A 72,089-nucleotide genomic window follows, 5' to 3' on the forward strand; every position below is an offset into this window, starting at 1 on the left:
GAACCTATTTTTCATTAGCTATGACTCTGCTTCTACTAGGGGTAGAGACGTGATGTATACACCATTTTTTTAAAAAATTTTATAGGCTATATTTTTGCTAAGAATGTTTTTCCGACAAAATACTTACTATTTGAGTAATTTGCGAGAAACCGTCTAAAAGCGTGGTTATTTTGTTGAAAAAAATGAACATTTTCACTGCCAAATAACTCGAAAAGTATTGACTTAGTGAAAAAACTCTATAGAACAAAAGTTACTTAAAATTAGCCAGTTTATCCATTTCCTGACTTTCTTTGCACGAATATTTTTTCACCCCCAAGAAGGGGTGAAAACCGCCCCCAGGGCAAAAGCACATCTCGGAACAATATCACTTTTTTTCTTTGACTTGTTAGCTATCTGTATGCCAAATTTCATGTTAATCTAAGCGGTTCTTTAAAATTTAGAGGTTTTGCAATATTTTACCGTTAAAGAACGGACTATAAGACTTCTGACAGTTTATGGAAGAAGAACATTTTTGACTTATTTAAAAAATTGACCTAATTAAAAAACATGACAAAAAGTAATTTTAAACAGTGTAAAATTATTTTGCAAAAACACGTCGATTTTTTGCTTACTTATAAACAATTAGAATAACTTTTTAACTGTTACCCGTAGAAAAATTAGTTTTGCATATTTGGAAAGACTGAATTTTTATACACATTTAGAAAGAAAAACAATTGTCCTAGGACAATTAGGGACGAAGTTAGCCCCCCTTTTTTTAATTCACATGTTTTTGCAAAATAATTTTGCAGTATTTAGAATTATTTTTTGTCTTTTTTTTAATTAAATTATTAGTATAAATCTTCTTCTTTCATAAACCATCCAAAGTATTAGTGTAACTTTATCATTTTCTGACTTATAGCGTTGCAAAAAAAAATTAATTTGGGATAAACAAATTAAATACCTTTTTTCTACAATCGTGTTAGAAATGCAATTTTTAGCACTCCATACGAGCGTTAAAAATACTACTTTAAAGCACTAGTGCTTTAAAAAAAATTTAAGGCACTGCAGTTCGTATTGACCGTATAGCAATTTTGATGTAATGTCAAAAAAATATAAAAATGGAATGTCAGTCAAGTTCAAGTAAAAGTTTTTGTAGATATTGTCCTGTAATTACGTTTGTAGAAAAAATATTGTATGATATGCGCGTTAAAAAGTACATTTTTAAGGCACTCATGTGAATTGCAGAACTCGCTATCGCTCATTCTGCAAACTTTCACATGCGTGCCTTAAACGTGTACTTTTAACACTTATATCATAAATAACTATTAAACTATTTGAACGTTCTAAGTTAATTTTTACATAAGTTATGAATATTTATAAAAACTCAAAATTTATGATTTATTTTGCAATTTTCTAAGCAACCAATAAGGACACATTCAGCGAACGTCATATTGAAGTTTTTTATACGATTTATGAGTTTCTCACTCTTAAATTTGTTTAAAATACTTAACTTTTTGGTTATAGAGGAAAAAAGCGAAAATTTACCGTTTTTTGATCTTCAGTTGTTTATAACTATGTATATCATCAAAATCGGCTGCAGGAAACATATAGGTTATTAATATAGATGTCCATACTACTCAAAAAATGTAATGTCGGCCTGGAGGGGGTTGTGTCACCAACAGGATATTTTTTTCCATATTTATTTGAACTACCTACCAAGGTAAACAATTTGATCAACTAGATTAATTTGGTATTACTTACATATTACACTAAGCGTCAAAATTAACGCACCACCTTAAAAGTGGGACATTTTTGATGTGTCGTATTTCCTAAACCTGTTCTCCGATTTGAGTAATTTTTTTAATATGTCATAGCTTTATTATTCAAGAATATCGGTGTAATAATATTGTTGCTAAACAGGTAAGTGTCATTGTATACCGGGTGTAACAAAGATAGTGTGTTTTTACCTAAAAGTTCGGAACACCCCGTGGAATATTCCAGCGCATATAAAATATTGAAATTAAAATTCAACTGCAGCTGCAGCCTTAGGCTTTCTTAATATTTTGCTTTTTGATTTATTCGCTTATGTTGGATAATAAAAAAGTTAGGTACTTTAACAACTAGCAACGTTCTTCATCAATACAGGGCGTTTCTAAATAAGTGCGACAAACTCCTAGAGATAATTGTGCATGAAAAATAATGACCGTTTGCTTTATGAACAAATGTCCGCAAATGCTTCGTTTCCGAAATACGGGATATTGAATTTTTTCTTACAAACTGACGATTTATTGACCGTAAACTGGTTGAGATATGCATATGAAATTTGGTAGGTTTTAAGAGGTAGTTATTGCACATTTTTTGACTTACAACTAAGAATTTTATATTCACCATTGGCGTGCATACGGGTAATATAACTGGGTAATATGACCCGTATGCACGCCAATAATAAGTATAAAATTCTTAGTTGTATGTCAAAAAATGCGCAATAACTACCTCTTGAAACCTTCTAAATTTCAGTTGCATACTTCAACCGGTTTTAGAGCAATAAATAAATAATCAGTTTGTAAGAAAAAATTCAACATCCCGTATTTCGAAAACGAAGCGTTTGCGGGCATATGTTTATAAAGTGAACGGCCATTATTTTTTCATGCAGAATTACGCTTTAAAGTTTGTCACACTTATTTAGAAACACGCTGTATTGATGAAGAACGTTGCTAGTTGTTAAAGTACCTAACTTTTTTATTGTTCAACATAAGAGAATGAATCAAAAAGTAAAATGTTAAGAAAGCCTAAGGCTACGGCTCCACGGGCGAGAAATTGACGCTAGCAGGAGCAGTAAAATGAACTTAAGGTTCCGCGGAACGGAATGGGAATAGCCGAACTGAACCGACTACGCACAAGTCCTGTAGTCGGTACAGTTCGGCTATTCCCATTCCGTTCCGCGGAACCTTAAGTTCATTTTACTGCTACTGCTAGCGTCAATTTCTCGCCCGTGGAGCCGTAGCCTAAGGCTACAGTTGAGTTTTAATTTCAATATTTTATATACGCTGGAATATTCCACAGGGAGTTCCGAACTTTGAGGAAAAAACACACTAACATTGTTACACCCGGTATACAATGACACTTAAGTACCTGTTTAGCAACAATATTATTACAACGATATTCTTGAATAATAAAGCTATAATATATTAAAAAATTCACTTAAATCGGACAGGTTTAGGAAATACGACACATCAAAAATGTCCCACTTCTAGGGTGGTGCGTTAATTTTGACGCTTAGTGTATATAGACGGTTTTATTATGAGTAGAGCTCGGGAAATATGCACTTAAAAAACCCTAAAATATGCATGCAAATATGCACAAAAAACAGTTGAAATATGCACTTAAATATGCTTTATGGAAATAAATAAACAACACGGTAATCCTTGTTTTGAAGGTATTTAATTATTTATTTGATGCCAATGGACTGTCGAGGCATTTAAGATAAACCAATTTTTTCTACAACCGTGTTAAAAATGCAATTTTTAGCTCTCCATACGAGCGTTAAAAATGCAATTTTTAGCTCTCCATACGAGCGTTAAAATGCTACTTTAAGGCACTAGTGCTTTAAAAATTTTAAGGCACTGCAGGTAAAAGTGAAATGTCAAATTATGAAACATCATATTTATATTTCATTTATTAATAGTACAACTTGCGCAATTTGAAAAAGGTGGTTTAAAAGGTTTTTTAAAATTTAATTTAAACTGTATTATTGCGTTTTTAACACGTTTGTAGAAAAAAACTATTAAAATTTATTAGAATATACAAGAATAAAAGTAAGATGTTATACTATAGTTGTTATGATTTACGTATTGACAGTATAGGCAGTTTTGATGTAATGTCAAGAAAAATATAAAGTAAAAGTTTTTGTAGATATTGTCCTGTAATTGAGAATGAATAAATTATAATTGTTGATATATAAGACGTTTGTAGAAAAAATATTGTACGATATACGTATACGTGTTAAAAAGTATATTTTTAAGGCACTCATGTGAATTGCAGAATGAGCGAAGCGAAGCAAACTTTCACATGCGTGCCTTAAACGTGTACTTTTAACACTTATATCATAAATAACTATAATTTTATGATAATGTCATAAAAATATTTATTGAAATTTCTATAACCTACATCATAATATTCATTTATTCTTTATATTTATCATCATTCTTTATTATTTATTGTTACAATTATTATTAAAACTGTACTAAATTAAAAGTTTTTCTAAATTTTCTACAGAAAAACAGCAGTAGATAGGTATATCTGATTGTAATTGTTTAAGCATACACGGAAAAAAACTCCTTTCTACTTCACACAAAGTTAAAGAAGCAAACTTAAAATATTGTTTAATTGAGGGTTTTACCTATAAAATTAAATTATCTTCACATTTCCCCATCTTAATAATTTTTTTTATTTATTTTGTGATTTTCCTCATTTTTCTTTAACGCCGTGCAGAATTTTTGATACACTTTGTTGATTTCACCAAGGTGTTTAATTATTTCATTTAATGAATTGATAATTTCAATACTTTGTCTAAAGAAATGTTTCGTTTTTCTAATTTAGTAATTGGCTAAGCAATATTTACAAAATTGGTTGGGATATGTGTCAAATTACTTTTTAATAACGGTTTTTTAAAACATCCACACATTTTTCATAGCACCTGAGTTACGTCTACATCGAAACTACAAATGACGTCTCTAATTCCCTCAAAATATCGGTTATAAAATTTACAGAATTTAACCATGTTCTCCATCTAGTTATCACAGGTTCAGGTGGTAAAGGCACATTAGGTAAACGATCTTTATACACCTATACCCGCAGAAGCGCTTTTAAAAATATGTTTTTATTTTTGATAGAAGGGTATTGACCATTGGAAATTCCATCCTTGTAGTGTGTAGCCTCCTGCTACTCTATTTGTAGCAGAAGCGTGCTCTAGACAAGTAACAAATTTGAAAAAATATTTTTAAATGTTGTCCACTTTTGGTCATATGGCGCAGCATCACTTAACAATAACAAAATGTTTTCACTAACAAAATGTGACTGCATATTGTAGAGTCTCCTTCGTCTCCTTTATTCGCCTTATAAATTGTAAAAGGCAGATATTAAGGATATTACCAGATTGGGGTTCCACGAGAATTTTCAGATTGATTGTTTAGATCTGAGACTTCTCATTTCTCTTTATAATGCATCTATGCAAAAAATGCAATAAAGTCTCAAAATATGCAATTTTAATAAATGCATATGCACTTACAAAATTTATCCAAAATATGCAAATATGCACTTAATATGCATTTTGCATATTTCCCGAGGTCTAATTATGAGTAATTTGGTTTTCCGTATGTTCAGATTTCAAATCCAGACCTGCTTCCTTACAGCTCTCAACGACACTATCAAATAATGTTTGCAGATTTTCTTGAGTAAAAGCTAGGAGTACCTACTGTGTCGTCCTCATATCGCAAATTATTGACGACTTCATTATTCGAAATTATTATTGCTTCTTGTTTTTCAGAAGGAAGAAGATAAGAATTGATGACCTTTCAAAAATTAACGTGTTTTTTTAGATTTTTTTAAAGGCGTCTATTTTTGAAATAATGAATTTATTCCATACTTTTGCAACATACTGTCAGAGCTGAGTAGTATCCGGATACTTCTGTATCCGGATACAATATCCGGATACTTTTTATGTATCCAAAAGGTGTATCCGGATACTTTTTAAATTTTGTATCCGGTATCCGTATCCGTGATCAAATTTTAAAGTATCCGGCATCCGGATACTTTTTTTGATATTTGGATACTTTTCTACTTTTTTCGTAGAAAAAATCCCAAAAAAACTATAGAAGATATAAAAAAATGCATTATAACTGTCGCCAAAACAAAAGTGGAATTGGAAAGTTGCAATGAATCAGATGAAAGTGGAGATCAAAATTTGGATGACTTTTTTGATTTTAGCAATTTTCGAGACCAGCAAGTGGACAACAGCTGTACTATTAATTATACACAGAATGAACAGGGTTCCAGCATCAATAATAAAACTTCAAAAGTACAGTTGGAGTTGCTAAGATATTTGGAGGACAAAAGAACCAATTTGAACATCTTAAATTAATACCCAATCTTAAAAAGGGTGTCAGTAAAGTACAACACATGCTTATCTTCGTCAGCACCAGTTGAAAGACTTTTCTCTTTTGCAACTATGATTGATACGCCTAAAAGAAAAGCTTTAAGCGACGAACTCTTTGAGGCATTGGTACTTACAAAGGCAAATTCAAAGGCACTTTACTTCTGACTTCGTCAGCAATTGGAATACTTTCTGTATTAGTAAGTTTTTATTTTAATTTAATGTTTCCTTATAAGTTTATGTTCTTGTTTTATTATTCATAAGCAATAAACAATTTTTTTGAGTACTTTCTGATTTCTTTCTCCATCATTTAATGTATTTTTATTATTATACATATATTACAATAAAAATACATGCACATCACAGTTCTAATACTAATAATTTATGTCCTTCTTAAAAAAAGTATCCTTCAAAGTATCCTAGGAAGTATCCGAAAAAAATATCCGGGTACTTGTATCCGAATACATTTTTAAATTAAAGTATTCGTACTTTTTTAAAAAGTATCCGGATACATTTTGAGTATCCGTATCCGGTATCCGGATACTTTTTTTCAGTATCCGACTCAACTCTGCATACTGTATATTATTTACATACAGAGAGAGTCTGTAAAGTGGAATAAATTCAATATCTCAAATACTAATTGTTTTTTTGGAAAATGCTCAGACCCGTCGATTAGTATTTCAAATTGTCCTTTTTGACATTCAATAAAAATGTATACAGGGTGTCCCAATTTAGAGATATGACGTCATCGTCGATTTTCTTAAATGGCAACACTGTCATTTTGATAGCTAATTTGATAGGGTTTGTAAAGTTATACATAACTGCAAAATATCAAATTTTTATTCTCTACCATTTACAAGATAATAGAAAATAACAAAGTTATATCTGTAATTTGGAATATATTCAATAATTAAAACACTAACTGTTTTTTTGAAAAATGCTCAGACCCGTCGATTAGTATATCAAATTGTCATTTTTGACATATAATAATAATGTATACAGGGTGTCCCAATTTAGAGATATGACGTCATCGTTGATTTTCTTAAATGGCAACACTATCATTTTGATAGCTATTTTGATAGCGTGTGTAAAGTTATACACATCTGAAAAATTTCAAATTTTTATTCTCTACCATTTACAAGATAATAAAAAATAACAAAGTTATGAAGAACAAAAAGTAATCAAATAGTAATTGAATTTATTTATTTCAATTAAGAAAATGCTCATAACGTTGCCCATTGACAATTTGACAATAATTGAGGGCAACATTATGAGTTTTTGCTTAATTTATTGAAATAATTAAATTCAATTATTAGTTGATTACTTCTTTTTCATAACTTGGTTATTTTTTATTATCATCTAAATGGTAGAGAATACAAATTTGAAATTTTGCAGTTGTCTATAACTTTACACACCCTATCAAAATAGCTATCAAAATGACAGTGTTGCCATTTAAGAAAATCAACGATGACGTCATATATCTAAATTGGGACACCCTGTATACATTATTATTATATGTCAAAAAGGACAATTTGATATACTAATCGACGGGTCTGAGAATTTTTCAAAAAAACAGTTAGTATTTTAATTATTGAATATATTCCAAATTACAGATATAACTTTGTTATTTTCTATTATCTTGTAAATGGTAGAGAATAAAAATTTGATATTTTGCAGTTATGTATAACTTTACAAACCCTATCAAATTAGCTATCAAAATGACAGTGTTGCCATTTAAGAAAATCGACGATGACGTCATATCTCTAAATTGGGACACCCTGTATACATTATTATTGAATGTCAAAAAGGACAATTTGAAATACTAATCTACGGGTCTGAGCATTTTCCAAAAAAACAATTAGTATTTGAGATATTGAATTTATTCCACTTTACAGACTCTCTCTGTATATATCAACAAAGGTAAAAACAGTATCCAAATCTAAGATCTCTTTAAAAAATAATAACTTATTTTCCATAATAATAAATTTTCCAAACTATCCCTAATCAAATCTATTAGGTACCTCATGTTTATTAAGAAACAAACTATCCGAATAAACAGAAGGACATATTATACGGAATAATATAATAACAGAAAAAATACATTTTAGGTTGATTTAAAGAATTTTTTGAAGACGGATCCTTTCTGTAAAATCCTGAAATCTTGCAAAGACCTGTAAAATCTTGAAATGAACCTGTCACAACATTTGCCAATGTTGTCTATACAGGCTCTTCCGCCAGAAATTCAAATATCGCCGCGGGCAACCTACGTTCGAACAACCAACCACAGTCAAATCTACGTCGCATTGTGTCTCTATTGGCCAAACTCGCGCATTTGAATGTAAAGAAGGGGAACGCAACTTCAAATCCCAACAACATTGTCGTTAAATTTCACAAAGCGCATAGCCACCGTAGGTTTCGTAGGGGTTCAGCAGTTGTTATAAGTGCAGTGAATTCAACGCGAGGATCATGGATTCGTACGTGTGTAAAATCGTCGTTCTCCGAACCAGCGACAAAAAGGTTTTGAAACCTAGAAATGTAAACACAACTTTAGCACAATCTAAAAAAGTCATGGGAATCAAGAAGTGCCTTTTCGGAGTTGCCAGCATAGAAGACACCGAAAGGATGTTACAAGAACAGTACGAAATTGACACGAAAAGATTCAATGACAGGTTCGGAATAGATCTTAGAAAATTGGAAGAGAGCGAGAATTTCCACGACACCGATAGAATGCTTCACGAACAGTGCAACATTGACAGGAAGAGGTTCAACGATAGGTTCGGGATTGATCTGAGGAAGCTGGAAGAGAACGAGAACCAAGGAAATTGTGAAAATTTAGTTAGTAATTCCAATATTTCACCGGCCAAGAGGAAAGCTGGAGCGTCCAGTAAGCAGCAAGTTAAAAGAAGTAGGGAAGTCTTTAGGCAGCGCAATAACCAGACAGTATTAACAGGTAAGCTAAAGGTTTTATTCATGATCATCATCATCACACAGCCCTTTGCGTCCACTGCTGGACATAGGCCTCCCTCATTTTTGCCCATTTTGGTCTATTTTGAGCACTCTGCATCCAATTTCCTGACATTTTCTTGAGATTGTCAGTCCAACGAGCAGGAGGTCTTCCTTTATTTTTTTTTGTCTAATCTCGGCCTCCACTTAAACAATCTGTTCGTCCACCTCCCATCACTGATTCGGGCGACGTGTCCGGCCCAGTTCCATTTCAGTGTGGGAATCGGTGGTTTACCGATGTAATTTCCCTAATTGCCACCCTGAAATGGTTTTACTAATATTTTGTTCGTTAAAAATCATTTAAAATTAAAACAGTTTAACAAGAATTAAGCAATTTATTCTGGTTGAACTTTCAGTTTTTCACCAGCTCCAGTTACAGTATATTTTTGCATATTGCCCTAAATTGTAAAGACCTAAACCTGCCCACCTAGTCGATTTATGCATTTTTTTAAATTCAATATTATTGGGCGTAAACTTTAATTTAACTTAATTGTTATTAAGTTTTACATATTGTTATATGTACATATCTATATATTTTTATGAGTTTTGATAAGAATTTTTACGAGTTTTTTATAGAAAGTACATACCTATTATAATATAATCGGTAAGGCTTCATTAGCTATAATTTGGATGAAAATCCAGTGCACATATTTTTTTTATTTGATTTTTTCGATGATTTCCAAATACGTGTGTATTTATTATTGGAAAAAAATTTGTGTATGTATTTTAAAAACTTTAAATTATCATGCCATTTCTTTATAAATGTTTGACATTAGTGGCTAGTTTTGCACTTTATTTATTTCTTGTTCATTTCTATTACTCTTGAGATATACGATGTAGTAGGTACATATTTGTCAAAATTGGGTGTGAGTCTGAGTGCAAATTTGATTACGTCATAATAAATATGATTTGTGATTTGAATAATGTATTTATCTATGCATTTGTTTACTACTGATATAACTTAATTGTAATAATTTTGTTTAGGTAATACAAAAAATGTGCTGCATTTTGTTGAAAGTTTCTCCCAAATACTATGTAATACATTTTATTTGAAAACTTTTACGTGAATTGTACGTGCAGCGTGCAGCACATTTTGTGTTAATGTCCCTAATTATCTTTTTCTTACTAGTCCAGGGCGCATCTGTTTTGAGATGGACGTTGAAAGGTGACTCAAATTTTTTAGCAGAAATTGCTTGAAAATAACTCAAATAATAATATTTGAGTTATCCTCCAACTCAAAATGGTCCGGAACATTGTTTAAATAATCCAAATGTCAAAATATGAAGGAAAAATTCGATTTTTTATTGGTTTTTTGAATATAACTTTAAAACTATTCATTTCTGAGAAAAGTTCTACTGACATAAAAGTTGCGTAATTAAATTTCTTACAATGTAGAATTAGTTTAAAATTTAAAAAGTAGTCACCCTTGTTGCAAAATAGCAATAATTTCGAAAAAAAAAGCAGTACAAAAACAAGTATTCGCATTTTACGTTTTTCAACCATTTATGCTACACTAGGGCCTTCATATTTTACCCAGAAAAACTTTATGATATAGTAAAACAACACTGTAAATTTCATTAGGATCGGTTTAATAGATTTTGCAAAATAAATTTTGCAATCCAGCTTTCGCAAAATAAATTCATTTTTTTTAATGTTGCAGGACTGAAAATAAAGCAGATAGCAAGTTGAATTTTTTTTTGCTTATAGAAGTGAACTATATCTTTCATTTGCAATGTGCAAAATTAAAATCGATTAATTACCACGGCGTCAGGAAACTTTTTAAATAAACATTAATTTTTGGTGCTACGCGCAGGACAGCATTGTTCGATTCACACAAGTTGATTTCAGCCAAAATTTCTTCCAACCTTTATCTAATATATTATTTTCTTACTCTATTTTTGTTGTATTTTAATATTTTAATTCCACAAAAATCAAACTAATTTTATTAAATTGTTTGTGAAACATTGTTTAAACAATTGCATATGTTTAAAAATAATAAACTTTTATTTTCTAAGTTAAAATATATGAACAAAGAAAGTTTTTGCTAAAAAAAGTGTTATTTCAAAGGATAGAGTATGTGTTTTTATTTTGCAATAAACAAATTTATTTATTTATATCGAAATGTAATAAAAATTAGAATGTATCAATAATTTTCAAAGGTAATTGGAATGCCCAATCAAAGCAAACTATCCGCTGTCCTGCGCGTAGCACCAATATAATTAATGTTTATTTAAAAAAATCCTGACGCCGTGGTAGTTAGTCGATTTTAATTTTATAAATTGCAAATGAAAGGTACGGTACACTTCTATATGCAAAAAAAATTCAACTTGCTATCTTCCTTATTTTCAGTCCTGTAACATTTTGAAAAAATTAATTTTTTTTGCGAAAGCTGGATTGCAAAATTTATTTTGCAAAATCTATTGAACCGATCATAATGAAATTTACAGTATTGTTTTACCGTATCATAAAGTTATTTTGGGTAAAATATGAAGGTCCTAAGTATAGCATGAATGGTTGAAAAACGTAAAATGCGAATGCTTGTTTTTGTATGGTTTTTTCGCAATTATTGCTATTTTGCAACAAGGGTGACTATTTTTTAAATTCTTAACTAATTCTAAATTGTAGGAAATTTAATTACGCAACCTTTATGTTAGTACAACTTTTCTCGAAAATGAATACTTTTAAAGTTATAATCAATAGACGAAGAAAAAAATCGAATTTTTCCTTCATTTTTTGACATTTTGATTATTTAAACAATGTTCCGGACCTTTTTGAGAGGGAGGATAACTCAAATATTATTATTTGAGTTATTTTTAAGCTATTTCTGAAAAAAAATTTGAGTCACCTCTCAACGTCCAAATGTAGTAATATTTTTACAGATGTTTATACGGTTTCTTTTACTATACTAAATTTACAATCAAGATGCAGTAGAAATAAACAAACCAAGACACGTTAAATGCTACTAGGCGCACTCTCAAATCATAATTTACAATGTATATACATTGTAAATCCCAAATCATGATTTACAAAGTTTATACATTGTAAATCATGATTATGGAGTGCTCCTAGTAGCATTTAACGTGTCTTGGTTTATTTATTTCTACTGCATCTTGATGGTAAATTTAGTATAAGTATTTTAATATTGAAGTTATATTTTTTAATGCCGTACTTCCTCGTATTCTTCTATTAGTCCATGTGTGAGGCAGCTCGCATATGAAAAAATTTCTGACGGGCGAAATTTTTGAGAGAAATTATTGTTTAAACAATTTTTTTAAACAAATTCAAAAATCACCTCATTTGCTCCATATTTTTTTAGATTTTTTGAATTATTTTAAACAAAAATGGTTTCTTATTTGTCTTCACAGTTGATAGTTGTTGATTCGAGTTATAAGCAATTTAAAATTTGAAAAATACTTAAAAACTCATATGTAAATTATTTTTTTAGATTGTTAAAGTTTGTTATTAACAAAACCGCATCCATAGAAAAAGTACAGTGTACAACACATGAGAAAATGACATATTTATATCTCGCTTGATTTGCGGCCATCGGCTCGTGCCAACAAACTTCTGCGCTCGTGAGAAATATGTCTTTTTTTCTCACTTGTTGTACAATATACTATTTACAATTTGCAATTTGCATAAAAACATTGTTTAAATAAATTTGGACCACTTTTCGCAGGACCGACCTCTTAAACCTTATTCGAATATTTTCCTTTCCTTTATCTCTACAATTGCATTTTCTGCAACTATTATATAGCAACTATTATATATACTGCAACTATTATATATACTTATTAACAACGCAAACTCACTGTGGTTTGTTACTTTATTGTAAGTGAAACTGCTTCTACCAATAACATTTTTTTATGTTTTTTCGAGTGTATAAGTACTATATTGTGTGAGTCATAATGAATACATTATAATTTCTATAAATATTCTCTAGGAAGAATACCGGTTATCGCATACGATTTTATTAGTTTATTATCTATGTGGTTTTGATAATCAAACAAAGTATTCTGAATTTATATGCGTTTTTACAAGTTTCAACAAGTTTTATCGCTTCCCACGCTTATGATTAGTATTTTGATATGATGAAGCTATTTTGCACAATAAAATATGTTTTAGTTGCATTATAGGTACTTATACAACACAGGGTGCATTAAAAAGATAGGTCATAAATTAAATCACATATTATGGGACCAAAAATAGTTCCAAACCTACTTACCTTAGTACAAATGTGCACATAAAAAAGTTACAACCTTTTGAAGTTACAAAATGAAATTCGATTTTTTCCAATATTATCGAAAACTGTAAGAGATTTTTTATATTGAAAATGAACATGTGCATTTCTTATGGCAGGAACATCTTTGTTCTTTTGGCCTAAAAAAAATAACAGTGGGATTTGTGCACTACATAAAAATTTGACGGGGGTTTTTTGGAATTTATTCATGATCATTTGGAGAGTTAAATACATATATCATTTATAATAGCTTCTAGACAGCTTTCCATATCTTGCAAAGCTGTGGATAGTTTTCTTCTTTTCACTCGATTAAATGCCTGTTTGAAATTAATGAAAAGAAGCATCGTGAAATGCTACGCTTTTTTGTTAATCTGCCTCGATAATTCTTCTTCTTCTTCTTGCCTTTTCTGAACCCATACTGATATCCTCCTATGCTTCTATTAACCGTGGTTATTAATCTGTTCTTAATGTACATAGCCAATATATTATACGCTATGTTGAGCAGCGCTATGCCTCGATAATTCTGACATTCAGCCTTATTTTTGTTGATAGGGCTTAGTATTGCTTCTGTGCATTTCACAGGTAGTACCAGTGGCGACTCGTCAGAGGAGGAAAGGGAGGCTCAGCCTCCCCATACATTTTTTACACACTCTACACTGTTTTGTTTATCATGAATCGCGAAAACAACAAGTACAACTCTCACTATTATACAACGTGTAAATTCCATATCACTAATTATCCATACGTACGGAGCATTAGCATTAGAACGCTGATTGCGTCTCAGTTTTAATACATATTATTGTAGGCAGGACCCTGGGTTATCCCGAGATGCATTAACGGAGCACGGAGCCGAGAAGCCCAACAGTCTCCGTTGCTAATGCTCCGTGCAGCGCAGCAGGCGTTTAAGGAGACCCGGTCTCCTAACAGTGGCATCTACGGTGCCATCACACGCTGCCCGGAGATATACCAAGGGTCTCGGGACAACGAATGTTAGGGTCCTGACTAAAAATAATGAAAAATCTAAAAGTGCGAATTTTGTTATGAAATTTGGTATGTGGGGTTATAATAATATTTGGAACAACTTGCTCAAATAACTTTTTCCGATATCTCTAACTCAAAGCCAAATATCGGTAATTTATGGTGTTTTTGAATTCGCAGTAGGCCGCGTTTAGAATTAAAAAAATTCAGTTGAGTATCTTAAAAAATTTGAAACTTCATTATGTATGGACTGCAAAACTTCAAATCTGTATTTATTTTGATATGCGAGGTATCTATTTAGGTACAAATAGATGGAATTGTTAACAAATAAACGACACAAACTTTGGTATTAAACTTTTACAATTAGACTAACTATTTTTAAAATGATATATCATGAAATTATGAATTAGGATTATATTATGAAATGTAAATAAAAAATGGTCAAAAAATGGGGCCTTAAATTACATTTTTTGGCGCATTTTTTTGCTAGTGCAAATTTGTCTAGATATTTTACAGTTAGGTATAGCCTCCCCTATTGTAAAAATCACGAGCCGCCACTGGGTAGTACTTCTTGTTCCCATATATCTTTAATCAACTTCTAGATTTTATGAACTAACTGATGTCCTTCAAATTTAATTATTTTAGCTATTGTGCAGGCGCTTCCTGGGCTCTTGTTCATTTTTTAATTCTTGATATTTTGAATTTCGCTGGCTTGAATAGAAGGAGCTTGTTCTTTGTATTGTTGATGTTTGGTTTAATTTTGGGAAATTGGCAAAGCCAATGGCTTTGGATCCATTGCTTGATCTCTACACTTGGCGATTTTCGTTATATTTAATATGCATATTATTTTATTTTCACTGTTAAAAGTTTCAACATAAATAATTGCACGTAACGGAAAATTTCCTTAAAACAAGCAAAATAATGTAAATTGTGCTTACTTTAGTTAATGTGACATGGATCATCATAGTAAATCAAATAAGATAAGACTGACGATGTTGTGTATATAATATAACTTAACGAATTACGAAATTTACATAAAATCCCTGTAAATCCAAGATAAAAGTATTATATTGCAATGCAAAGGTCATTCGAAAACAATTTGCTTCCGGCAGATATCTTACGGCTTTCGTAATTATAATTGAAAAAATATTATAGTAGGGGAAGAAAGTACAGTGGAACCTCGATAAGTCGGATTAATCGGGACCGCGGTCGATCCGGGTTATCGAAAATCCGGGTTAGCCGGAGAATATGGTAAAAATTAATAAAATATGGTACTCTTACAGACAAACTTAATTATAATTGCCAAAAAATGAAATACTTATGTCCAGTACATCTAAATTACGTACAGTTGTATACATTATTGTTTATTTCTTGGTAAAAAAACTCAGTCAAAGTGAAAACATTTTTATTTTATCTGATGAAAATCAATCCGGGTTAGCCGGACTTCCGGGTTATCGGAGGCCGACTTATCGGGGTTCCACTGTATGCTAAATTTGCAGTTACTTGAATGTAATGGGGACCTATTGGATTGTGAAAAGTAGGTCCTAAAACCAAAAAAAGTAAGTAAAATTTTCCATAAAATAGGGGACTTTCCATTTTTTTGCATATTTTTACGTAAAAATCCAAATCTGCAATAAAAATTGGGAGCTCCTATTTATTGTAACCTCCCACTCCACCTCCGTGAGGGATCCTGTTTGGTGCCAATCGATAGATTTTTCAAAAATATTGAATACGTGTATCTTTCAGTATTTCGATCTGACGTTTATTTCGCGAAATATTCACTTTTTCTTGTGAAACTTTGTGACTCACCCATTTCCTTACCCGCTCAAATCGTCAGATTTTTGAAATATACACTGTTTTGCATGTACTTAACTTACTTTATCAAGCTTTATCTTAATCTGATGATTTCGAGTTTTTCTAAGTATAGATTTTTTTTTCGGACCGCCCTTAACGAACTTCCCTGTATTAAGAGCCAATATATGGTAGAGGTACATTTACTGGGTACAAGGTTTCTTCCCATGTGATAATCTGACGCGCTCGAGTAACTGCAAAAATCTCCGCTTGGGCTCCCCTACCATTATAATAATTTCTACAGCTAATGAATAAATGTATATTTATTTTATAGATTTAAGATGCGTATCTACACTTTTACAAAATGGCATATACAAACATAATAATTGATTGCTACTGATATTTTAGAATTATTGATTTAGTAAAATGGAATTACTGATTAACAATGTTAACAACAGTAAATGAACAGTACACTAGCTTCCCTTGGACCTGAGTTTCATATGAATACAATTAAACTCATCAATAACATTTTTCTTTCAGTGTTTGTTATATTTCCAGTCTTAATTTCGTATTTTTTGTCAATCCACGAATCCATCCAAACATTTTCATTTCCGCCTCATGCATTATTTTTTTTTCTAACTGCTCAACATTCAGTGCCGTACATCATAGCTGACCTTGCTGCATTTTTATAGAATTTTCCTTTCAGTGTCATTGGAATATTCCTGTTATACAACACATCGCTAACTTTACTGCACGCATCTCTATATATTTCACGCTGTAATATAATATTGTAATATTAAATAATTTTACCGATCCTACAAACTTAAAATGATTCAATTCACATTCAATTCTGCATCCAAAGTTATCTGTATTAATCAGGTATGATTTGGAACTTCAATAAATGTCTTAAAATCTTTTTGAAATTTGCGTCAAACAACAAGATCACAGTGATGTCAGGACGAGGTAATAAAAGGATCAAGAGAAATGAAGAAGCTGGTACAATCAGCAAACTATTCTTTCCTAAATTTTTCTGTCCAATCTCTCACACCTATTTCTGACAAGTCTTGCTTTGATGCTTCCAACCATTTCTTCTTTTGGACGTCCTCTTCTTTTCCCCATTTCCTTTTCCTTCAGTATTGATGGCATTCGTATAATGTGACCAAGCCATCTACCTTTGGGCTCATATTTTTGTTATAATTATTGGTTTTCCATACACCCTCATTATTTCTTTATTATTCTTTCAAATATTCTTCTGAGTAGGTACCTTTCTTTACCAGATATCTATTTTCTTTTCTTCCTACTGGTTCGTAATCCACGTTTCGCTGGTATGCATCACATGACTGTGGATTTGGTTACTGTTTTGTACACTCGTAGTTTAGCTGTTCTCGCACGTTCCTTCTTCATCATCTTGCCAATTCTCATTTACCTCTAGTTCCTCTTGTTGGCCTGTATTTAAGAAACTTTCGAAGTATTCCACCCATCTAGTTAATTATTCTGTAGTTTCTCCTAGAAGTAAACCTTCTTTGCTCTTGAAAAATTCTGTATTATTCTTTTTAATTTCTCAGGCTTTCTTAACTTCTTGGTAGACTTTTTACCTCTTTGTTTTTGTAGGCATCTTTTTTGTTTTCAATTGATTTTCTAGCATTTCTTTTTTCTCCATTCGGCAAATTATTTTAACATATCTTCTTCTATTCACATAGTTTTTGGTATTTTTTGTATTTTCTCTGGTACTTTCTAGTTTTGCTTTGTGTTTTTTCTTGCCAAAGCATTCCTACATTCTTCATGGAACGAGTCATGACGTCTCTGTATATTATGTATATTCTTATAAATTTTTCCGATGGTTTCGACATGTCTGTCTGTATGGTCTGCCATTCTTCTTCTATTTCTTGCTTGCCTGGATTCTCTAGCCTCTTATTTATTGTAGTGTAGGCACTCTACTTGGTAATTTAATCTGTCTTTAACAGGTTTTGTAATTATTGGTAATCCTTTTTGTATTTTGGTAATATAAGGTACTTCTTAGAAATAAATAAAATTTGAAAATGAAGTTATAGACCTGGATCCCGCGTACCAAAAAAAAGTTGATTAATAGCAAGCTGAAAATTGGTTAGTAGCTTAACGGTGTCTAGTAGGACAAACTTTGATGTACGGGAACACTGGAACAGGGGAAGTTTTAATTGTGGAACAGTTTAAAAATTTGGAACATCCGATTACGAGAACGTCCCATGTATTTTGTCGGACAGAACATTCAATTGATTTGTTACCCTTTCATTAAACTCTCATGTAAAGATCAGACTGATATTACTAGCCGACATGATCCCTGTCATTTCACATGTTCTCATTAAAATGGCCAGTTGGTGATAAACACCAATCTGATTTTTGCATGAGAGTTTAATGAAATCGAAACAAATCAATTGGAAATTCTGTTCGACAAAATACATGGAACGTTTTCGTAGTCTGACGTTCCAAATTTTTAACCTGTTCCACAATTAAAACTTCCCCTGTTCCAGTGTTCCCATACATCAAAGTTTGTCCGACTAGATACCCTTAAGCTATTAACAAATTTTCAGCTTGCTATTAATCAACTTTTTTTTTGGTACGCGGGATCCAAGTATTCATTTGTTAATAATTACTTATTATAAAAGTTTGTATACAGCTGCGGAAATTCTATTTTATTTGTATTTTAGTAAAAAACTGTATTTTTATCTACTTACTATTTAGTACGTCATTCTAAAAGTTCAGATAAGTTCAAGCAAACTAAACTATCTACAAAATATGTTAATAGGTAGAATAAGTGCTCGTTTATTACAGTTCTAGCGTACAATCTATTCAATGTCTCATAACACACAATTAGTTTACTTAACTAATTAACAGAAGAAAATGAAACAGTTAATCTTTCCGGAATATTTAGACTTTTGTCCAAATTTTAACGATGCACGTAGAAAGAGTACATTTATAATTTCATGTAAACAATTTGTTCGTAAAGTTCTATGTAAAATAGCCTCATTTCCCTGAATTTTATAATCTGTTTATATTCAGTTTACGCTTTTTTTATTGCTATTATGTAATTGTTTATGCATATTAAACGACTCGACGTCTAAATAACAGGATAGCATTGTTGAATGCCACAAATATTATCTACAATTTTTTGAATGGGTGTGAAAGGTCTATTAGAATTGGTAATAAGCCTTTGTATTACAATAGAATTGTTTTATTTATGACGCCTTTTTTTAATTTAGGATTGTTTAGTAATCTAATTAAAATAAAATAAGAGAAACATCATAATGTTAGTCATCATGCTTTTAAAGAAAATAATATATTTTTTTTATTTTTGCCCCATTCTTGTTGTTTTGGTTTATTTCAGTTATTGTTTGCTCGTCTTATTGCCGATGCGATGTTAACTGGATTATCATATTCATCTGTTAAATCCATCATTTTAATGAAGCTTCCATATCTTGGAATTTTCTGTCATACGTAGTTTATGCGATTCTTGCTCGAATGTTTTTTCACTTTGCACTTCGCTGACGACCGTGTTACATTTTGATGAGGATGATATACAGTACATGGTCAGAAAATTGGATGGAGAATATGAGGCTTTTTGATTGACTATCACTTTGGAAATATCTAACAATAAAACACTGAAAACGTTTGTTTTCTATACTTCCACAAAATTTATTATAACTATGTGACTACAGCTGTTTCGGCAGAGTGCCTTTCTCAAGTGATTTAGTTTACTATGGGTTTGCCTTTTTAAAGTCTTCAACTGAAGAGGTTGAGGAGTGGGGAGCTGTTTGTCTCGAGTTGGTCAATCACAATTATATCTGTATTTTTCAATTTATTAATTTCCATAGATTCTAACAAAGATAGCTTAAGGCCTTTATTTTGAATATGCAGAATTTGAAAATGTTCATTAAAAGAATGATTATGATCTAGAAGGTGAAGTGCGTATGTAGAAGTGTCTGTTTTTATATTTATGAAAGCCCTTTTGTGTTCTGCTATCCGTTTGTCAAAGGTTCTGCCAGTTTGACCGATGTAAGTTTTCGGACAGTCACCACAAGTTAGTTTGTAGACACCACTCTGTAGTTGTTTTCTCTTTCGGCTCTTATTGTTCTTAATATATTTGCTTAAGTTGTTGTTAGTTCTAAAAGCTGGTGTTATTCCTTTCTTTTTTATGTATCTGGCTATTTTTGTTGTTATCTTGCCAGTATATGTGATAGAGCAGAAGGTACTGGGTTCTTTCTGTGGTGGTGGATAAACTAATTTCAGGGCTTTCTTATGGAGGTTTTGGTTTAAAATTTTGATAATTGTTTGTTCGTTATAGCCATTGTTTACTACTATTTGTTTAATGATGTTCAGTTCTATCTCGAAGTTATTTTTGAACTGAACATCATTAAACAAACAGCAGTAAACATTGGATAAAAGGCAAGTCTAGGTGTGGCACCAATTGATGCCAAGATGCACCAGATTCCTGGAAGGAGTAGGAGAGGAAGACCAAAGAAGACCTGGGGGGAGACGATTAGGCAGGACATGTTGGTAAAGGGGATTAACATTGATATGACCCAAGATAGAATTGTGTGGAGAAATGCAATTAGGGAAGCCGACCCCGCATAGGGATAAGGCAAAGAGAATGATAATGATGAAAGAGATGGTAGGTATCGAAATTGAATTCATTGGTTTTTTCCAGTATCTGTCTCAGCACAAACGATCAAACACTTCCAGCCACCACTCTTTTCCAGGATTTGTTTCCCTATCTAAGCTTTTACTTTTATCTTATTGGTATCATAAAATGGTACGATCATGCATGACATCAGAATGGAAACAAGTTGGCAGAAAAAATTATGAAATGTACTTTTTTATTTAGCTTAAATACCTCGTCAAAAATGTACTTTTTAAACAAAAATTATACACTTGCCGTCATACTTTAAACATGTGAACAAGTCAAATACACATCTCAGATGTTACCTGGGGCAGATTAGCCAAATATTTTAAACATCCTAGATTAATGTAACATTTTAAACCAATGTTTCCTTGACGGACAACTTTTACTGGGCTTTGACCCACATATTTTTGTTAAACAATATCTTGGTGGTTAGCATGTACATTGCACGTAAGAACTGATGATGACTGGTAAACCAGCCGAAAACTAGTTATGTTGTGATTTTGATGTGGCCATTTTGAGGGATTTTAAATATACCTTTTATACAGGATTTTACTGTTTTTTTTATTTTATGGTATACAGCCAACTACAGGAAAACTTTTTCCTTGTTGATTTTTTAAAAATTATACATAATAAATTTCATTTGTTTGATAAAGGTGTCTAAAAGATATTGGTAAAGATGAATCATATACGATTATTAAGATATGAAACGAATGCACATATGCACAACAGTGCCAAATTTATATTTAAAAATTTATATTAATAGTCAACTGAGCTGACAACGTCTCTGTTTTTATCTGTTTGCTTTTCAATCTGTCTGCCTCTTGATTTTACGTAATGTTTTTTAGATTGCATTATTATGATTGTTAAATTTAACAGACGTTAAGGAGACGAGATACGTTTAAAATAAATTGCTCCTTATTGTCATTAACATTATTTCCATGACGACATAATCTTCATTAAAGTATATGTTACAGATAAACAAGATATATACATTTAGGACAATGCAACGAAGCTCTTCTGTGACTTGTATTATAAAAATAAATATATAATTTAACAAAACACAATTGCATCGATAACAACAAGAAGTTAATGATTTGATACATGCATGCATTTTTATCGGTTTCAAATTTAATCTTATGATACTGCTGGCTGAGTGCTGCCGAATCTGATTAAAATGGGATATTTATCTATTACTACTTCAGTATCTATTACACCATCAATACTTACATAGTTTCCAAATCTACTATAGTATTACAGGACTTAGGAGCTTACAAGACTTTCTTATCATGTGTCTGAACCAGCAGAGTATTTTTTAACGATGATTTTGATTTGTTTCCTTTCCCTTAAAGGCCTCTGAATGTATTTTTTGTTCCACTTTCATATAACTTCATTACCATTCTAAATGACTGGACCTTAAGAAGGCATTTGACAGGAACAATTAAAGGACGTTATCCACTTATTGTACGCAAGAGAGGTACCTCTAGGAATAATTAAAACGATCAAAAATATCTGCCAGAACAACATAATAAAAGTAAAAGCAGAGGAAGAACTGACTGACCCAATTGAAGCTGGCAATGGGATAAGACTGGGTGATTCCCTGAGTCTTCTAATTGTTTAACCTGATCGGGGATTAAATAATAAAAGAAGTAAGAACTAAAAAAGGATACCAAATGGGAAAAAACAACTTAAAGTACCCACAGCTCCTGTAGCGAACCATGGCTAGTGAGAGAAATTCTCTCTGCGTAAAGTTTAGGTGGGTGTACAACCGACGACAGCGTTTGTCACCGGCCATGGTTCGTAAAGCTCCGGGAGCTGTAATCTCTGCGCCTGCGCTGTAAAACTTAACATGGTAATCTTCCCACAAAAGACAAAATGCATCCCACAATAGATCAAGAAAGTAATATCCCCACATTCCCACAGAATATTTCAATCTGTACACAAAAATATAATATGTATTATCCAAAATTTATTTAGTATGTAGTGTCTATAGCAGCAACCATATTATGCATCCAGTCCTCTAATGTCGGTGTTACTATAGTATGCGGTCTACCGTGGTTTTTAGCTATAGCTTGCGGTATACCGAGGGAGCAACGGTAGACCGAGGGACGCGGTGTTTAACCTGTATTATATCAACTTAATAAAACGCATAAATCAGAAGAATTAATATTTTAATTTTAATTCTTTGTCGATATCAATTTTCTATGTATTTCAGACGGAAAGAAGCAAATTTTTTGGCTTATTCTTAACTAAAATAGTAAATTGATATGACCAAGTTTTAATTTCTAAAATTAAAATAATGATTCTTCTGATTTGTGCGTTATTCACATTGTAAAAACTTTCATTATTGTGTGCAAACCCTTCTGGAAAAGATTAAACAATATAAAAGTAAACAAAACGCATAAATCAGAAGAATTATAATTTTAATTTTACAAACTAATACTTTGTCATATCAATTTACTATTTTAGTTGGGAAGAAGACACAAAATTGGTTTATTCTGCATAGTATACGAGATATGCATAGGTAGACCGCATCCTCGGGGTAGACCGATTATTATAGTGGCACCCTAATGTCATTGTCCTAAACACCAGTAGTGTTGTATTAAACGACTAAGTACACTTTATCAATTGAGGTCACTTTACTAACGTTTAACTAGTCTCATAGAAACAAATAGGCACCTTGAAAACTATTACGTCATGCAGTGGCGTGCATTATTGATCGAACTTCATTAAAAAAAAATGCAACAACAAACACAAACAAAAATGTGACTGGAAGTGGTCTCGTTTTTTAGTAGCATAATCGCTTAAAATATACGTGTATTTAAGATGATGACACCATCTCGTTTACATTATGTTTCAAAGTATCTTCTAGCAGCTTAAAAACAGGGCTGAAGGTCATCAGGTACATACCTTTGTTGTTGATGTTGTTGGTAATATATAATTTTTAATATAATTCTAATTTAAACATTAGAAGTTTTAAATACAATATTTGAGTTCAGAATTCTAAACAAGATTTCAGAAATGCCTTCTAACTTGGTGTTCCCGGGATAAAATTCAGTATTGCGTCACTTATCGCATTAACTTTGATTAAATAGTTTATGTTTCAGATGGTTAATCTTCTTCTTCTTTTTCTTTATAAGCAATTCTGCTTGTTCATTGGCAGATTGAAACCTTTATGGAAGGTTTTCACTCCATCATTTGTGCGGTAGTCCGATACTTCTGCCGATTGGTGATTTTTTTTTATATAGCCTTTTTTCTATTCGAAATGTCGAATAAAGGCCTCTCCCATTTCTCGCCATTCATCTCTGTTGTGTGTGAGGCGTTTCCACATTGGTCCTGCGACTCTTCTGATGTCATCGCTCCAGCGCAGTTGAGGTCTTCCTCTGGGTCTCTTCGCTTCGTACGGTCAGTTTCCAACTTCCTTGCTCCATCTACCATTTTCGAGACGTTCGTTGTGTCTAGCCCATTTCCATTTTAATTTAGCCGCTTGTTCCACGGCATCCCTTACTTTTGTTTTGTTTCGGGTTGCTTCGTTTGTTTGCCGATCTATGAGTGAGATACCAAGCATCTGTCGTTCCATGGCTCTTTGAGTTTTTCTAATCTTGTCCATGTTCATTTTTGTGAATGTCCAGGTTTGAGCTCCGTAAGTGAGAACGGGAAGGATACAAGAATCGAACACTTTGGTTCGAAGGTATTGTGGTATCTTTTTGTCCTTTAGTATATATGAGAGTTTTCCGAATGCAGCCCATCCCATTCTTACTCGTCTGCTTATTTCGGTAGTTTGGTTTTCTTTGTTTACCTTGATATTCTGACCTAGATATATATTGGTGATTTATCTCTTGCTATTTTGACCACAAAAGTCTCCTTCATTATTATGTGGTTTTTCCAATTTTTTTCTATTTACTGTCCATTCATTTATATACTGTACGTTCCATTTTCTTCAAATTAATGTCTTCACTCCTCTTTCGATCTCTCAGCTTATTTCCTGTAATTCTTGTCAGTACTCTCATTTCTGACGATTACAGTAGTCTTTGTGTTGTGGCTGTGTCAGATCTTGTTTCTGATGCATATGTCACCACTGGTCCTATACGGGCTTTATTAATTCTTCACTTTATCTCAGCGTAAATATGTCGGTTTCGCCATATAGTGTTTTTAAAACATCCTACCGGTCCATTTGCTTTTTGTACTTGATTTTTCACTTCTTTGTCTAGGTTTCCATAGCTGGACAGTATAATTCTAAGATATTTTATTTCCATTACTTGTTCAATACTGATGCCATCAATTTCTATTTTAATCTGATTTGCCTTTTGCTGATTACTATTGTTTTAGTTTTCTGAGATGAAATTGCTATATTAAATTCTTTTGATCTTATGTTAAATCTGTGTACTAGTCTTTCCAGACCATCTTTATCTTATATTTCTTTGTTTCTTATTCTGTGTCATCTTCCATTGTTGACGCTTTTGATGATTTCATCCATGATTCAATTGAAGAACATAATAGTCCAACGAGTTTTCCATATATTATATCAGGGTTAATAAAATAAGTGTTTTTAATGGCATGGTTAGATAATAATAGGTACCTCAAATACGCCTAATGAGCACGTCTATTTTACTATTTTTATGGAATCAGAAAAAATTAAACGTCCACAGATTAGAATCCTTCTTTTCGCCATTGCTGACCCTAATTTACGTTATATACAGTACAATGCAAGATGCAAGTCCACATTCTCTTCTTTTTCCTCAGATTTTCCCTTTACAAGGGTGGCTGTTTTTTTATTCTTCTTCGCCACATATTTCTCTCCCTAGAGTCTTCTTCAATTAAACTTTTCTCTCTCTAGTCCTTTGCCACACAGTCTTTCCATCTTTTCATTAAGAAAAATAAGATATTGATTTGGGAATGAGAATATAACTCTAACGACGTGACGTGGACAATCTAAAGTATGTATTCTCTTCTTCTTCTTCTTCATGTGCCTTGTCCGTTGCGGACGTTGGCGATCATCATAGCAATTTTAATTTTGTTTGCGGCGTTTCTGAATAACTTGATCGATGTTAGTCCAAACCATTGACTTAAGTTTTGAAGCCATGAGTGTCTTCTTCTTCCGGGTCCGCGTTTGCATTCTATATTACCCTGTATTATCAGTTGGAGTACTTATATGATATTTGAGGAGCTGATTATCAAAGACGGACTACTCCATTTTGTACTTTTTTCAGGAAAGCTGAAAAACTGTAGCGCCTTATATTCTCGACATCCAATTGTAATTTTTTTTATGAATATACCTCTAGCGTCTCTGAATACTTCTGAATAACGAAAATGTAGATATATTTATGGTTTATTCCCTAAAATCAATAAAGAAAATGGAGTTGGCCGATTTTGCAACCAAGCTCTGGAGCTGTCCGTTTTTGAACCCAATGTTGACAATTTTTGTCAAATAATTTCTTCCTGGCTTAATTTTTAGGTGCTTCAACTACGTTCACTTGCATTTTTCGGAAAAATAACGCGAAAATATTTAAAAAACACACAAAAACGGTTAAAATAACGTCGTAAACTGTTGCAAACTTAAAACGCAATGGCCACTCTCAGTAGGTTTATTCTAGTGCGCATGACAACGTAACGGAAATACTACCATTCGATTGGCTGTAACGGAGTAGTCCGATTCTGCTACAAAATCAAGTTGGAGCTGTCCGTTTCTGAAACTGATGCTCGTTTTAAAATGCAATTTTTTGCATTTTCTAGCCGCTTTTGAAACTAAAGCAATTCAGATTTGAATTCCCCGGAAAAAATCCTATAAGACTGTACCTTTAACCAGGCCCGGACTGGGCCGCCGGCCCACCGGCCCGCGGGCCGGTGCGCCTTTTGCCTCCGTTAGTATCTATTCATTAAAAAAATTAAACGCTGAAAATTTTTTTTAATCTTTACACAAAGATTAGGCTGCTACAATTCCCATAAAAACTGTTTTTACTTAATGAAGAAACAGAAACTGCTACAGAAACCTACATAATAAAGCCAGTGGGTACAACAAAATATAACTTGTATCAGGTATCAGATAATCAAATAGCACAGATATGACGCGCGGCGTCATCAAAGATCATTTTAACGATTCGGGCGCCTTTCGTATGTACCAATATTCGCTGTTTTTATTATAATACATAGGCGCCCTCGAAGACTATTCCTACGATTTGGGCGCCTTTCGTAGGTATCAATTTCCTCTGTTTCTGTTACAATAAATAACTAATATACGACGCGCAGCGCCCTCGAAGATCACTTTAGATTCTGCCGCCTTTTGTAAGTATCAATATCCGCTGTTTCTATTGTAATAAATAGCTAAGATACGACGCGCGGCGCACTGGAAGATAATTTTTACGTGATGGGCGCCTTTTGTAGGTATCAATTTCCGCTGTTTATATTACCTACTTCTGCGCGTCGAATCTAAGCCATTTGATTATCTGATACTTGATACAAACAGTGTTACATCCCACAATTGGCCTATAATAGATATGTGTAGTATTCTGCGCTCCATTATACATACCTATAGGATTTTTGTGCCCCAGAATCCTAAATAATGAAGCCAGTGGGTGCAACAAAAAACAACTTGTAACCTTGTATGAGGTATTAGATAAATAGCTTAGATGCGACGCGCGGCGCCCTCGAAGACAAATTTTACGATTTAGGCGCGTTTCGTAGGTATCAATATCCGCTCTTTCTATTATAATATAAGAGTGTTACATCTCACAATTGGTCTAAAATATGAGTGCAGTCTTCTACGCTCCATAACTACATTATACATATAGGATTGGTGCGCTCTACAATCCTACACAATGAAGCCAGTGGGCATAGTAGAAACGCAACTTTGTCAGAATGCGCAAAAAGTGGCCATTTCAATGTTTGGTATAAATGTTTAAGAAATTCGATACGCCGCCTTTAAAAATAAGAGCTTGCCGATATTGTAACATCCCATTAATCATTACTAGTCACCTTGCATATTAGTACAGTTAAAATTATTAAAGCGTGAATTATTAAGTAAGAGAAATTTAACTTTTTTCTACTTTTAAGGATAAAAATTTCATTTCCCAATTTCATTAGCGAAACCGAATTCAAAATTATTATACACATCATTTTTGAAACGCTATTTGGTTAAAATATCTCATATTTGTTGGTAAAAAAATATATTAATTTGTCTGGACTAAATTACGGTTTTGTTGATATCAGAGGACTTGGTATTCACACAATGTTGCCAAACTGAATTTTGTTATATTCGGTTTAAATTTTCTAGCGAATTTCAGAGCCGACTATACAACAAAATTTAACACACATTTCTCGAAAATAGTTATGTTACTCGCATCCTCGCATCTCTGACCAATAAAGCCGAAAGCATCCTTCTCGGTCAAAAACCTCCTCATTTAAAAACTTCTTTAGATCGATATCCCCATCTTTCCGTTTCTTCCTTTTGCTCGTTAGTTCAAAACTCACATACTTATGTAAACTGACCGATTCTTCTTAAAAAAACAGTCCAAATTATGACCCTATTTAGAAGTGACGTTGAAACCAGCGCGATGTCCAGAAAGGATTCACTATTACCTCTCTCCGAACGTAGGTTTGATGTGTGAGATTTTCTGCTGCCGGTATACCTTCGAACCTGTCTCAGGATTTCTTCTTTTGTGATATCCCTGTCTATATCAAATATGTCCCCCTGGTCCTGACAGTCCCGGACATTCTCTATTACGTTTCCCACCGTGCGGGCCACGATTGTCTTCTTTAGGCGCTCGGCCTGTTCTTTCCATGCCATTTCGAGGTTTAGGTCCCATTGCTAGTCTTCTTAGCGATTTGACGCCAATTTGACTCTTCTTAGTGTCTGACTTTAGTTGAGCTTGAGGATTACTCTGCGTAGGATTTTCCACTTCCCTTCACGATCCCTTGTGCGTCACTACGTTCATACTCCTCCAGCGCGAGGTGAAGGTCCACACCCATAAAGACGACTTCCAGGTGCCTCCTGAGGTTCCTACCTCTGTAGCCTCCTCTATGCTCTTAGGGACGCCTCTCTAGTTTCCATTGTCTCCATGTCTTCCCTCAATTTAGAAATAATTGCCAGTAGTGTCTTGTCCCTTTCCATTTCCGTCACCCCTTTCTCTACAGGGACCATAAAAATATTCTGACGATTTCCCCGGTTCTCTTTTTTTTGACTCTACCTTGTAATTGTGATCATAGAATTAAGTTGGAGGTCTGTATGTACCTCCTGCACATACAACCAATTTCGGTTTTTTCTGATCAGGTCGTGGGACCTTTTCGCTCACCTAAAAGTACAGGTTCCAAGACCACTACTAAGTCACCTGCAGGTTTATTTCCTCTTCCCGGTTTGGGGGCCGTAGAGTAAAGTGATCATTTTCCAACTCGACTTTACAGTGTCGTTAATTTTTTCAAAGCCTCTTTCCCCTGAGTTCAGGACCGTTGCAATAATTTGTATCTTTCTTTCACAAGTTATTGGGGAAAGAACTCTTCTTCTGTGTGGACACGCTTGCCGCCTTATAGTCGTTCCTTCCTCACCGCTTTTCTCCACTATTCTTTTTTGGTTCTCAATGCTGCCGAAGGCGACTTCTCTGAAAGTGCCCTCCATGTCTTCGGTGGCTCTTTTAAGGTTTTTACCTCATTCTTGATTTCGACTTTCGCATTTGTATGGTCGAACATTAGTTTCACTAATGCTCCTTTCAGCTCCTTTGCAAGGTTGCCTCCGCTGAAAGGTGCGTCTTGTTCAGGTTCCTGACCGGAATTCTTTCAACAGATGCCCTTTTTCCGAAGTCTGCTCCTTCCTCTTTTCTTCTTCGCTGAGTACTTTCCCTTTGTCCCCTTCACTACTTATGAACACCATATTATCATCTCCTTCATAGCTTGTTCCAGCTGCATCACCACTGGTGACTCGCTCCATTGTCCCTTCGTTTTGCTTTATTTTTTCCTACGTGATTAAATACTTATCCATATAGTTTCCACGAGTAGGGGAGAATTATACTGTCCAGCGAGGCAGTGAGCCCTTGGCCACGCTAAGGCTTGAATTTAAAAGTGTTTCGTCCGTTCTCCGAGGGCTCCGTTTGCTACCGTCTGACCTATGTAGGTCATTCACCACTCAGGCATAGATTGTCTGACACCGTGTGGTTGCGGATTTTTTATCAAGGTTTACTCTTCTATTATATAGAGTTTCATAGCGCTCTAAAATTTTAAAAAAATTTAAAAAGTGACTTCTATTGAACACCAATCATGATTTTTGTTAAATGTTTTTGAACCAGTAAATTCCTCTGTAGAAGCAGTTGAAAAATTACTCAAACTTTTCAAATATTTGTTTGGAGTCTCCAGAGAGCACCAAAAAATGTAACGGAGCTAAAGGGATACTGGGAAACTGAAGCTATATTTTTATGGTATCTTAATATAATTTACTATTCCCAACAAAAATAGGAAATTACTTTATGGATTTAAATTAAAATTAAATTTAAAAAAATCACAAGTAATATTTATTTATTTAATGCGCTAGTATTTGAAAAAAGTTTGATGTAAAGAAGGGGGTCTAGCGCCTTTGTTTAGAGATTAGGTTGGCGCCTTTTTTAGGACTTGGGTTGGCGCCTTTTTTAGGAGCCAGTCCGGCCCTGCCTTTAACTCAATTTTGATGAAAATGGAGTTGTCCGTCTTTGATACTAAGCTCCTCATTTATCATGTCTCATAATATGATCGAGGTATTCAAGTTTCCGTTTCTTAATTGTGAAAGTGATTTCTTTTTGTTTTCTGATTCGGCGCAATACCTCTACGTTGGTGGTGGATAATTTTAACTTTGGATTGATTATTTAAAAAAAACCATAAAAATTGGTTTAGATATCTGGGAATAGATATAACTAGTTACGGTATTGAAGAAGAAGTACGACAACAAAGCTTAAAGCAAGTAAAGCGGCGGGATCTCTTAATGACACAATCTAGAAGAACAAACAGCTAAGACAAGAAAGAAAAGCAAGAATCTATAAAGCAGCAATTAAACCTATATTGACATACACGGCGGAGACAAGACCTTACACATCTAAAACGAGACGACCACTAGAAACAACAGAGATGAAAATACTTCGACGAATATTAGGGAAAAGTATGTTGGATAGGGAGAGAAGCGAAAACATAAGTAGAGCATGCAATGTAGAAGACATAAATGGATGGGTGACAAAACGAAAACAGGAGTGGAACGAACACATTAGTATAATGACAGAGGATGTGATATTACGAATAGCATGAGATAAGTCACCAAATACACGAATAAGAATTGGAAGATCAAGAAAAAGATGGTGCGATAATTTAAGCAATTTAGGAGATTAATATTGAAGAAAAAACAGAGTTTAAAGCCTACATACAAGAAAGAAGAAGAAGATAATAAAAAATGGAATTTCTAGAGTTTCCTATATTTACTATTCAGTACCTCCTATCTTTTATCTTCCTGTCTCACATTGTGGCCCGCAAATCTCCATTTTAACCCTGTTATATGTTCAGTTACATTTTTTACTTTTGTTTTCTCTCTTATCCATTTGTTTGATTTTCTGTCTTGTAGTTTTATTCTCAACACGGATCTTTCCATTTTTCTCTGAGTTATTTCAATTTTGTATATGTTGGCCTTTGTTAATGTCCATGTTTCTGAGCCATACGTTAGAACAGGAAGGATGCACTGGTCAAATACACGGGTTTTTAGGTACTGTTGTATCTTTGCGCTTTTTAGTATCCATCTTAACTTTTCAAATGCTGCCCACGCCAATCGGATTTTTCTCTGTACTTCAATTGTTTGGTTCTCTTTAGTAGCTTTGATTATTTGACCCAGGTATATATATTCGTCAACAACCTCAACATTGACATTATTTATATTTACATTGATTCTATCGTTTGTATTTGTCATGATTTTGGTTTTACTCATGCTCATTTTTAATCCTATCTTCTCCGATGCGTGTGCTAGTTGAGTCAGCATTGTGACTAGTTCTTCTTGGTTGGTTGTAATAAGGACAACATCATCGCAATATCTGAGGTGATTGAGATTCTTCCCGTTTATGTTGATATCCATGTCTTCCCATTCCAGTTCTTTAAAGACGTCTTCCAGAGCTAAGGTGAAGAGTTTTGGGGATATTACATCTCCTTGTCTTACGCCTCTACGTATTTCTATGGGATTAGTTTTGTTTGTTTTATTTTCCCATTCGACTGTCATAGTTGCTGTTTTATAGATGTTATGTAAGAGTTGCCTGTACCTGGAGTCTATTCTGCTGTTATTTAGAGCTTTTTCTATCGCCCATATCTCGACACTATCCAACGCTTTTTCATAGTCTACAAAGGCTAAACATGGAATGCTGAAATACAAAACTGGAGACCGTGGACAGGAAGAAGAGGAAGAGGAAGACCTCAGATGCGATGGAAGGACGATATTGTAAAAGCTGCAGGAACTAACTGGAAAAACGCAGCCAAGGACAGACGGAAATGGAAAGATTTGGGGAAGGCCTATGTCCAAAGTTGGATAGAAATGGGCTAAAAAAGAAAGAAAGAAAAAAGCACCTCCTATAATGATATCGTCTGCATCTATGAAATTTGTACTTAGTGAATTAGCTGTTATTTATCCGACATAACATTTTCTAAATGATTTACGTTGTCCTTTTTGGAAAAAATACTGAAAAATCAGTATAACTATCATCTTCTTTCCAAATTGGTCTATAACATTGTTTTGTTATAATATCACAACAATACTAGTACACAAACGAAACTTTCTGTTGAAATCCTGTTGAAAAACATACTTCATATTATAGTTATCGAGAATAAGTTGATACATTGAAAAAAAAAATAACTGCTTTCGATGGGTAACGTAGCTAGTATTTATTTCTGTTCTTTTAAGTACCCCCTTACAGACTCTACTATTACAAAAATTGCAATGGTACGGCCTCCTTTCACAAAGAGTTGCACTAAATCTTTGCACTTCTGACAATGCCTACAATTTTTCTCCGAAATAAAAACCGGCGCATTGCATCTGTGCATCACCAGGTGATTCATGTTTTTGGAACTACCTGCCCCACATCAGTACCGTAAAGGCGCCAATATTTTGGCGGGAAGGTGTTTTTTTATTGTTCGAATCACAGGTGTGTGAGCTCAAGGTTGGAATCGGTGCGTTCGTCTAGTTTGCGTGTTCAGACTTGAAGAGAGATTTTAGAAAGGTTTGAAATAGCCTTAGAAATAGCCATAGAAACCGATTGAATGCCGATGTCGCAACGGTAATGAAAGTCACCTCGCGGGCTAAAAATACTTTTTCGACGGTTTTAATTTAGCATATTAAACAGTGATTATTACGATTTAATGGTTTCATCGGAGGGGTTTTGAATATATCATTTTATTGCAGTCTAATGATATGGAATATACTCATCAATACTAATAAAAGTTACAATGAAAAATCGTATTGTAAAAATACTAACTGAACTAAAATGAAGTAGGAAGTTAACAGATTTATATTTAAAAGAATCATTTTTTACGTTCGTTTGATAGTTACTACACAGTGAGAACGTTTACATAGGTTGGAACAAATTCATTTTCTAGAGAATGGGAGATTTTGGAGATAAATCCCGAAAGTGGTCGATTTTTTTTTTGAAATTATGATTTTTTGGCATATATTTATATTATACTAGTGACGTCATTCATCTGGACGTGATGACGTAATCGATGATTTTTTTTAAATAAGAGTAGGAGTCGTCTGATAGCTCATTTGAAAGGATATTCAATTCTCTATTTAGTGATATAAACATTAACAAAATTATGTCTACGGGGTGTCCAAAAAATTTTTTTAAATTAAATTAATTGAGACACAAATAGAAAGTATGTAGTTTATTTAATTCAAAATACATTTTACTGCTCTCAGAAAACAGAAAAAATGTTTATTAGACAAACAAATATTGTTTTTCGCTTAAATTCAATGTTAAAGCTGCCACCCATCTGTTTCTTAGCAGTTTGAACATTTAATTTAAGCGAGAAGCAATGTTTATTTGTGAAATAAACATTTTTTTCTGTTTTCTGACAGCTGTAAAATGTATTTTAAACTAAATAAATTACATACATAGGTACTTGTTTTTGCGTCAATTAACTGAATTCAAATAGCTATTTGTATAACAAGGGAGGAAAGTGTAACTTTTCCTCCCGAGAATGAAGTTTACTGCCCGACGCGTAGCGGAGGGCAGTAATCATTCAAGGGAGGAAAAGGCACTTTACTCCCATGTTATACATATGGTTTTTCCACCTTCCTCAAATAACAAGTCATTTTGTCATTTTTTCTTAATTTATTTATGTAACTAACCAACAAAATTTATTAGAACTAAAACAACAAGTAGGTACAATATAACTGTCAGCTGTCAAATATAAGTCAAATTATGAATGTAAACATTGTTAAATCAAAATAACAATTTACTGTTTTTTACCATTCTGCAAAATACAGGATGTTTTGTAAATAAACGTTAAAATGTATAGATACTTCGTAATGTAAAATAGATATTATACAGGGCGTCAATAAGTTATATTTCATGAATGAAATATTATGACGTCACTTTTACTTTTCCTCCCTAGGGAGGAAAAATATTTTCCTCCCTAGGGAGGAAAAGTACAACTTTGCTCCCTACAATCAGGTCCGGAAAAGTATACTTTCGGTAGAGGTAGGTGGAAAAATTATTTTTTGGCCAGTGTGTATAAATAATTCTACTAATCTTTATATTATTGAATAGATAATTGAATAACCTTTCAAATGAGCTAGCACACGGCCCCTATTCTTATTTAAAAAAATCATCAATTACGTCATCATATCCAGGGACATGACGTCACCAGTATGATATGTGTATATATGCCAAAAAATTATAAATCAAAAATAAAAATCGACCTGTTTCGAGGTTTATCTCCAAAATCGCACATTCTTGATAAAATGAATTTATTCCAAACTAAACGTCCTCACTGTATATTGAGTATTACAATGACATCAAATCATGAACACTAGAGAAAACTGAGGGAGATCTTTGCTTAACATTGGACGTTTCAGGCTGTGATGACGAGGATGTGTTGAGCAATAGATTTAATTAAACTAGCTTATTTCTAAAATTGGTCGAGACATTTTGACAAGAGGCATTGCATAATCTCTTCATTAATGTGTAGAAAAATGCTATTGCTTTGAATTTATTTATATTGCGTCTTCTTAATCGATTGCATAAATTCTTCTTCATAATATTTAGATCTGTTTATTTAGTTATTGCAAAAATCAGACAATTTTTGAGGGTGATTATGAAAAATGTTTGCTGCACTTTTTCCTTTCAGGTAACATTATAATTTTCATCCTTTTTAAAATGTTTCAAAATCTTATTCTTTGCTGTACTTTGCACTTACCTACTAGTGTTCTTTTGCACTAGCTCTAGCCCAAAAATGTTACTATCAACAGCAAGATAATAGGTTTGTTCTAGCATCAGTTTCAAACGGTTTGAAACCATCAGCGAATAGCGGACCAGCGCGAGTAGAGGGGATAGCACTGGTGACTGTATTATGTTCTCTCACTGACCAACTACTGTTTGCTGACGGTTTCTGACTACTTTGCTGTTTTCTAGAACAAACCTATTATTAATATGCTTCATAGACTTCAAAACAGCATTTAATAGAGTAAAGCTAGACCTACTATAAGAACATTTACAGAAGTCGGTTTAGATGGGAAGGACATCAAACTACTAAAAAACTTGCACTGGAATCAAAATGCCAGAGTTAGGATCTAAGGTTCCACAAGAGAAGTTAGAAAAGGATGTCTTTTGTCATTCCCGCTATTTAAGCTTTATTCTAAGTTTGTATTTAAAGAGGCCCTAAAGAATTCCAACGATGGAGTCAATGTGAATGGCTTAAAGATCAACCGCATCAGATACGCCAATGACACGGTGCTGATTGCGGGTTCCGACTTGGGTCTACAATGACTCGTCGGCAAGACTAACTCGGTGTGTGAGCAATTTTGAAAATAAAATGTACTTCAAACTCAAACAAATGCACAATAGCCGGGCACATTTTAGAACAAGTCCATAAGTTTAAGTACCTGGCCTGGAATGTTGGATCGATAGCAGACTAAATCCTAATCTAGAAATATGTCGAGCATGGAACTGGTCAGAAAATCATTCGAAAAAATCAAAGGAGTGATATGTGATTCTCGAATAAAAGTCTACATTTGACAACTTTATCAAAATGGTCGACTCTCGGCTATCCAGTTGAAACATGGACCTTTAAAACATCAACCGTAAATAAATTGGTGACCTTTGAAATGTGAATCTACTGGAGAATTCTCAAAATTTGTGAAAGTTAGAAAAAATCATACTTAGGCCACATACTGAGAAGTAATAGGTATTCATATGTTTAAAATAGTGAAATGAAAGGTCAAGGGAAAAAGATGAATAGAAAGCAAAACACTATCGTGGCTAAGAAACCATCGACAATGGACAGGACTAAATTTTGAACAGCTGATGATAACAGGTGAAGACAGAGAAGAGTTTGCAATTGTAGTAGCCGCCTTCCATTGAGAAGAGGACAATTTAAGAAGAAAGGTTCTATCGTTTATAATGTTCTTTTGTCATTTAGCATTTTCAAACATTTTTCGATGATCATTGTTAGTTCATTCGCCAAATCATCGATACCTACCGAGAATCTGTACGCCGTAGAAAAATATTATACGATAAATAATTTATAAAGGTTTTATAGGTAAAAACATTCTATTGAATATAATAGCACATATGTCTTAAACACCATAATATGTTTGTTGCACCTAGTCTCTAATACAAGTTAAGTACGAAATTTTAGTACCAAATAATGGCTCAGACAGATGAGAGTCACACATTATAAGAATTTCTACCTGAAGTAAAAAACAAAGTTGTTCGAAACCATGACATCAGCCATATGCTTTCTTAACATTTAACGTGATACCCTGTTATTAACAGTAATAAACTACCAAGGCTCAATTGATTATTTATAAATATTATCGGTATTAATGAAGTGTAAAATATAAGTTGAATTATTATACGTCAATAATGATGTATCATATGTATAGGTAAATTATTTGAAATTGTTGATTTGCTATTATAGACAAAGCTTTCGCTAATTTTTGGATTATTGGAGTATATTTTCTACCCCAACACACTCTATATAGTCTTGGAACCGTCTGTATATCAGATCTCTTAGTAAACTAAAATCTGTCTTTTCTACACTCGCTTCGTAGTGGCATAAAATGCTATCATAGTTAAATAATTCTATATTTATCTTATATATCCCTGCAAATATTCTGTTTTTAATATTAAGTGTGTTTTGTAGTTTATCCATTGTACATATTCATTACATTAAACACAACGCACAAACTTTAATTTTCTCTCACCAAATATTAATGTCAAGAGCAGAAGAGGGTCTTTTTACTAAGAAATTCTTGAACTGACCATATGTCATGATCGACATAGTTAAGGTACCAAGCTGTCAACCCACTAAGTCTACAACATATTGTACATTACCAACATTTCTTAAAATCGAACCACGCACGAAGAGAGGGATTCATGATATGGTATGCATGCTATGAGGTGATATCAAGGATTTTGAAGAATATAGAACTAGCAGAACTGTACAGATACCACATAAGATTAAACGATTTTGCAGTTACGGTAATCATAAAAACCAAAGTTGTAATATGAATGGACAAGGAAAAAATGTTGTGCTATCTTATAGAAGTCTATGACTACTGCACAACGAAATGATATGAAGGGAAACATATCAATTCATCATACTGCCAATACTGCTAAGTTGATCATTTTCGAGTTATAAACAATTTAAAACTAAAAAAGAAACGAAAAATGACCATTTTCAACGCTCAAAACATAAGTTTGAAATTACGAAGTACTTAAATTTAAGTTCAAACCTTATTCTATCAATCTCAAGTGTTCTAGGCTTATTTCATTTTAAAACATTGTTTTTTTAGTTTTGTTATGCATCGATTGCCCGATCGCCTGTCTTTCCATAGGTAACCTTCCTCTTTAACAATTATTAAAAAAATATATATTTTAGGATAAAACATGGCAAAAATGCTTATCGGTACCTGATATAAAAGGTTTGAGCTTAAATTTAGGTACTTGACGATTACAAAAATAATATTTTTTACTTGTGTTTTTAAGCCTTGAAAATCGTCGTTTTTCGTTCTTTTTCTTTAAATTTATTATAACGCGGAAACGATCAACTTAACAGAAAAATTACAGAAAAGACCTTTTCTTGTTTAGAATGATCCAAAAAATCTAAAATAATATCTGCATGGGCCGAAAAAATTTTAGTAGAATTTATAAAAATTTATAAAATTAATTAATTTATAATAAATTAATTAATTATAATCTGGACAAAATTATATCGGGCACCCCTTGTTTTTATCCATTAAACAGATCGGTGAAAGTCGTTCTTATATATGATCTTATACTAATGCAGAAATTCATATTTTATTAACATAAAAAGGGGGATCCCTCTAATTGGCTGTGTACCACAGTAAAAAATTACTTAAGAGGTAAAAAAGACTTCCTTTGTAGATGGTAGTATGTAAATTTTTATTAAAATTTTTCTTAAAAAAGATACGAGTTGGACTAAAAATACATCACAAACGTTTTCGGTCTTATCAGACTATCATCAGGTTAAACTCCAGATCTTAGTAGTTGAAACTAGCCACAGAAATTGGTCACCTGACCTTTGTGACCTTTTTATTACAAAATTTGAGGCATATGGGCTTAATCAATAACGACACTAAGTCGATGTTATAGATTAAAAATTTACAATGAGGTCTTCATCTATAAACATCGACTTAGTGTCGGTTTTGGCCCAAATGGCTCAAATTTTGTAATACAAAAGTCATGTGAACAATTTTTGTGGCTAGTTTCAGCTACTAAGATCTGGAGTTTAACCTGATGATGGTCTGATAAGACCTAAAACGTTTGTGATGTACTTTTAGTCCAATTTGGATCTTTTTTAAGAAAAATTTACATACCACCTACAACAGAAGTCTTTTTACTTCTTAAATAATTTCATATTTTATGATTCTTTCTTGGGTTATTCTATGCGCACCTGTAAGAAACCTTTTTTCTTTAAAATCGACTTACTTTTATAATACATCTTCATTAAGTAAGCATTGATCATCACCAGTTATAGTCGGTTATAAAAAGGAAATGTTAACATTTTTGTACAAACCCCATCCCCTGTCCAAAAAACGTTAAAATTTATTCAAATTAATTGACTTTTCAAATTCAAATCCGGCTCTAATTTTAATACAATGGCCGCACACCTGTGAGTAGGTAACAAGTGTCAGTTGCAACGAAAAAATATATATGTGAAAATACACGAAGTGCTTTTGGTAGTGCTCTTTTACTCTCACGGAATCTACCAGACCATAACTTGTGGTAAAATCAGAGATATCTTTGTCAGATATCTCGAGAAAAATGATTAAATTACTCCTTTTATGCCGTGAATTGTGCAATTGCCTCACGAGCGTTACTAGGGAGGGGTTTGGCAAAAAAGGGTTTCGTATAGACAGACAGAATGTTCTAGAAAAAATATTAATCTCAAGCCAATTAGTTTGCGAAATCTATTATGTTCCCGAATTTTCAGCTTTGTATACAAAGTGATGAGTGCGCTAATAACCGGCAAAATAAAGCATAGGATGGAAAACATATATTAAGTTGTGAGATAAAAAGAAATGAAACCAGTGGAGGTGGGAGATTTAGCGATAAAAACCTATAAACTTGGGGTATGGGGTATAGGAGTATGTGAACTAAAACTGTCACTGTCACAGTGGCAGTTGCTAAACTCGTCCGATACCTCTAAAGGTGGGAAACAATAAGTAGAATGTAAAATAGGTTTTTATCGCTAAATCTCCCACTTCCACTAGTTTTATTCCTTTTTGTCTCACAACTTAATGTGTTTTCCATATTGTGCGCTGTTTTGCCGGTTATTAGCGCGCTCATCACTATAGGTAAACAAATAAACGTACCTATATCGCTCATCTGGAAGAAAAGTGACACAGGTCAAACAATGCATAATTCCAGTTATCTTGTTAAATTGACTCCAAAAATCCCATACTTTTAATCCCATAGATGTTTACTTCCAACTTTGTAAGATGGGCTAGTGTCATTATTCATTTGGAGGTAAAATGAATATTTTTATTCTGGAACATTGACACTTTTTAGTTATGCTCTGACGTTCGTGAACGTATCGTTATTTATCACGAAAACCGTTGTATTTCGAGAAGTGTCCTAGGTATTTTTCGTTAATGTTTAAACAAGTGACCAATATTTTGAAAGAAAAGTGACGTAACTCAAAATGTTAATCTTTTTAATTTGTTTATCAGATTGCAGTCTTCTTAATTTTTACATAATCAAAGAGTTTCCTATCCTGGAAGCCCGCTCTTCTTAATACAGTGGAACCTCGATAACTCGGATTAATCGGGACCACGGCCTATCCGGGTTATTGAAAATCCGGGTTAGCGGGAGAATATGGTAAAAATTAATAAAATACGGTATACTTACAGATAAACTCCGTTATAATTGAAATACGACTGTACTACACACAATACGGTCACAATCGGAACGATGTTATGTTGTTTAAGAACAGTGGAGATTAAGATCATTGTTTAAAAAAGACTTTTTAAATAGTCTTTTAGTCTTTTTTAAACAATGCTAAGAGAGTTTGAAATAAATAAAGGAATAACAGGTACCTGTTGTTTCCCATAATCCGAGACAATGGACGTTGTTCTGCCGCCGTGTGCCATGAGTCATTTTTACTATCGTATAGTTCAAATTACACAAATACCCATTATCTCTCAAATATTATATTACATACATTTTTATTCTTGAAATATTTGTCTGATGAAAATCGGTCCAGGTTAGCCGGACTTCCGGGTTATCTGGGGCCGACTTATCGGGGTGCCACAGTACTTCCTCATATCTGACTTTTTCCGTCCATGATATTCTAATATTTTGGCGCAGGCACCGCATTTCAAAGACTTCAAGTTTGTTAATGGAGCTGGTCTTTAACGTTCATGCTTCCATTCCGTACAAGAAAAGAGGCCAGACGTAACACTTTAGTATCTTGTATCTCATGTTGAAATCCAACTTGCGATGGATTCCAACATGCATTTATAGCTTGTTCTACTCTGTTTTTTATTTCAGTCTTAGGGTCCCAATCCCAACCCTCGTTCAGCAGACAAGCCAACTTTTTAAGCTGCCTACTGGTTCGATTTCTTGTCCAGCGACATATTATATCTTTTTAACTTATTCAGTTAAGAGACTATAAAGTGCACACTTTAGACATAGTAAAAATTCATCACTTGAAAATGGCACTCTACCGAAACCGCTGCAGTGACATAACTTATAATAAATTTTGTGGAACTATTGAAAACAAGAATTTTCAGTGTTTTATTGTTATACATCATTGTTTTACTTATATACTTTATAGAAGCTTTAAGAACTTGTGTGTGAAGCTTTTTAAATTTGGCATAGCATTACGAATTGTTCTTACTCTATTTTCGATACTTGGTTAAATTAATCTCTTTTTAACTGATTTGCAATCCCCTTATGTTTACTTTCGTACGTCCCTGAAGTGCATAGTTATCTAGGGCAAATAGCGAGAAAAAGTATGATTTGTGGAGTTGATTACATTTTTATAATCAACGGATAGATTGTTGTGGTCAACGAAGCCAGTTTAGACATAATTACGTCACAACGTGAGAACAACATTAACAAAGATATTCACAGGATACCTGAATAAGGTTCGAAAAGTGGTTTATCTATTTTTATAAAGGTGGTAGTGAAGATGAAGTCCTAATGTGGTCATTTTCTCACAGATAATAATGTATTACGCGTAGTGCTTTAAGTAATATTTACTTTTTTCTGTTTTTTATTGTTTCAGAATAAGAGATTTTACTTTACTTCATATTTTATGCTTCTTATTTTCTATATTTTTATTTCAGTTTTTCGAATAATAATTTTGTCTGTGTGCGTGGCAATGGATCTTTGAAAAGGATGTAAAAAATATGGAAAATATTTTAATAATTTATCAAACGGAGAATTTGACAGAAAATCAGTTAAATTAACGCAGACATTTAGATAAGGCGAAAACGGCGGGTTCGTTAGAAAAAATATTCCCATAAGATTTTTTTGCATAATTACTTTCGTGAGACATCCCAGAATAAGGTTCAAGAAGTCACCCACTTGAAAAGTGGTCCAATTTTTTTTAACAATTTTTTTTAATCAAATTGCATAAATCAATATTTTTGGGCCCATACAAATTATTTTTACGTTTTTTGGAACATTCTGGACAAAAAAAGATCTCTTGTAATTTTTCTCTAAAGTTGATAGTTTTCGAGTTATAAACAATTTAAATTTGAAAAAACGAAAAATGGAGATTTTCAAGCTTAATAAATTCTTTAAAAGTTATCATTATGAAAGTCAGAAAGTGACTAAATCAAAGTTTAAAGCCCCCCTACAAGATCATGAAGAAATTTTTGTCATAATTGTATTACTAAGCTGTTATTTTTAAGTAATAATAATGAGCGCCAGCACGTATTAGGCGGCCGTCTATGGTGAGTGCGAGAGAGATGCCATTCCGGAAGTCCAATGGGGCATCTTACTCGCACTCACATTGACAGCCGCGTCAATACGCTCTTACGGCTTATTGTTAATAATTAAAAAATACAGCTTAGTAATAAATTAATGACACAAATTTCTTCAGTATCATGTAGTGGGGGCTTTAAGCTTTGATTTAGTCACTTCTGACTTTCATAATAATAATTTTTAACAAAGTTATTAAGTTTTAAAAATGGCCATTTTTGCGTTTTTCAAATTTTAAATTGCTTATAACTCGAAAACCATCAACTTCAGTGAAAAATTACAAGAGACCTTTTTTGTCTAGAATGGTCTAAAAAACCTAAAAAAATGTCCAGACCAAAAATAATAATTTTTGCAATTTGATTAAAAAAGAATTGTTAAAAAAAATTTGGACCACTTTTCTCGTGGGCGACTTCTTGAACCTTATTCTGGGGTGTATTACAAATGTGATTATGCAGAAAAAATTCATGGCAATATTTTTTCCAACGAACCCGCCTTTTTCGCCTTGTCTAATTACAATGTTCATCAAAATAATAAACGACTATGTAGCTCAAAAACTTCAAAAATTAAGTAAATTAATTGGACCAGTTAATATCCCTAGGGACAGCACTGGGGCAGAAAGCGACATAGAATAATTATAGATGTAGTTCATATTCATAGAACTACAACGGAAGTGTGTTAGATTCCAGATGATTGGAGCAATCTCTCTCTCTCTCTCTCTCTCTCTCTCTCTCTTTCTCTCTCTCTCTTTCATCTCTCTCTCGCTCTCTCATCTCTTTCTCGCTCTCTCATCTCTCTCTCTCATCTCTCTCACACTCTCTCTCACACTCTCTCTCTCTCTCTCTCTCTCTCTCTCTCTCTCTCTCTCTCTCTCCCTCTTTCTCTCTGTAGTTTTACAACTCTTATCGCCAGCTGTGTATTCCCATGACGTGCACATCTTTTCGAATGTTATCCCTTGATCTGAGTCTAGGTCTCTGACGATCAGATTTTCTTCGCATATCTGTTTGGGGAGCCGTTCTTCATTTGAATCACTTAAGGTATTTGAGAAACTCCATAAGTCATAATTTTACCAAAATCGACTTTTCATCAAAATGGACTTTTAAACTGTAAATACACATTTTTAGAAAGAAACGCCTTCAGTCAGTGCATAGTAGATAGGTTATGACAATGTATGCGATTATGAGATTAATTTTTATACGACTGAAAATAAGTGATCTTCAAACAAAAACAGATTACTCCTATTGAAAAGCCTATATAAAGAAAAACAGAATTGATACTAAGTCTGTCATTGTATCTATAGCTCTTTAGCCTATCGCACCGTAGCAGTATGACCTCTCTGTCCCAGTTGAATATATGTATGTAAATACTATAATAAATTTTTATATCTTCAGTTCTTTGCGTGTCCTCTATGTATATGATATTCTTTGTCTACTTCGTTTCTTCTTTTTCTAAGAGTTTGTTTCTCAGAAATGCCCTCTTCATCACTTAACAGAAAGAACTACCTATTATACATATTATGTTCTTTCCTATTGTTAACTGCTATTGTAATAATAACCAAAGTCATTAAATAGTACCTTCAAACAAATTTATAGTTTTATGTACTTGATGCATTCTTACTAAATTTTATATTCCTTTATATTCATTTTATAATTCTTTCTTTGAGGGAGAGAGATAGACAATGAATTCTCTGCATATTATTCCTACGTATTAACACATTGGCACATTGCAGATTGCACAAGTAGAAAAAGCGGGGACGAACCATATGGTTGCTGTATGCATCTAACAGATGATCTGTGACGTAATGGTTCAGGTATTTTTTTCTATATTTGTATGCCGCATAGTTTGCAAAAAGTTTGAATGCGCTTATTGTTGTAAAGGTTCGCCTGCTTCTTTATTATGTGAGATACCCAATAAAGATCGTGTTTCTAAAGGATTGTATTTCAAAATTTTGAAAAAGATAAAAGTGATATGGGTAATAAGAAATACGAAGTGAAGCCATATGATAAGTCTGTTACAGATTCTGGACATTTATTTTTGGTATTTATTAGTTCTCATTTAACCTTCGGATGACCAAGCGGGTGAAATTGTGACCCCAGCGTATGTTTTTCTTTAATAATTCCAAAAGTGTTTTCAATTTTTAACTCATTATTTTTTTATTTGACTTTAATATCATTCTAGATATCCTCATACTTTGAAATAAAAAAAAAATTCCCTATATTTTACGAATAAAAAATATATTCTCAAGTCGATGTTCAGTAAAATACCGTCTAGTATGTGTAATTCCAAGTAGTTTTACGCTATTGACGTCGACTTTGCAAAGTAACAAGACACTTACTCAACATACACACTACACATGACACTAATACTCATGTGACTGGCTGAATGACATAAAGTCCGTGCCATAAAAAAAATTAAAAAAAAACTTCATTTTTTTGTTAATTGTCATTTTTGACATTTTTGACCTGGGGTCATTTTCCCCCCCTTGGTCATCCGTGTAACAAAAAAAGGTTGGTCATCGGAAGGTTAATATATTTTTAAGAATACGCCGAGAAAAGAAAATAGTCAGTTTACAATACGTTCCAATATTCTTTGGAGATCTATTTAGGAAGTCTATCAGACTTTTCAGTGGTTTATTTATACCGATGTCCCAAAGTCTACTGTTGGTACTGGATATGCCTTATTTTTTTACATCTCATAAACTAATACAGAAAAACTTTTTCGACTAAATTCTTACTTTTCAATCTTAGCCCTCCCCGTGTCACGCAGGTTTAGGATTAATTTTCCGAATGCGATGTTTTAAAGTCTAATATACATGCTCGATCGGATTTAACTCCGATATAGGATATATTGTGGCCAATATAATTTTTAAATAATTGAATCTCATCAAGATATGAAGATATACGTTAACGTGCATTAGCACGAATCTGTCATATCCAATATGGCTCGCAAATGGCAAAACATAATCTTGTAAAATGTTTTTAATGAACATGTCAGCTGTCATTGACCTAATCACCTCCACAAGTTCGGTATGTCCTTTCCAATAAATACCATTCCATAGCACTATGCCGCCACCACCAAAATTAACGCTCTGTATGAGGTTACAACTGGTATACCGTTCGCCAACTCTTCTGTAGACGAAGTTTTGTCAATCATGCTTCCACATGGTGAACGGTATGCCAGTTCTAACCTTACACAGAGCGTTAACTTTGGTGGTGGTGGCAAGTACTCATCATTCTCTTTGCCTTATCCCTATGCGGGGTCGGCTTCCCTAATTGCATTTCTCCACACAATTCTATCTTGGGTCATATCAATGTTAATCCCCTTTACCAACATGTCCTGCCTTATCGCCTCCCCCCAGGTCTTCTTTGGTCTTCCTCTCCTACTCCTTCCAGGAATCTGCACTTCAGCTATTCTTCGTATTGGGTGATTAACGTCTCGACGTTGAACATGACCAAACCATCTTAACCTATGCTCTCTCATTTCGGCATTAATTGGTGCCACACCTAGACTTCCCCTAATATACTCATTTCTAATTTTATTCTTCTTTGTCACTCTACTCATCCATCTAAGCATTCTCATTTCCGCCACATACATTCGTTGTTCCTCTTTCTTTTTCACTGCCCAACATTCAGTTCCGTACATCATAGCCGGTCTTATGGCTGTTTTATAGAATTTTCCCTTCAGCTTCATTGGAATTTTTCTGTCACACAACACACCACTCGCTTCTTTCCACTTCATCCATCCAGCCCTAATTCTACTGCATGCATCTCCATCTATTTCTCCATTACTCTGTAATACCGATCCTGGGTACTTAAAACTATCGCTTTTCACAATAATTTCACCATCCAAAGATACCATTTTATTTGTAGTAACTCCATCTTTAAATGAACATTCCAAAGACTCTGTTTTTGTCCTACTAAGTTTTAAACCTTTTTCCTCCAGAGCTTGTCTCCACTGTTCCAGTTTTTGTTCTAAGTCTCTTTCACTATTTCCGATTAACACTACATCATCAGCATACATTAGGCACTATGGAATACTACCCTGTAGTTTCGCTGCACTAAGGACTAAGCACCGAGCCTTGGTGCAATCCTACTTTCACCTGAAATTTATCAGTCGCTCCCACACCTGTTCTAACACTAGTCGTTACTCCCTCATACATATCTCTCACAATCTTTACATATTCACCAGGGACTCCTTTCTTATTGAGTGCCCACCACAGACTCTCTCGAGGAACTCTATCATATGCTTCCTCAAGATCAATGAATACCATATGAGCGTTGGTCTCTTTATTCCTGTATTTTTCCATGAGTTGCCTTACAATGAAAATTGCATCTGTTGTTGATCTGCTCTGCATAAAGCCAAATTAATTATCGGATATATCGGTTTCTTCACGTATCCGTCTATCAATTACTCTCTCCCATATTTTCATGGTGTGGATAAGTAGTTTTATAGCCTTGTAGTGTGTGCATTGTTGTATGTCTCCCTTGTTTTTGTAGACAGGTACTAATATACTGCTTCTCCATTCGTCTGGCATTTGTCCAACTTCCATAATTCTATTAAATAGACCTGCTATCCAACTTATTCCTGTCTCTCCCAATGCTCTCCATACTTCCCCAGGAATATCATCTGGTCCGACTGCTTTTCCTTTCTTTATTTTTTGAAGCGCTTGAGCCACTTCCTCGTTTGTTATTCTGGTGACCATTGCTGTTACTGTCTCCGTTAACTCCACAGGCTGTCTGTCAAATTCTTAATTTAATGGTGGCAAGTACTATGGAGTGGTATTTCTTGGAAAGGACATACCGAACTTGTGGAGATGATTGGGTAAATGACAGGTGATATGTACATAAAAAACATTTTAGAAGACCATGTTTTGATTCACAATAGTGAATACTTCCCTTGATGAGATTCAATTTAAAAATTATAGTGGCCAACATATAGCTCATATCAGATTTAAATCCGATCGGGCATTTATATGACACTTAAAAATCACATTCGGAAAAAATCCTATTCCTGTAACAATAGGGTGATAAGGATTGCAGCACAAAAAATTTCACTTCACATTATAATTTCAAATATACAATATAATAATATGCAATACAATTGTACAATATAATAATGTACGATATAATAATATTTTAGTCCATGAATATAATATCGTATTAAAATTTTATTAGATAGTTACAATATACAGTTGTTATTCATAAGCAATAATTGGAATGCATTTACCTTTTTTATAAGGCTATCAAGGTTTTTACGTAAGGAAGTGCAAAATAAAAGTTACCATCAGACAACAATAATTGTTAGCATTCACCTTAAAATAGAAGTAGGCGGTTTGAATGCCAGTAATGAATATTTATGGCGCAAAGCAAACGAAATGCAAATTTAATGTTTTGTTGATGTCCATTACCAAATATGACTTATACTTTATAATTAGGATAATGGTAAAGGTCCCGAATTTGCGAATGAAAATGAAATTTGTTTGTCTAATAACAGAAACCATTACGTATATGTAAATGTAGATGCAAAATAATATAAGAATGCAAATAATGTAATTTTAATCCAACTAACAGAGCAGAATAGAACCTCTAGAATAATTAGATTTACTAAATTATCAAAATATGAACTAAATCTCTTTTGGCTTCTATTTTATTTCGTTTATTAGAGTAAATGACACAGGAACAACATTTTAAACAAGAATCAATTGTAACTTGCTAAATATTATTCAATGTATATTAAAATGTTCACTGAAAATGTTTCTCTTCGTCATGCATCCACACCTGGATGCAGGTCTTTCCTAGTTGCGTTCATCTTTCTCTGTCTTGCGTCAATCTGCTCCACTGTTTGACGTCACTGCTTTTATGTCGTCTACCAATCTCTTTGGAAGTCTTCTTGCGTTTCTTTTCATATCTTCTGGATTCTGAGTGTCCACTTATCATTATTATATTGCTGGGTGTACGGCCCAAGGTCATTTTATTTTGATCATTCCTTCCACAATGTCCCTGAATTTTATTGTAATGTCTTATTTCGGTGTGTTTAATTTTACACTTAGTGATATTTCAATCATACAAAAAGTTCCAAATATTATTAATGGGGACTTTAATACGAGTACCGGGTCATGAAGGGGTGCATAGGAATGAACGACCAGATTGGGTAGCAAAACAAAGCTCAAGAGAAACTTTTGTAAGCCCAGAACTATTTCGTGGCATCACTAAAGATACAAATAACGAGATGTAAAAGTGGCAGTTCTGTAGAAGTGGGATAAGGAATCTCCAAAAGAAATGAAGAGAAATTTTAAGAGCAAATCCAGACTAAGAAAATAATCAAGAATATCTGCGAGACAAATAGAGAAGAATCAAGTCTACATGTTAAGCTACTAAAGGATTAAATGATTTGCTCTGTGCTCTGTCCATGAGATTCGAAGCATTCTCCACCAACACATCTCGAAGGAGTCAATTCTTTTCCCATCTGAAATATACTGAATAGGTATACCAAAAATTAAGGGACGTACCAATGTCATTTTGGTGTTCTTCTACAAAGAGCGATCTTTCCATACTTTTGATAATCAACTAATAGCATTTTTGGCCATTCCTATGCTCCTACGTATTTTAATTCCACAAAAGCCTGCATTACTAATGGTGGATCCTAGATAATTGAACTAGCTAACCATTTCAAACAGGTCCAAGACTCCGGTTGATTGCAGTGATTTTGAATAATTGACTACAATTATTTTTTGGTTTTGCTTATTGATCTTAAGGGCACATCTATTTTTTCGTTTTCCACTAGCTGTAGCAGGCTTGCCATTACTTCTTCAGGCGCGATTATTCGAGTTGTATCATCCGGATATTTAAGGTTTAAGATCTTTTGCGTGCGATAGAGATACCGCCATTCCATTTGTCAAGTATTTTTCTCATTATATATTTCCCATAGACATTGAAGGGACTTGGAAATATAATACATCCTTGACGGACTCCACTACTGACTTAAAAATTTTGGATTTACGATTTTCAATAATTATTATTCTGATCTCATTATTATCGTATAGGCCATAGGCTCTTCACCAGAGCTGACACATGATCAAGAACTGCCATCTCATATAGAATTTTTCACGAATCTTTCCAGTTTACACAGTCAAATGCCTTTTGGTAATCCAGAAAGTAAGGGATCATATAAATTTTGAATTCTCAAGCTTTTTCAATGAGTTGTCGCATTTATAAATATATACATACTTACGTTTCACAAAAGTATCACCTCTAATAAATGTTTTGCATACTCAAGGATATGCTCAATAAAATATTGACATTTGTCTGTACTAAATATGAAAAGCAACCGGTATATCTATAACATAATGTAATTTTGCATTATTTTATTTTGTTCACATTATTAATACATTGACCTTATAAATTTCACTAACGAAATCTCTTCTTGTTTCAGATTTCTACCAGGCTAGGAAGACTGTGCAATCGATAGATAAGTCGTTAAAGGACAGCAAAGAAAACTAGGACTATCAATTAAATTATTGTACATAAATTATTTAAAGACTGTAGTATATTGTATGCATGTTTACAGCATTTTTATCCAAAGTTTTATTAATTAGGTGAACTAGGAAAACCAAACATGTGCAACATATTGATTTGTAAAATTATCCCAGTGAGGCATAACTGCAGAAACAGTCAGCACTCTGCAGCGCTACTTAGTGGAGCCACAAAGTGGCTTATACAGGCGATTTTGTAGCACCAATGATTTTGTAATGGACGCCCCTAGCAGCGAGGATGGGCGACAGTTGCTGGCCACTGTCGCTCGTCTGGAATGGCTCGTTTAATTTACATAAGAATTTAAGGCTAATCATAGGAAGCTACTTTGTGGCGCCACAGAGTAGCGCTGCAGAGTGGCTCGTCTGTTTCTGGGGTAAATGTTCGATTTTTGAATTGTCGATAAGATGATTTTAACACGTAAACTATCATTTCAGCTCGAATATTTCAAGTTCTGGTACAAATTGGAAATAAATTATTTATGATTTGTAAAAAAAACATCTATGTGATTTTAAAAAAATGATTCGACTTATCACATTTTTAACTATATCGAAGGCCATATGCATAGAAAGATAATAGACAATGCCGTCAGTATTTCCTGTTATTTTTCGATCCACCAATTGTAAATAAGAAATGTAACAAAATGATAAGCTTATTTTTTCCTAAATAATAATACATATACATAAATTCATAAAAAATGAACACGCAAAAAATATAGCAGATTTTCTCTTGAGTTTTAATACCGTAATTATAAAAATATTATTGTATCTTTACAAAGGATACATCATCACAAAGATACATCTGTAATGTATGAAAATTTTAACATTATTTAAAAAGGCTTTGAAACTGAAACTATTTTATTTTGGCATGTCTAAGTTAAAAATGATGTTTATTTGGGATTTTGCCACAATTGACTGCTAAAAATGATTATCCATTGTCATTTATAAATAAGGTTTTTCACAAAATTGAAGAAAGGAAACGAGGAACCACCACAAGAAATCCAGAAACACTCATAAGAGAGGATTCAAAGATAACAATACCATAAGTCAAGAGCTTATCTGAAAAATTAAAAGGATAGGAAATAAGTACATCACAATATTCAAAATAACCAATACATTAAAATTTATTCTGTTCCAAACCAAACCTAATAATAGACAAGAGGGATAAAAGAATTGCAACTACAGAATATCCTGTGATACGACAACTTTTACGTGGGAGAAAGCGCGAAACCACTTACGGCCGGTTTCACAAAGTAAAGTTAACTTGTGGTTAAGACACAACCATAGGTTACCCCAAAATATGCGTTTTAGTCTCAGGTCAACGACGAAGTATGGTTAACTCACAGAATTTTTAACCAGAGGTTGGAGTGGGTTAACCTTTATGGGTATACCCTGAAGGGTAACAATTATTATGAAACTGAAACGCATATTTTGGGATAACCTCTGGTTTAACCACAAGTTTACTTTGTGAAACCGGCCGTAAGGGTCAGGATAAGTGTGCGTGAAACATTCATAAAAAACAGAGACTTCGACAAATCACAGATTTATAGAAATTGCATCAGTAATCATGACAGAAAAATACATTATAAATAATTTTTTATCTTTTTTGAAAACGATTTCCATATTTTAGTTATTTTAAGTTGTATTTTTCATTATAATTGTGGCCTAATTCCATATAAACAATACAGTGCGCGTTGAGCATGAGCAGGCTAAGAATCGGAAAAATAACGTAAAAGACGGAAAACATAATACGTTGTGAAATCAAAAGAGATGAAACTATCAAATGTGGGAAATTATCAATCGAATCCTATAAATTTACATTATATCGATACTTTGCCACCTTTAGACGCATCGGACAAGTTTGGCAACCAACACTGTGACAGGAGGATTTTATAAAATTCTTCTGTGACAGTTGTAGTTGACATACTCCGCCGATTTTCCGCTGATTACTCCGCCAATGAAAGTTTTACAATGATCCCATATTATTTATATTTGAATTATTTTTATATCTGATTAATTATTTTATAAAGGTACTTTAAACTAAAAACGTCTTTTTACTCGAAATTATATTATGTCAAACAATTTTACGTGTTAAGATTATTTATCTTAAGGTGATACAGTAGCGATCAACAGGTAGCCAAAACGCGTTCCAAGATTGCGGCTATAATTTTGAATATTTTTTTCGAGATATTTGGCACACGTATTCGCAATATAATAAAGAATGGCGGTACAGAGCCCAATTTGAAAAATATATTAATATGTGGAAATTACTCTGTAATTAAATACAATATTAAAAAAACGAGCCTGTACCGCCATTAAGAAGAACAAAAAAATACACTTCCTTCAAATAAACTTTTTTATCCGATGCCTAAATTTTGTGTCATTTTGGAACTACTAAAATTTTTTATTTCATTAGTAGTTCCAAAATGACACAAAATCTAGGCATCGGATAAAAAAGTTTATTTGAAGAAAGTGTATTTTTTCGTTCTTTTTAATGGCGGTACAGGCTCGTTTTTTAATATTGTATTTAATTACAGAGTAACTTCCACATATAAATATATTTTTCAAATTGGGCTCTGTACCGCCATTCTTTATTATATTACGAATACGTGTGCAAAATATCTCGAAAAAATATTCAAAATTATAGCCGCAATCTTGGAACGCGTTTTGGCTACCTGTTGATCGCTACTGTTTCCTCTTAAGCGGCTACATCAGCGTGTCATCATTAATTCAAAAGATAATAGTCGCACCGTTTTTCGAAAGTTCTGCGAACCTTTGGCAACAATGCGTTGGCAGTACGTGACACTTTCAAAGACGAAGGCACAATATTGGATATTGTGATAATAATATGTTGTAAAATCAGTGACTTAAGTTCGATTTCTTGTTATACATTATAGATAATCGATTTTAGTAGTTCCAATGTAACACAATATTTAGGCATGAGATGAAGTTTATTTGAAGAAAGTGTATTTTTTTGTTCTTCTTAATGGCGGTACAGACTCGTTTTTGTAATATTTTATTTAATTATAGAGTATCTCCACATACTAACATATTTCTCAAAATGGGCTCTGTGCCGCCATTCTTTAGTATATTACGTATATGTTTGCCAAATAACTCGACAAAATATTCAAAATTAAAGCTGCAATTTTGGAACGCGTTTTCCATCTTGATGACTCGTTGATATAGCCTCTTTATTATTGTTGTATATTTGAAAAAGGCTTTCTATTATTCTTCGAAATTATGACCGGCAAGAAAATGTGGACTTTGTAAAAAATTCTTAGTCTAGTCTTTGTTTGTACTTTTACGAAAGTACACTATGTATTTGTATGTAGTGTGTATGGAATCTCTTGTAAATGGCTTAAAATATAATCTATTTATTTTTGAATCTGTTTTGTTTTATTTTACCTAACACAGATCTCACATAATTTTTAAATGTATATGGGTGATTCGCCAAAATAGACGGCAATTTCGAGGTAGAGAAATTTAATTTAAAACATGGTTTAGAATTACTTCATTTTTAAATATATTTTATAAAATGAGCTATTCAACTTACCCATGATACCAGCAGAGATCATTTTTAAATATTTTCCGAAAAACGGAAATGTGACTTCGGAGTTGACAAGTGTCCACGATGTTGACGTAATTCTCTGTTACTTGAAATTTATGATCGTAACAATTAAATAAAAACTGGTATGTAATAAAACTATTTAAAACACTTCCATTTTGATATAAAGTACTACAGAAAATCATGAAAAATAGGTAAAATATCAATTGCTTCGGAGTTGATTTAGACCGGCCTTCGTGTTGACAAAACTTTCCAATATGTAGCCGTGTCTTTTCCGTTAAACTTCAAAAATTTAATCTGCTTTTGAACACAATCTTGGCATTTCCTTTCTACACATTCTTCTGTCTTTTCTCCATTTTCTCCATGTCAACATAATTATTTGTTATCCGCTTCCACACATGAGCTCCATGTTTTCACATAATGTGCCTACATAGACAGCAGATGTTTCTTTTATCAACATTAGAGAAGACTACCCAAAATGATATATTCTTACAGAAATAAGCATAGGTGCATAAAAAATTACTTTCTTCCATAAAATCTTTATTTAACGATTTTGGGGGCTTTCGCCTTCATTTTTCCGTCGTACTCCAGTGTATACGAGCCATTTTCTATAAAAAGAAGATAATTACCAAACCGACCGAAACATCTTGACAGCTTACCCAGTAACCCTTTTCCTATATCAGACTAAATTTAAATTGTATTTTTTTAGTTTAAGAATGACCATTCACACACTTTAAACAACTCCGAGGCACGTTCGTCAACTCCGAGGCACGACTTGGCTTCGGAGTTGATTGCTTCGGTGTTGATGATCTCATACATTTTAATTCTACTTTCTAAAAAATATTAAAAATAATTCTGCTTTATTCATCGTGTGTCAAAAAAACTATATAGCGCATACTTAGAAGAAAAACATATTAAAAAATTAGCAAAGTTAAGCTTTGATGAAGGCTTCGGTGTTGACTGTATAAAAACATACGCTTAGCTTAAGACACCTTGAAAAATTTTCTATCGCTTAACGATATTATGTTCGTCCACTTTCTTCCATAATTTGGGTTAGACTGAAGCGTTCCTCTCTTGTCAAGCTGCCTGCCATACAGTATAGTGCAGTTTGGCCTAAATTTTCATATATTTTCATGAGGCCTCGGTGTTGATGCACAAAGTTGGTTACAGTTTTTAGTAGTAGATTTTTATGGTTTAATTTTAAAAATTAAAATTATTAATTTGACAGTTTTAAATTACATTGGGTTTTTAATTAATTATTGATAAAATAATCTGCACTTTTGTAACTTTTCACTGTGTAATACTATAAAACACATCAAAAACCAAGGTGGGTTACAGCCTCGGAGTTGATATTTTGACATTAAAATTGCATAGAATGTTTGTAAAAATACTTTTTTTTAATTAATGTTAAGTGGCGTACATTCATCTATTGTATAACTTAACTTTGGCAACACAATTTGAAACACAGTATGTAAAGGACTTAAGAAACAAGCGAGTTACACAATATGCCGCTTATTTTGGCGAACCACCCATATGTTACAGTTCAAGTTGATTCTCAGTTAGAGTTGACTATTTCTAGTTCGAGTCAATTCCAACTAAAACGAGCAGTAAGAGTTGATTTGAAAAATTTAATTCATCTTTTACTAGTTGAGGTACTCTTTCTAACTCTTGTTAGTAAAAGTAGATCGCGGAAAAAATAAAATAACTCTTACTAGTTTGAGTTGACTATTCCTGGATAGATTCAGTAAATGTAGATTATACCAGTATAATCTCACGTGCCTTATTGATGAGTGTGCGTCTCTGCTTTGATCGTTTTAACTACTTATCACGATTTGAACATATCCAATAACATTTAATTTCTAAGGATCAGTTGTTTGTGTGAATCAACTCTTACTAAATGCCCTAAATGACGTTGGGAAGAGTATACTTTTTCTAGTTGGAGTCTACTTTTACTACTAAAATCAGCCGTTTGAGTTGACTCGAACTAGGAATAGTCAACTCCAACTGGATAATAAACTTGAACTGTAACATATACAGGGTGTCCAGAAACTCTAGCGACAAACGAAGAGAGGAGATGCCTCAGATAATTTTAAGACAATTTAACCCAATTCACCTAGTCCGAAAATGCTTCTTAAGGGAGCTAGAGCTCTTTGAAGATGGCGTCATGAAATTAGTTTTTCTTAAATACCTCCAGAACGCTTCTATTTAGAAAAACGAAAAGTGGTATGTATATTTACTTTTCAGAGATGAATCGATTCCATTTATTGCAAATTTCTAGTATCGGTCATAGGCGTCCGTTTTGGCTAGAGCAACGGGTATTTTATCGCATAACTTTTTTGTCCTTAACTTTTATGCATTTTTGACACCGGAATATTAAATTGTGAGGTATTCTAGTACTAAAAGGTACTCTTGCTTTAAGTCGGTAAGACACACCGTTTTCTAGAAAAATCGATTTGAAAGTTTTTCGTTTTTGAAATTTGACAAAAAATTGAAAGAACTTTTCAACAAAAAAAGAAGTATTTTACCAACATAAAGTAAGAGTAACTTTTAGTACTCTAATACCTCATAATTTAATAATCTAGTGTCACAAATGCTCAAAAATTCAAGACAAAAAAGTTATGCTATAAAATAGCTGTTGACCTACCCAAAACGGACGCCTATGACCAGTACTAGAAATTCGCAATTAATGAAATCGATTTCTCTCTGAAATATAAATAAATGGACCAGTTTTCGTCTTTCTAAACAGTTTTTTTTTTAATTTTTTTTAATTCAAAAAGCGAAAAATTTTCAAATCGATTTTTCTGGAAAACGGTGTGTCCAACCGATATAAAACAAGAGTACCTTTTAGTACGAGAATACTTCGCAATTTAATAATCCAATGTCAGAAATGCACAAAAGTTAAAGATAAAAAAGTTATGTGATAAAATAACCGTTGCCCTACCCAAAACGGACGCCTATGATCGGTACTAGAAATTTGCAATGGATGGATTAGATTTATATCTTGAAGATAAATACGCATACCAATTTTTGTTTTTCTAAATAGAAGCGTTCTGGAGGTATTTAAGAAAAACTAATTACAAGACGCCATCTTCAAAGAGCTCTAGCTCTCTTAAGAAACATTTTCGGACTAAGTGAATTGGGTTAAATTATCTTAAAATTATCTGAAGAATCTCCTGTCTTCGTTTGTCGGTAGAGTTTCTGGACACCCTGTATAACACTAACAAATTGAGAAATTTCGCTAAAAGAACAAAGAACAGAGTACCCTGGACACTTGACAGGAGAGGAAAGCACAGAATGCATAAAGATAAATGGAGGAATAATTTAATAGCATAAGTTATGCTGATGAAACTGTGATTCTATGTATGTGAGTCTTAGCATGGAGGAGCTGAGTTGCCTGATAAGTCCGATACAAAAAGCAAGTACAATACGGGCTCAAACTAAACATCACAAAAACCAAATCGATTCTAGTAAGCAAAACCCAACAATGAGCAAGATAACTGATATTAGACAATCAAAGAATTGAAAACGTGGATTCGTACACTTACTTAAAGACAACATTCAGGCTGGGATCAAGCTAAGGAGACACGTATAAAGATAGAAAAAGCAAGAGCGTCGTTCACTAGCATCATTCGTCATCATTCTCTTTGCCTTATCCCTATGCGGGGTCGGCTTCCCTAATTGCATTTCTCCACACAATTCTATCTTGGGTCATATCAACCCTTTACCAACATGTCCTGCCTTATCGTCTCCCCCAGGTCTTCTTTGGTCTTCTTCTCCTACTCCTTCCAGGAATCTGCACTTCAGCTATTCTTCGTATTGGGTGATTAACGTCTCGACGTTGAACACGACCAAACCATCTTAACCTATGCTCTCTCATTTTGGCATCAATTGGTGCCACACCTAGACTTCTCCTAATATACTCATTTCTAATTTTATCTTTCTTTGTCACTCCACCCATCCATCTAAGCATTCTCATTTCCGCCACATGCATTCGTTGTTCCTCTTTCTTTGTAACTGCCCAACATTCAGTTCCGTACATCATAGCCGGTCTTATGGCTGTTTTATAGAATTTTCCCTTCGGCATCATTGGAATTTTTCACACAACACACAACACACCACTCGCTTCTTTCCACTTCATCCATCCAGCCCTAATTTTACTGCATGCATCTCCATTTTTCTATTACTCTGTAATACCGATCCTAGATACTTAAAACTATTGCTTTTAACAATCATTTCACCATCCAAAGATACCATTTTATTTGTAGTAGCTCCATCTTTAAATGAACATTCCAAATACTCTGTTTTTGTCCTACTAAGTTTTAAACCTTTTTCCTCCAGAGCTTGTCTCCACTGTTCCAGTTTTTGTTCTAAGTCTCTTTCACTATTTCCTACTAACACGACATCATCAGCATACATTAAGCACCATGGAATGTTACCCTGTAGTTTCGCTGTTATCTGGTCCAAAACTAATGAGAGTAAATAGGGACTAAGCACAGAGCCTTGGTGCAATCCTACTTTCACATGAAATTTATCAGTCTCTCCCACACCTGTCCTAACACTAGTCGTTAGTCCCTCCTACATATCCCTCACAATGTTTACATATTCACCAGGGACTCCTTTCTTATTGAGTGCCCACCACAGAATCTCTCGAGGAACTCTATCATATGCTTTCTCAAGATCAATGAATACCATATGAGCTTTTGTTTCTTTACTCCTGTATTTTTCCATCAACTGCCTTATAATGAAAATTGCATCTGTTGTTGATCTACCCTGCATAAAGCCAAATTGATTCTCGGATATTTAGGTCTCTTCACTTATCCGTCTATCAATTACTCTTTCCCATATTTTCATGGTGTGGCTAAGCAGTTTTATAGCCCTGTAGTTTGTACATTGTTGTATATCTCCCTTGTTTTTGTAAACAGGTACCAGTATACTGCTTCTCCATTCGTCTGGCATTTGTCCGACTTCCATAATTCTAACCCGTGTTGAGCTGGCCCCCCCCCCCCACTTGCAAAAATTAAAAAACAAATAGCCCTGATTTATGAGCTATTTATGAGCTCTCATATTCCGCAAACTAAAAATTTTGACTCGTTCCACTGAGCAGGAATTTAATACCCTAGTGGGGGGGGGGCTGAGTCAGCCCCCCCCACTACTTAAAAATAGGAATATTGAATCGGTTTTTGCGGCAGAATTACGAGCTATTTATGAGCTCTTGAAATTATATAGTTTCGATTTTTGAGCTCATCCCCTTCACCCCCAAACAACCCTTTAATTGATTTAACTTAAGAGAAAGATGCTGAGAAAACTTAAAATATATCGTATTGCGGATATAATTCATATAGCTTATATACTCTAAGAATAAACTATTAAATCAAGAGCATTTCGATTATTGAGCTACAACCCCTTCGCAAGAAAACCACCCTATCTTCCCGGCTTAAGAGAAAGTTGTACTTAAAATGCATTAAACTAATTATTTGGCGACTACATATCATTTAATAATTTATAAGCTTCCAAATTACGCGCATTTAGATCAGTAAATTGCAATTTATTTTGTATAGTGCAGTCACTGAAGGTAAAAACCAACGATTACCTTCAATTTCGGTGAACCTTCATCGATTTTCACGAAAATTGGTCAGTAGTTAGAGGATACGTCAAGAAACAAAGGTGACATAGTACCACCTTGCGCCTTTACCCTGAGGGTGGATACCGCCCCTTCTCGGGGGTGAAAATTATTTTATAAAAAATAAATGCACAAATCAATAAAAGAACAAATTAAAAGCAAAATTTATTATATAAAGTTAATAAAATAAGTCAATACTTTTTAAGTTATTAAAGATCAAAGATTTTAATTATTTGTGAAAAAAATGCATGTTTTGAAAAGGTTTTTTGTAAATCACTGAAAAACTTTAAGTTTTTACAAAAAATTAATAGTAGTTTAATTCGTATAGCTTATATTCTAAGAATAAACTCTTAAATCACGCGTCTTTCGATTACAGAGCTACAACCCCTTCTCAAGAAAACGACCCCATATTCCCGGCTTAAGAGAGAGTTGTTCTTAAAATAATTTAAATTAATTATTTGGCGACTACATATCGTTTAATAATTTATGAGCTTGCAAAATATACGCATCTCAATTATTGAATTGCCATTTTCTTTCTATAGTGCAGTCACTGAAGGTAAAAATCAACTAGTACCTTCGATTTCGGTAAATCTCCGTTTATTTTCACGAATTGACAATAACAACTTGGGGTTTTAGCCTGGGGTATATGTCACCCCTTCTCGGGAGTGAAAATTACTTTATTAAAAATAACCCCACAAATCGAGAGAGGGACAAATTGTAAGCAAAATTTGTTATATAATGTGATTAAAATAAATCAATACTTTTTGAGTTATTAAAGATCAAATATTTTAATTTTTGGAAAGAAAATGCATGCTTTAGAGCGATTTTTCATAAATGACACAAAAACTGTAAGTTTTTACAAAAAAGTTTTCATCACTAAAATTGAAGCTAATAAAAAATATAATAAATTGCTTACTTGAAAAACCCTTTAATGTTAATTTAAAGTAAGTTATTGGTAATTAAATGTATATTTTTTTCCGCGACTGTTAAAATTTAAGGGTTCAAGCTTAAATAACGGGAAAGAGATGCATTTTATAACACTTAGGTACTAAATACTTGTCAAAGTACTTAGAAATACCTATGAAAAATAAGATGCAGAAAAAGTTGATAGTATCAAAATCCGCTCACCAATTTTCGTGAAAATGAATGGAGATTTACCGAAATCGAAGGTACTAGTTGATTTTTACCTTCAGTGACAGCACTATAGAAAGAAAATGGCAATTCAATAATTGAGATGCGTATATTTTGCAAGCTCATAAATTATTAAACGATATGTAGTCGCCAAATAATTAATTTAAATTATTTTAAGAACAACTCTCTCTTAAGCCGGGAATATGGGGTCGTTTTCTTGCGAAGGGGTTGTATCTCTATAATCGAAAGACGCGTGATTTAAGAGTTTATTCTTAGAATATAAGCTATACGAATTAAACTACTATTAACTTTTTTGTAAAAACTTAAAGTTTTTCAGTGATTTACAAAAAACTTTTTCAAAACATGCATTTTTTTCACAAATAATTAAAATCTTTGATCTTTAATAACTTAAAAAGTATTGACTTATTTTATTAACTTTATATAAAAATTTTGCTTTTAATTTGTTCTTTTATTGATTTGTGCATTTATTTTTTATAAAATAATTTTCACCCCCGAGAAGGGGCGGTATCCACCCTCAGGGTAAAGGCGCAAGGTGGTACCATGTCACCTTTGTTTCTTGACGTATCCTCTAACCACTGACCAATTTTCGTGAAAATCGATGAAGGTTCACCGAAATTGAAGGTAATCGTTGATTTTTACCTTCAGTGACTGCACTATACAAAATAAATTGCAATTTACTGATCTAAATGCGCGTAATTTGGAAGCTTATAAATTATTAAATGATATGTAGTCGCCAAATAATTAGTTTAACGCATTTTAAATACAACTTTCTCTTAAGCCGGGAAGATAGGGTGGTTTTCTGGCGAAGGGGTTGTAGCTCAATAATCGAAATGCTCTTGATTTAATAGTTTATTCTTAGAGTATATAAGCTATAGGAATTATATTCGCAATACGATATATTTTAAGTTTTCTCAGCATCTTTCTCTTAAGTTGAATCAATTAAAGGGTTGTTTGGGGGTGAAGGGGATGAGCTCAAAAATTGAAACTATATAATTTCAAGAGTTCATAAATAGCTCGTAATTCTGCCGCAAAAACCGATTCAATATTCCTATTTTTAAGTAGTGGGGGGGGGGCTGAGTCAGCCCCCCCCACTAGGGTATTAAATTCCTGCTCAGTGGAACGAGCTCAAAATTTTTAGTTTGCGGAATATGAGAGCTCATAAATCAGGGCTATTTGTTTTTTAATTTTTGCAAGTGGGGGGGGGGCAGCTCAACACGGGTATAATTCTATTAAATAGACCTGCTAGCCACCTTGTTCCTGTCTCTCCCAATGCTCTCCATACTTCCCCAGGAATATCGTCTGGTCCTACCGCTTTTCCTTTCTTTATTTTTTGAAGCACTTGAGTCACTTCCTCGTTGGTTATTTTGGTGACCATTGCTGCTACTGTCTCCGTTGACTCGATAGGCTGTCTGTCAGATTCTTCATTTAATAAGCTGTCAAAGTACTTTCTTCATCTCTTTTTGACATCCCTTTCGTGAACTAGTATTTTATTATTTTCATCTCGGATACATCTAATCTGATTAAAATCTTTTGCTTTCTTTGCTCTCTGTTTGGCTATTTTATATATCTTCGTTTTGCCTTCCCTGGTATCAAGTTGATCGTATAGGTTTGAATACGCTTCTGCTTTGGCTTTTGCTACTGCTACTTTCGCTTCCGCTTTCGCCACCATATAGTTTTGAATACATGTGACGGATCTGGTTTCTTGCCACTTTTTATATAATTTTCTCTTCTCTTTTATTTTTCCTTGTACTTCGTTTGACCACCGCCAAGTCTCTTTATCCTCAAACTTTTTTCCTGACGTTTTCCCAAGTATCTCAATAGCAGTCTCTCTAATACTACTGGCCATTTTTCTCCAAATTGTATTAGGGCTTCCTTTCATGTTCCAACATATTTTTTCTACTATTCTTCTCCTGAATACGTCGTTCACTAGCATCGTTCACTAGCGTCGTTCACTAGCGTCGTTCACTAGCATAAAGCAAATTTTCATCTCTGACAGCCACACGCTACTTCTCAAAATCCGATTTCTCAAATTTTATATATTTCAGGTTTTGTTGTATAGTTGTATGGAATTGAGGCGTGGACGATGATCAAAACATTAGTAAAAACCGACGTCTTCTTCTTCTTCTTCTTCTTATGCAATTCACTAATGGATGTTCGCGATCACGTTTGACCATTTTTCTCTAACCCTTGCAGTATGTATTAGGTCTCCTATGTTTTTTAGTCCTGAGCATTGTTTGACATTACGGAGCCATCACATTTTCTTCCTGCCCACTCCTCTTTTTCCTTCGATCTTTCCTTCAATTAAGGTTTGCAGAAACTGGTATCTTTCGTTTCTAATTAGGTGCCCCAGGTATGCCGTTTTTCTCTGTTTAATTGTGTATATGAGTTGTCGTTCTGTACCAATTCTTCTCAGGATTTCTTCATTTGTTATTCGTGCGATCCAGGGAACTTTAAGGATTCGTTGATAAATCCACATCTCAAATGCTTCTAGCTTATTCATTGTGTTTATTTTTAAAGTCCATCCTTCCCTGCCACATAGGAGTACCGACAATATATAACATTTCGTAAATCTTAGTCTTAGGTTCAGGTCAAAGTCAGAGTTCGTAAAGACGTTTCTGAATTTCATGAATGCACTTCTGGCCCTTTCTATCCGACATTTAATTTCCATATCCGACATCCAGTCCTCACATAGTCAGGTTCCCAGGTACTTAAATTTTCTTACGCGCTCTACATCTTGTTTGTTATATGCTAGTCTTGCATTTTGATGTTGACATAATTGACGGCTGATTATAAGGAACTTCGTCTTTTTTATGTTGATACTAAGTCCCATGATCTCGCTATGTTCTCCAATTTTATTAAGAAGGTTTTGGACGTCTTCTATATTCTCTGCTATTAAGACCGAATCATCCGCATATCGTATATTATTGACCCAGGTACCATTTACTTTGATGCCGCTTTCGCATTCCTCAAGAGCTTCCTGGAAGATACTTTCTGAATATAGATTGAACAGTAGTGGGGAGAGAATGCATCCCTGTCTTACACCTCTGAGAATTTTTTGAGCTTGCGTTGTTTCATTATCCACCTTGACAGCTGTTTGATTCCAGTAAAGAGCTTCTATGCAGCTAATGTCTTTTTGATCTATGTCAATTGTTTTAGTATATGTACGAGTTTATGATGTTGTACTCGATCGAAGGCTTTTTCATAATCTATAAAGCACATTATTTCATATTTCCTTTGATCGTAGCAGTTCTGAGCTAGCACTTGGGTTGCAACTAGTGCTTTCCTGGTACCCAGGCCTTTTCGAAATCCAAATTGTGAGCAACCAATAACCTTATCGCATTTGTGGAGATTCTGTAGTGAAGAACTTTGAGGAATATGTTTAAAGAATGGCTCATCAGAGTTATCAGTCGGTGGTCTTGACACTTTGTTGCGTTGTTCTTTTTTTTTGGCAAAGGGATAAAGATAGATACAAGCCATTGGACAGGGAATTTTCCTTTTTTATAGATTTGGTTGAAAAATCTTTGAAGTATCGTAATTCCCTCTTCATCTAACAAAACCGACGTGTATTACGTATATCCTGGATCGAGCACGTGATCAACGAGGAGGTACTATGCCGGATAGATAAGAAGAGAGAGGTAGGAATATGTATAAAGAAAAGAAAGTTGGAATACTTGGGTCACATTATAAGGCACAGTAAATGTAAAGTACTACAGCTAATTATCCAAGAGAAAATAGACAGCGGAACGGGTCCAGGGAGGAGGAGACACTCATGGCTACAATAGTTGCGGCAATGGTTCGGATTATCATCTGTCGAACTATTCAGATCTGCCGTAAAAAAAGTCAGAATAGCCATGTTAATTGCCAACGTTCGGAACGGACAAGACACATCAAGAAGAAGGACACGTTACTTGCAGTGCTCAATGATAGAGATAGATAGTAAATATACTTAATAACCATTATCAATCAGACCTGAATTGTCGTAATTAAACATATGCCTCTTCTAGATATTTCATATTTCCATCTATTTTTGTTTTGCTGTCGACCCATCGTGTTGAGCATCTTCTCCGGCTTTGCTTGTCTACCAGTGGTCTCCACCTAAGTAATGCTTTTGTCCACCTGTGGTCTCTCATTCTTACAACATGTCAGGCCCATCTCCACTTTTGCTTTGTAATACGTTCGATAATATCTTCCACTCCGGTTCGTCTACGAACTTCCTCGTTCCTACTCTATTTCTTAAGCTTATTCCAAGCATCGATCTCTCCATTTTACGCTGTTTTGTCTCAGATACGCGGATGACATTCTTCTCATAATAGACGACTTAGAAGAAGCCAGAGTTATGCTACAACAAGTAACGCAGAGAGTCGATTTAAGGATAAACTATAAAAAACAAAAATGATGACAAATCTCATCCCCAATGAGCGCATAGAAATCGAGAATTCGCCCATGGAATATGTGGAAAGATATGTGTATTTGTGCTACGAGATAAGATCAGTGGAAGGCAACCAAATATGTGAGGTTTTTTTTTTTTTTTTTTCTTCCGGAAGCCGTCCGTGCATGCACCCCGGTGGCACTGCAGCTTTTCAGCTTATTGTGCTTCCTTCCATTTGTTCTCATGACACCCAATCCAATAATACTGTGCCCTTTACTAGCCTGTAAAGGTCCATTGGGTTAGTGCCATACACTGTCGGACTTGGTTTGCAGTCTCCATATATTGCTTGTCTCTTACGATCCAGCGCCTCGCAATCGCACAATAAATGTCTGACTGTCTCGGTCTCTCTATTGCATAGTCTGCAGCTGAGATCTCCGTTATATAGTCCTATCGTGTGTAGGTGTCCTTTTACTGGAAAGTGTCCAGTTAAGAAACCTGTAATAATTTTGAGCTGATTCCTGTTCATTTTGAACAGTTCTTCAGCTCTTTTTGCGCATGTCTGAGGTATAAATCTCTTCGCATGCTTTTGCGTGGGAATTTCTTCCCAGTATTCTTTGTGCTGTCTTCGTATCCAGCCTCTTAATCGGTCTCTGATTGTGCTTTTGGGCACTCCCAGTGCCGGTTCTGGACCGAAGTATCCTGTTGCTGATCCTTGTCTAGCAAGTTCGTCAGCTTTTTCATTACCAGCGATCCCTTGATGTCCAGGCACCCAAATGAGTTTTACCTCATTATGTTCCGCCAGGGTGTCAAGTTCTTCGCGGCATTCCCATACAAGCCTTGAGGTTATCCTTGGGTTCTTTAAAGCCCTCAAGGCCGCTTGGCTGTCTGAACAGATATTGATTCTCTTATTAGTATAAGTCCTCAATCTGTTTATCCGTGCACAGTGCAGGATTGCATATACCTCCGCCTGAAATACAGAGGTATATTCTCCTAGTGGGATGGAACCGTTATAGTTCCTATCCTCACTATATACTCCTGATCCCGAACCATCTTCTGTCTTGGACCCATCTGTATACCAGGTGTGGCCCTCATACTTCAGATGTCTGCCAGGATCTTCCCATACCTCTCTGGAGTGTATTTCCACCTGAAAAGGTATTTCCATTTTATATTTGGGGATACAATGGTCTGTTATCATCTCCCATATTGGATCCCCGCATATATCATTGATGCTGCAGTGTCCTTTGCCCACTGCAATTTTGCTTTGATTACCCTGCAGTCTATGTAACCCCATCCTTGCCTCGCCCTTCACTGTGATGTGTAAGGGAGGAAGGTCTAGTAAGGCTTCCATTGCTGCAGTTGGTGTGCCTCTCATTGCTCCTGTTATGCTGAGACAGACAAGCCTTTGTATCTTGCCTAACTTCTCTATAGCATTTCTCTGTTGCACCTTTGGCCACCAGACCAATGCTGCATACGTTATTGTGGGCTTTACCATCATGTTGTATATCCAATACATCATGTCCGGTTTAAGTCCCCATGTTCTGCCATGTGTGCGTCTGGTCACCATTAAAGTGGCCATCGCTCTTTTGGTTATTCGTTCCAGGTGTTGATTCCAGGTAAGCCTTGAGTCTATTATGACTCCGAGATATTTTACCTCCCTCTCCACCTTTAGGGAGATCCCCATGAGATTCACAGGTCCTATTCCCTCTAATTTTGTCCTTCTGGTGAAGGCTACTATTTTGGATTTGTGAGGGCTTACGGACAATCCTACCTCACTTGTCCATTTTGATACTACATTCAGGGCCTGTTGCATGTTATCCCTGACAGTTGTATTGAACTTGCCCGGAGCCAGAATGACAAAATCATCTGCATAGCCCAGGACATTATATTTTTTCCTGTTGAGCGTTCCAATCAGTCCGTCCATAACCAGATTCCACACTAACGGAGATAATACACCTCCCTGTGGGCATCCTCTGGCAACCCGTGCTGACATGGTCTCGCCCATCAGTGTCGAATATACCACGCGGCTTTTAAGCATGCATTCCATCCACCTGCAGCTTATTTCATCCACTCCTTTCAGCCGGATAGCCTTTGTGATTGCATCGAATGAGGTGTTGTTGAAGGCTCCATCTATGTCGAGAAAGGCTCCCAACATCACCTCTTTGTTTTCCAGAACATACTCCACCCTCCGTACTAGATGGTGCAGTGCTGTTTCTGTTGATACACCTGGCCTATATGCATATTGGTCTTGTTCTATTGGTCTTTCAACCAATATTCCATCCCTAATATGTCTATCTACCAGTTTTTCCAATGTCTTTAGTACAAAGGACATCAGACTTATTGGTCTAAGGGACTTCGCAGTCATACGTCCACCCTTACCAGGCTTAGGTATGAATGCTACCCTTGTCGACCTCCAAGCAACCGGTACATACCCCAGCGCAATACTTGCATGAAGTATTGTACACATTTGCTTGTACATTGCTTCTGTACCTTTTTGCAAAAGTACAGGATAAATCCCGTCCGTTCCCGGTGATTTATATGGTTTAAATGAACTTACTGCCCATTTTATTTTGTCTGGTGTCACCATCTCTTTTGCAGCTCTCCAGCTTCCCCTATTTCCATATTTCATGGTAACTGGTCCTTCTTGCTGTAGAACTTCTGGTGTCATCATTCTGGTGACCGACCCAGGGAAGTGAACATTGAAGAGTTCCCTCAGCGTCTCTTCACTGGTCTGTGTGTAATCGCCTGACTCCATTTGGAGCGTGGCGATATTGCTCTTAGGTTCTTTCGAGAGAACCTTTTGGAGTCTAGCCACTACTGCAGTCTGTTCTATCTCCTCGCAGTGCTTCCTCCATGATTCTCTTTTGGCTTTCCGTAGAGCCTTGTTATATTCAGTCAGAGCTTTGCGATATTCGCTCCACTCGTCTGATCTCTTGGCAGAATTGAATTCTTTTCTCGCATCTCTCATTCTTTTAGCAAGTTCATTGTTCCACCAGGGCACTTTCCTGTTGGAGCTCCTCACTGTTACGGGACAGTTATCTTTATATGCTTCTATGACTATATCCTGAAATTGTTCAGTAGCCATATCTAGCTCTATTGTGTTCCTTATCCTCTTTATAGCCCCACGAAAACTATATGTCAGGTCTTCTTGATACGCTTCCCAATCAGTTTTCCTGGGGTTTCGATAAGTCTCTGTTTCGTGCTCATAGCCCGTTATTTCAAAGTATATGTGTCTGTGGTCTGAGAAACTCGCCTCATCAGACACATGCCAGTTCCTAACGATGCTGCTTGCAAATGCAGTCGCCATCGTTATATCGATAACCTCCTTCCTATTAGCAGTCACAAAGGTAGGTTTGTTGCCTACATTTAGTATGTCTAAATTATATTCCATAATAAATTGTAGTAAGTGCTCACCTCTTTCGTTGTTTCCGGTGCTCCCCCAGCTGATGTGATGTGAGTTGGAGTCACAACCGATGATTATCTGTGATCCTTTGCCTCTGCAGTCTCTCATCAGCTCCTCCAATTCCCTTGGTGGTGGTGGGTTAGGATCATCATAGGGCAGATAGGCTGATCCGAGTATTATCTCCTTCATCCTACCTCCCTCTGTAACTTTTAGTATTACTGCTGTTAGATCCCTAGAACAGAAATTAGTTAACGGCAGTACCTTAATGTTGCTTTTAGCTATTATGCAGGTTCTTGGTACTTCAGCGGATCTACTGTAAATCAGTTCTCCACTCATTCCTGAGAGACCTTTTATTTTACCCTGGTTTACCCAGGGTTCTTGGATGAGAGCAACATCAAACCTTTCCATCGCCACAGCAAGTTCTGCCGAAGCTGCCTTACTGTGTTGAAGGTTGGCTTGGATCACTCTCACCTTTGTCATCTCCATCTGTCTTCCGCACGATCTTGAATGCTACCCTTCCCATCCTATAAAAGGCCTTCTGCCTCTTCCAGTTTTGTTCGAACCAGTTCTGCTTGTTCCTGGTTCAGTTTTACCTCAGGATGACGTCTGTCTACCACCGCCATCCTCAGTTTGTCTGTCACTTCGCCGTAAGTGCCAGTCTGCGTTTTACTGCCCCTTACCTCTTTAGCGCTAGCAACTGTGCCAGTCTGCGTATTACCGCTCCTGGTCGCGTTGTTAGCTGCTTGTTTCGTAATTCCCTTCGGTCTTTTGGCCTCGGGGTTTTTTGTTGGGGTCGAGTTGTCAGACCGGGTCCTTTTCACTCCCGTGGTCTGGTCACTTTTCCCCTTTTGGCCTTTGGTCTTATGTGGGTTCTCTTTAACCCACGTCCCAGCAGCTATTTTTTCGGCTTTCTTAAGCCTCCGTTTTTGAGCCCCAGATAGCTTTTTTGTCCCGAGACTTAGTTTCTCGAGGCTTGTCTCTAGCTGGTCAGCTTCAATACCTCTCTCCTCGGCATGGTCTGCTGTTTCCACAGCTCCCTTGTCCGTGTGTTCTATATGGTCTGCTGCTCCCGCAGCTTCCATTCTTGTTTCTTCGGAGAGGTCGCCCATTTCTGAGTCCCTCTCCGCTTGTTTAATGTTTCTCTTTGGTTCCACGATTGTTCCCACGAGTAGGGTCGAAATAAATGTCGAGTACGGCAGTGCGCCCTTACCGCACCAAGGCTATATTCCCCTAGAGTTCGCCATCTCTCTAGGGCATCGCTTCAGATACACTTTACTCCCTGTACCATGCATCCCGTTGGCACGATGGTGTTACAACCTTAGGATTGGGAGGATGGATCATTTGGCGTTACCCAGGGTGCACCACGTGGAGGCGATCCAACGCTACACCCCAAATATGTGAGGTACTCAGAAGAGTAAGTTTAGGTTGGGTTAAACAAATATCCTATCAATAACAATACATCTCCAGAACTAGTAGTATTTATCAATGAATCAAAACAATCGTGAGTTTTTTAAACACTCTGAGTTAAACGAAAAAAAAACTCTCAAAATATTTAAAGCAGCGTGTAACGAGATGCCTATAAATTTTAAATATAATTATTGAAAGCAGTGGCGCATCTAGCGGGGGGTGTGGATCCTTCCTCAACAAGATGCTAAAAATTAGCTGACACGAAACTTAAACCATAAACAGAAAAATTCCACCCAATAAACACGCTAGTTAGGAAAATTAAGAGAACTTAATGCATGTAAGTTATTATTTTCTTTTTGCCTTTCTGTAGTTTATGTTTATCTTTTTTAAAATGTCTTGTGTAATTTTGGTTTATCTTTTTTATGTCTTCTGATTGTTTTTTCATTGGAAGTTTGCCCCGTCCTCCCCTCATTTTGTGTCTGAAGTATTCTCTTCTTCATTCTTCTTCTCATTTGTGATCCAATCACTATACGGGATTTTGAGTATTTTGAGGATTTCGACTTTATACCACAATTAAAATACTATGGTGTTATCAGAAGTAACAGAGCTGTTAACATTTTGGTTTTGTAAATCAGTTTTCGTTACGGAACTATGCAAATTTTCAGACTGCATATAAAATTATTTTAAAAAAAATACAATGTATAAAACACACAATAGATTAGAAACTAGATATGAGATTTTCCAGCATAAGATCACCTAATATGATCAGTTAGTGTTTTAGTTAATAATAAATGTCATTAACTCATAAATTATATCTAAATACGGACTTAAACGACTCGTATTGGCAAATACACAATAATTTTCCTACTTGGCAAGTACACAATTATTTGCCTACTTGGCAAGTATACGAGCTTTGCGATTGCGATGGCAAGCAGGGCGCTTAGTCTAGGCGCCAGAGGGGTCACCGTGTCCTTTTCAATCCTGATGGACAAACTCAACGGTTTCTTATGGATTTTTGGCTGCTGATTACGAATTTCGAGGGTGGATTTCGATCTGAGTGGTCAAAAAATTGTTATAAACAATTTAATTGTTTATAAATTGTTTATAAGGCTCTAGCTCATAAACTAAAAGAGATAAAAAAAATGTTTCAAATAAAATTCGTTCCATAATAAAAAACAAAGAAAAAAACGTTTACAAGACTTAAATCCAACAATTAGAACTCAAGATATTGTAAAATTAGTGCACAATGCAAATTTCAAATTGCAAAATAAGTATTTTTCGAAGCTTTATTGATCGGAACTCGGCTTCTACGCATGAAAATGAGCCTTAGAAGGTCTCATTTTAAAGCTTAATTAATAGGCTTCCAAACAAAGTTGTTAAATTACTTTATCTTCATTTGATTTAAAGTTATACCGTTTTGAAGTTATAAATTTCTATAAAAAATTGTACATTAATTTGTTTATAAGGGTTTCAAGCAAATTTGAGCTACAAACATTTGTACTTGAATTACCAATAATGATAAAACGGCTTAAAAGGAACAATTTGAGCTAACGAAAATGTTCGTAAGTTTATTTTTGACCAAGAGATCGATGTTTTATTGGCGCGCTATGAGGCGCAAGATCGGCTCACAGTCAATTAAGTATTTTTCGACGCTTTATTGATCGTAACTCAGCTTCTACGCATGCAAATGAGCTAATATGCGATATCCATATAAAATTGGATCGAGTTCTTTTGCAGCATCATCATTGCATATAAAACGAGCATTTATGATGTGGCGGCATACACACAATTGACGGGCCTTGGTGGTGCTGCATAAGAACTAAATCCACTTTATGGATATCATATAGATAATTATGACTCCCCAAAAATATTTAGTTTTACTGCCTACAAGAACAGGCTTAGTACCACCATGTAACTGTAAAAATTGCTCTAAGAACTTATGCATATGTAAAAAAGCTGAGATTCCCTGTAGGTATGCAGATGCATGAAAATATTTTTTTTGTAAAAATAGTATTAATAAATAATATCAACTTACTTTTTAGTTCTACTTCTGAAATATTAGTTTTTAATGTTTTTTTTCTCATTTAGTACAAAAAATAGAAGACATAGTAAATAAAATGAAAGGTGATACGAGGCACAGTATCGCCGATCCGGAATAAAAATGACGTAACTACAAAAAACCAAATTTCTCAGGAGAGCAAAAAAACGATTTTTAAATTTAAAATAGAGATTAAATGAGGAGTAATCGTCCAGGAGCATAGGTATGGCGTTTATTGTTAAATTATGACTTTTATTTTATGCCAAATTGCTCGAATTTTACAGTTGCGTCATTCTTCATTTAAATTTTTTTAAATATTTAAAATAGTGATTACATAGAGAATAACCGTCCGGAGCATCGGTATGACGTTTATTCTTACAATGATGGCTTTAAGTATCATCCCCATTGGTTCGAATTTCATTATTTCAATTTAATCTCCCCATTTTCAAATCCATCAGTCATTCTTGATCTGAAAATTTTTCCCTACAAAATTTTTTTTTTAATTTTTTTTATGCCGTTTATTCTTACAGCGATGACTCTTATTTTCATCCCTGTTGGTCCGAA

At 34.3% G+C, this 72,089-nt stretch overlaps 1 protein-coding gene across 2 annotated transcripts; it reads left to right on the forward strand.

Moving 5' to 3' along the window:
• The first annotated feature begins 8,507 nt into the window (after window positions 1-8,507).
• On the forward strand, window positions 8,508-53,359 carry LOC114325823 (uncharacterized). Of its 2 annotated transcripts, XR_007697027.1 has the most exons (3): window positions 8,508-9,080; window positions 49,878-52,085; window positions 52,678-53,359. XR_007697027.1 is itself a non-coding variant. In XM_028273954.2 (2 exons), exons 1-2 carry the CDS (start codon window positions 8,597-8,599, stop codon window positions 49,943-49,945), a joined length of 552 nt encoding a protein of 183 aa, XP_028129755.2. In that variant the 5' UTR covers window positions 8,508-8,596; the 3' UTR covers window positions 49,946-53,359. The 2 variants fall into 2 exon arrangements, 1 of the variants encoding a protein (XP_028129755.2); XM_028273954.2 differs by having other exon boundaries at window positions 49,878-53,359.
• Window positions 53,360-72,089: the final 18,730 nt, after the last annotated feature.

Source organism: Diabrotica virgifera, chromosome 3 (genome assembly GCF_917563875.1).
Source record: "Diabrotica virgifera virgifera chromosome 3, PGI_DIABVI_V3a".
NCBI classification, from domain to species: domain Eukaryota; kingdom Metazoa; phylum Arthropoda; class Insecta; order Coleoptera; family Chrysomelidae; genus Diabrotica; species Diabrotica virgifera.

Excerpts from the sequence above, each read along its gene's own strand:
- LOC114325823 (XM_028273954.2), top strand. The coding sequence starts at position 8,597 with ATGGATTCGTACGTGTGTAAAATCGTCGTTCTCCGAACCAGCGACAAA. Across the intron at positions 9,081-49,877 it reads TAACCAGACAGTATTAACAG|ATTTCTACCAGGCTAGGAAG; the intron begins GTAAGCTAAAGG and ends TTCTTGTTTCAG.